This window comes from Phaeoacremonium minimum, assembly GCF_000392275.1.
Source record: "Phaeoacremonium minimum UCRPA7 unplaced genomic scaffold PA7_03_scaffold_604, whole genome shotgun sequence".
NCBI lineage: Eukaryota > Fungi > Ascomycota > Sordariomycetes > Togniniales > Togniniaceae > Phaeoacremonium > Phaeoacremonium minimum.
Genome location: NW_006921506.1, coordinates 134,834 through 195,781, shown reverse-complemented (window position 1 = coordinate 195,781; position 60,948 = coordinate 134,834). Strand labels below are relative to the sequence as shown.

At 45.2% G+C, this 60,948-nt stretch overlaps 8 protein-coding genes across 8 annotated transcripts; 5 read left to right on the top strand and 3 right to left on the bottom strand.

Annotated features, from left to right (window-relative positions):
- Window positions 1–2,766: 2,766 nt before the first annotated feature.
- On the top strand, window positions 2,767–3,222 carry UCRPA7_8674 (putative l-psp endoribonuclease family protein; the record flags this gene model as incomplete). The annotated part of the gene is made up of 1 exon (XM_007921185.1): window positions 2,767–3,222. The coding sequence occupies one exon, from the start codon at window positions 2,767–2,769 to the stop codon at window positions 3,220–3,222; it is 456 nt and encodes a 151-aa protein (XP_007919376.1).
- A 991-nt stretch (window positions 3,223–4,213) lies between these two features.
- UCRPA7_8673 (putative c6 zinc finger domain containing protein) lies at window positions 4,214–4,988 on the top strand (the record flags this gene model as incomplete). Its single annotated transcript, XM_007921184.1, has 2 exons — window positions 4,214–4,729; window positions 4,785–4,988. 2 exons carry the CDS (start codon window positions 4,214–4,216, stop codon window positions 4,986–4,988), a joined length of 720 nt encoding a protein of 239 aa, XP_007919375.1.
- Window positions 4,989–10,244: 5,256 nt separating this feature from the next.
- Window positions 10,245–11,204, bottom strand: UCRPA7_8672 (putative phenylacetate 2-hydroxylase protein; the record flags this gene model as incomplete). The annotated part of the gene is made up of 1 exon (XM_007921183.1): window positions 10,245–11,204. One exon carries the CDS (start codon window positions 11,202–11,204, stop codon window positions 10,245–10,247), a length of 960 nt encoding a protein of 319 aa, XP_007919374.1.
- A 6,872-nt stretch (window positions 11,205–18,076) lies between these two features.
- Window positions 18,077–20,667, top strand: UCRPA7_8671 (putative camp-regulated d2 protein; the record flags this gene model as incomplete). Its single annotated transcript, XM_007921182.1, has 6 exons — window positions 18,077–18,220; window positions 18,274–18,493; window positions 19,077–19,133; window positions 19,183–20,350; window positions 20,407–20,581; window positions 20,638–20,667. The coding sequence occupies 6 exons, from the start codon at window positions 18,077–18,079 to the stop codon at window positions 20,665–20,667; spliced, it is 1,794 nt and encodes a 597-aa protein (XP_007919373.1).
- Window positions 20,668–26,732: 6,065 nt separating this feature from the next.
- Window positions 26,733–28,006, top strand: UCRPA7_8670 (putative phosphatidylinositol transfer protein sfh5 protein; the record flags this gene model as incomplete). The annotated part of the gene is made up of 3 exons (XM_007921181.1): window positions 26,733–27,430; window positions 27,496–27,622; window positions 27,761–28,006. The coding sequence occupies 3 exons, from the start codon at window positions 26,733–26,735 to the stop codon at window positions 28,004–28,006; spliced, it is 1,071 nt and encodes a 356-aa protein (XP_007919372.1).
- Window positions 28,007–29,861: 1,855 nt separating this feature from the next.
- Window positions 29,862–30,839, bottom strand: UCRPA7_8669 (putative oxidoreductase protein; the record flags this gene model as incomplete). Its single annotated transcript, XM_007921180.1, has 2 exons — window positions 29,862–30,559; window positions 30,626–30,839. 2 exons carry the CDS (start codon window positions 30,837–30,839, stop codon window positions 29,862–29,864), a joined length of 912 nt encoding a protein of 303 aa, XP_007919371.1.
- A 2,243-nt stretch (window positions 30,840–33,082) lies between these two features.
- UCRPA7_8668 (putative wd repeat-containing protein) lies at window positions 33,083–34,566 on the top strand (the record flags this gene model as incomplete). The annotated part of the gene is made up of 2 exons (XM_007921179.1): window positions 33,083–34,352; window positions 34,496–34,566. 2 exons carry the CDS (start codon window positions 33,083–33,085, stop codon window positions 34,564–34,566), a joined length of 1,341 nt encoding a protein of 446 aa, XP_007919370.1.
- Window positions 34,567–37,310: 2,744 nt separating this feature from the next.
- Window positions 37,311–38,733, bottom strand: UCRPA7_8667 (putative zinc carboxypeptidase a protein; the record flags this gene model as incomplete). Its single annotated transcript, XM_007921178.1, has 4 exons — window positions 37,311–37,825; window positions 37,953–38,064; window positions 38,124–38,374; window positions 38,433–38,733. The coding sequence occupies 4 exons, from the start codon at window positions 38,731–38,733 to the stop codon at window positions 37,311–37,313; spliced, it is 1,179 nt and encodes a 392-aa protein (XP_007919369.1).
- Between the last annotated feature and the right edge of the window lie 22,215 nt (window positions 38,734–60,948).

Here is a 60,948-nt window from a genome sequence, read left to right as displayed (position 1 = left end):
TCGGACTCATCCCTTACACTGGGGCGGCATCTATGTCGCCCATGATTGATTACCTGGGACCAATCGCGTCTCGAATTGAGGATATTGCCGCAATGCTTGAGGTCATGGCTGGCTACGATGGTCTTGACCCACGAATGACCCCTGAATCCCCTTTAAGAGATCAAGTAAAACCATATCGCAAGCTACTAGAAGATTTTCGCAATGAAATAGGCGCACATCCTAGCGCTGGTCAAAACTGGAAGGTGGGAATTCTCACAGAGTCATTCCTCATACCTGGTGTCGCTATCGATGTTCGCGAAACTGTACGCAAAGCTGCTCAGCAATTCTTTGAAGCTGCCGGGGCGACTGTTGTAGACATATCTATACCATTACATCAGGATGGATCAGTCATCTGGACTGCATCCACCAGACCATCCATGGCCAGCTGGTTGTGTCAGGGAAAAGCTGCTGGTCATCTTACCCACTTATCACCTCATCTCCAGCCACGATGGCCACCAACTCAAGAGACCTACGATATCATGACGGCGTTAAATCCGGCATTAACTAACATTGTTCTCAGTGAACGCTTTGCAGAAAAGTTCCTTCCCGCAGGGATTGAGGCGAAAGCTCATCGCAAGGTCTTCGAATTGAGAGACGCATATGATAGGGCTCTCAAGGAAGTGGACATTCTCATAACCCCATGTGCACCGACGATTGCAATGCCGCATCCGGAAACAGTGAACAGCGAAGGTCAGACGCTATCGGTGCTGGAAAGACTTCAAGTTGCCATTGGCTTGACAAGCAACACCTGCCCATTCAACGTCACAGGGCATCCTGCAATGAATGTGCCGTGCGGCTTTTCAAGTCCACCAGGGCAGCCCGACGTTCAACTCCCCATTGGTATGCAGGTCATTGGTCAACGATGGGCTGACGAGAAGGTATTGATGGCTGCCGCCTTATTTGAGATGGGACGAGAGTTACAGATGTCGAACTAGCTAATCTGGCAAGGCTACGTTATTGCTTAATGACGTTCGTACGCAACTAATAATACAAGTTTGAGATATCATTTCACACCATTTCAGAGAGACTCGAAATTGTATGCTATCTAGGACTCGCCAGAAAGTCAGCCACTGTCTTGTCCATCCAATCTACGTCTGCCTGGTTGATCCCAGCGCCTGCCAGGTGACCCCAGATTGAGGGTATAACCTTTAGCGACGCGAAAGGAATAGACCGTGACTCTCTCTCGCTGGCTTCCCAACGAAAGTACTGGTCGGTTTGGCAGGGCATGAGCAGCACACGCGCTTTAATTCGCGACAATGCTGTTTCAAGTGAATCACTTCCATCGCCATTGACGACAGTGATGTCTCCCTTTTGCCACATTCGCAATTTCGACAGCATATCTTCGGGATCCCAGCTCGAATAATTCTTTGTGGTCACATCCAGGTCCCAATCGCTCAAGGTTTGATACCCAAGTGACTTGTACGTTTCCTGGTCGAACCACTCGGCGCTTGTCAGCCAAGCTGAATACGCCTTCCCAAAAGCTTGAAGGCCACGAAGTGGCTTTGAAGGAGCGGCAGCGTGGTCCCTGACAACATAATCAACAGAATTCTGCAGTGCAGTCTTCGGTCCTTCCAGAAATTGGTAATTGTGTCGGCTAGTTCGGGCGGACGAACATATGATTACTGCATTTTTGACAAACTCAGGGTACATCACTGTCCAATAGTAGGTGCATTGGCCTCCCATGGAGAAGCCCAGAACCACGTCGACGTTGTTGATCTTAAGATGGTTGGCGAGAAGTTGATGCTGTGCTTTTACGCAATCCCGGTAATCAATCGAGGATGGAAAATCCGATGTATTGGAGGGACTCGATGACTCTCCATTTCCAAATAATGCAACTACAATGATTCTGTAGTCTTGAAGAGCGCCATTGGCAAATGTCAAAGTAGATTGGAGCCGCCCTCGAAAGCATGTAATGACCAGGGCAGTTTTCGATGCAGTGGGGTTTAAATCTAGATAAGCCAGACGAGCAGAGGCCAGGGTCGTTCCATCATGGAATTTCAAGTCTTGAATCTCGTAGACCTGAGCGGTCTGTTCTGCGATGCCTGTCATTTGCATAAATCAACGCTTTGTAGGAGGTTGTCAAATCTAGAGTCGATGGGCCTTAGCAGGATGTTTTGAGCTCCTTTGGGATTATAATCCCCGCTGTTACCTTCGTCATGGAATGCGCGATGCCGAAAATTGGTGTCGATACCAGTGATGACAGCCCCAATAGCCATGGAGACCACCACCAATAACGCTATCCATAACCCCACGGTTAGGCGCTTGTTTTCTGGAGCTAGACCAGTGCGTCCGTCACCTTTCTTGCGCTAAGGACCTAAGGATTGTCCGGCTGCGATGTCTGGCCAAAGATTGGCTGTCGGCCGGTCCGACGAGTGTTGCGGAGCACTACGCCAGTGGCCCCGATTTCGGGAAGATAGCGCCCATGATCACCGTGAGGGCATCCAGCCCACGCGGCGCTGAACCCGTCGGACAAAGGGCTATATCACGGCGGGATTTGCGATGTCATTATCTTTGACGATTATGCTTTTGACCAACCTCACGTGTATTTAAAGAGAATTAGGAAAAGATGGAGACCCCATGGCTTGTAGACCCGAAATCATTGACATGTTCTAAATCAAGCTCCAATTAAGCAATTGAACTTCGAAGCTATTGCGCCAGTCTTGCGTTGCCACAGAAAACATCGCAGGCCAAGTTCCGACTCAAGCTTACAATCCGAAAGTTTTGAACATGTCTCCCAACGGGCAGGCATTTCTGCTTAATCCGGAGCTGCCCGAGGGCCCTACCCGCTTTCCCCAGGCCCGTATTGCCCCGGCATCTCAGCACAAGACCATCTACATCTCGGGCACCGCATGCTGTCGACCAGACGGGACATGGGAGGGTGTCATTGAGAACTCGGACGGATCACAAACTCTGGACATACGGAAACAGACGGCCGCTGTCCTCACAAACATTGATGATATTATCAAAGGTGCTTCAGGCGGCAAAGGCGGCATTCATAACATCATTGACGCCGTCGTCTACATCTTGGATATGAAAAGTCAATACGCTGGCATGAATGAGGAGTGGAACAAGGTCTTTGCAGACCGTGCAAGTGCCCCGGCGAGGGCTACCATTGGAGTAAAGGAACTACCAGACCCCCGAATGATCGTGGAAGTGAAAGCTGTTGCGGTAGTCGAGTTTTAGACGTCCCTAGGAATGCCCTAGGCAATGAGGGCACAGCGCCGTTAATAGGGTTGCTGGGGCAGGTGGAGATCGGAATGGGGCGCTACACCATGGTGCTCGGTATTCGGTGTTTGCCCATTGGTCTCTTCATGCTGCTAGGCCAGGCACTACGGATCCCATACTGGTGGGTTACGTTAGATAGTGACTACTACTCCAAGATAACGAGCTTGTCCTAGCCGATGAGTGCCTCTCCCGATCAAGTAGATAGTCAGCATGCCCCCCAATGGCTTCGATTTCGTGATGGAGCCCTGCTCTGCGACCCCGCCACATTGGACGAGCAAACACTCCTAGCCGTCTACTCAGCATGTCTTCTCCTATGCCCAATCCGAAAGCCAAGGCGTCGTGCTACCGATGCCACAAAAGGAAAAAGCGATGCGACAGGGCGTTGCCATCATGCAAGAACTGCCAGGCAGCGCACGTGAGGTGCAGTCTACTCGACGACAATTCTCAAACGGCGTCATATCCTGTAGCGTAAGTCATGGTTTGATTCCAGTGTCTTTTTCCAAATGATGGACTTCTACACCTATGAAACTCCACAATGTGCCCGTTTGATCCTCAACAAGCATGAAGCTCACTTAAAGTCCGTAGATATGTGCGTAGTTTGGAGAAAAGGTTACAGGACATGGAGAACAAAATGGCATCTAGCTCGCATGTGTCTACTTTCACAGACGATAGCCAGATCCCTTCTTTCAGCGACGACCAGACATACGCTGACTCGAGCATGGGAGACATCACGGCGCTGGAGCGCGAGTGTGACCCATTGCCACCTGTTCCAGAGTCAACCGTGGCCGAGAGCTCGGCACCCTTCCCGCAAGAGTCGGCGTTGATCAACCCGTTACTTCAACAGTCATCGCCGTCTTTTGTCGAGGAGCTCAAAACACTGTCACTCGAAGCCACAGCGGAGCGACATCTGGGGTCAACTTCTGGCATATCATTCGCGAGACTCACCCAGATGGTCTTGCGCCGCCTAACACCAGACAAGGCGGACTTTGTGTTCATCAACGACCGCGAAGACTATAACGGCCGCTTATTCGACTTCAATTCTCCTTTAGATCTATCAGATCCATCTTTATTTGAGAGTCTCAACGAGTCAATCTCTATCCATCCCATACTATTCGGTGATGTCGTTCTAGCAGACATCGTAGAGCCGAACGATGCCGTCGCTGGTCTAGATTTACCAAGCGACCAATCACATATCGATCGCCTGGTCGAGTTCTACTTTGCTCACTCCCATACATTATACCCCATCGTTCACCGCAGCGAGTTTCTCCAGAGCTTGAGACACATGCGAGAACATCCTCAAGACCCAAAGGTCAATTCCCCTCTGTGCCTCTTCAGGATATGGATGGTCCTGGCGATTGGATCCACGGCGTACTCTTCTGTCTCGCTAGCAGAAGAGTCGGAGTCGAGGGTCTACTATAACAAGGCCCTGGAGTACCTTGAGCAAGCTATGTCGTATGGTGAAATGGTATGTATACCGTGACGAAATATTTAATAAGTTGTAGCTGACGGTCATGTTACAGGCTGCGCTGGAAGTCATCATGTTACAGGTGTCATATTCCTTTTTCAATCAACTAGGTCCGAACACCTGGTTTCTGGTCGGTGTGGCTGCTCGCTTGGCTTTAGGTATGGGCCTACATACTTCTTCAACATACGTTGGCATGCCCGTCGACATGGAGCAGAGACGCAAGCGTATATTCTGGTCTATTTACATGATGGATCGGTGAGCTATACTGCTACAAATCTCATACCCATTCACTCGATTCGCTGACAAGAGTGCCAAAATATAGCGTAGTATCGGTTGCGCTAGGTCGTCCATTTGCCGTCCACGACGATGATATAGATGTGCCGGTCAGCTCTCCTAGCACGTATTCATAGCTCATGGCGTCCACTAATGTCGAATAGGCTTTTGCAGGTGCCGATGATGACTATATCATGGTCGACGGCATACAGCCCCAGAGTCCTTTCCAGCCATCTCTCATAGCTGTCCCACTTCATATTCTTGCCCTTCGAAAGATTGCTGGGAAGATCGCGAGACAAGTCTATTCAAATCGAGAGGCTGCAAATCTAAGCATCAAAGAGCGTGAAGCAATACTCCATGCACTTCACAAGGAACTCATCGACTGGCGGCGTAACATGCCATTTCCACTCCCGGATATAAACGACCGGGTTCCTCAACTCACCAGCAATTGGTACGACTTCAATTACTATGTTCATCTTGCAATGATATATCGGCCATCACCTTTGCTCCCTACGATGGATAGCGAACGAGTCAAGATGCTTCAGGAGGCAGCATCTATGTCCCTCCGGCAGGCATTCAGTATGCACCGCCAACGCCGCCTCGCATACAACTGGTTGAATCTACTCGCCTTATTTACCTCAACATTGTCCCTTATCTATTCCACGACTGTCCAACCTAACGATCTTGGCACGGTGCTGAAGGAGACAAGAGCAATCGATGATCTTGATTTGGCCATTGAACTATTTGATACATTGGGCGTCAAGTTCTCAGCAGCAAATAAAATACGACGCATGATTGCAGAAATCTCCAGGCGATATAAGGACTTGCGCGGTCCTGTCCCTCAATCGGGTATCATTATATAACATTGTTTTGGCAGTACTTGACTGGAGAGGTATCTCAAATACTGCTGTAAGATGAGCTCTAGTATATATGAGTTATATCCCTAAAGCGTCTAAAGCATAAACCCTGCATCAATGATGATATTTGTTCCTGTAATGCTCTGAGATGTTGCCAGGCTGAGAACCTGCGCAGCAACGTCCTATATACACACGATACATTAGCAAGTGTGAGTGAAACATGCCGGAAGGGATGCATACCTCAATCCTAACGAACTTCTTCAGCTTGGTCTTTTCCCGGTGTGCTTCTTTCTGTTCTGTAGTGAAGCGAGCTGCCCAGTCCTGCTTTAATGTGAGCTACATAATACCATACTTGTCAGATATTATGCTTACTGTTTGGAGTAATCCGGGAGATACGCTGTTTACCCGTATCTTTGGCGCTACCATTGTGGCTAGGCCTCTGATCATGTGTAATTGAGCGGCTTTTGTGGCAGCATAGGCCTAATCAGACAGTTATTACACCAATCTTCAAGCGCAACAGCGGCTGAACCTACCAAAGAGCTGCCCATTCCATACACACCTGCGAGGGAGGATGTTGTTATAAATGCACCCTCGGTTTCATCAAGATATGATTTTGCAGCTTGGAGAAGCCAAAGATGAGACTTGACATTCATAGTAAAAGCATGATTCCAATCTTCATCCACGACGTTATCGTCGATTGAGGTCGTGTTGGTGAACCTGGTCCATCCACCATTAGAGAATATAACATCGATGCGGCCCATTGCAGTATAGGCTTCCTGCACAAGACGTCGAACATCTTTCTGGGAGGTCAAGTCCGCTTGAATTGCGATATTGTTGACAGCACCTCCATTTTGACTATTGAGATCTTTGATAAGTGTCTCTGCGCGTTTAGTGTTGGTGCTGTAATTAATGACAACGCGATATCCCTTGGTCGCGAAGAGCTTTGCGGTGGCAGCGCCTAAGCCAGCACTTCCAGCAGTGACAAGGATGACAGGGTCGGCAGCCATTGTATAAGAGGTACATACAGCACAGTCCTAGAAGTACGGATACAAGAGATTGGAGCGTGTGGCAGCCACGAATCGTTTAAGTCCAGCTGATGACTTAAACTTCTGACATGCTGTTCACTATATTCCGGGGAGCATGGTCCAGGAACGCCTAGGTACACGTATGAGATGCTGCTACAAGTGCGTGGATTCTAGTGCATGGCGTACTTTATTCGGAGCATCCGACCGTTAAGCAGTGTCCGTTAATTTTCGTTCCGGACAAGGCTCAAAGGTCAAGATTTGTATGATATCTCTCAACATTCTCAGCTCTCTATCCTATTGACCTCGGCATTGAGTGCTGAACATGCATGCGCAAAGCGCCGAATGATGATTTACCGTTAGTCTACCACGGTCCGCCCGATTCGGGCTGTCCGTCAGCAAGCTCCCAATGGTGAAGTGGCTTATCTCACAGAGCCACAGTAGTTGGGCCAATGGCAAACGCCGAGATTTACACTGTTAAATTCTGTTTCAACACCATTTGAGTGGCCGTCCCTTTGTCGTGTGAGTGTCCCACCACATTGCCAGACGGAGGACAACTTGCCCTTGTCATGGCGTCCTTATCGATTATCACTGTGTTCTTGGCACTGTTGCTTTTCTTGGCGAAGTATCTACTGTTAGACCCTCTTTTTCTCAGTCCGTTAAGACGTGTACCTGGGCCTAAGTCGTTTGCTGTGACAAAATGGCGACTTGCGTACGAGGACTGGAAAGGCACCAGTACCCGTACCATAGATCAATTTCACCGAAGTTATGGCCCAGTTGTTCGCATCGGTCCAAATCAAGTGTCCTTCAACAGCTTGTCTGCTCTACGAACAATATACGGGCCGGGTAGTCGGTATGGCAGAACAAGCTTCTATCGGATGTTTGATGTTTACGGGCAACAAAATCTATTCACATTCCACTCGCCGATAGAGCACGGTCAAAGAAAGAAGCTCCTCTCACATGCTTACTCAAAATCTGTCATACTCAAGGAGCCAATAACCTGTATGGTGGAAGATAAGGTCAGGAAATACATGTCTCTTATTGAAGCAGAGCCAGGCCACATCAGCGAGATCTTCAGTACACTCCATTACTACTCTTTGGACAATATCACGGAATTCCTGTATGGGAAGTACGGATCAACATCCGCTCTGGAAGGCGTGAAATTCGATCGCGCCTTAATTAGCGATATTCTCGACCCAGCCAGACGAAAGCTTTCATGGTTCACGGTGCATCTGCCAACCTTGACAAAATGGTTATACACCCGCACGAATATTTTGGAAGCTCTTGTTCGACCAGCATTGCCTATGCAAAAGCCTGCAACGTACGCGGGCATTCGAGCATTTGCTCTTCAAGCTTACCGGAACTTCCATTCGGCTATGCAAGGCGAGAAATGCAATGCGCAAGAAGCGCATTCTGACGGTAAGATTCCCCCCCATATTGATGTTGATCCCTCATTTATGGTCTTTTATCTCACTCAAATGAAATGATTACGGTAATGATTTCATCGAACTGACATGATACATTAGATGACGAGTATTCAATCCTCGACCGACTTTGGCTTCATCACCGAAGTCAAAAGTCAGCTGGAATGGAGGATCTAGAAATAGCTTCAGAATGTGCCGATCACTTTCTTGCAGGCATTGATACAACCAGTGACACTCTCATGTTTCTCATTTGGTCACTCTCGCAGCCTCGAAACAACATGTTTCAGGAGAAACTGAGACAAGAGGTCTTCAGTCTGCCTCCGGAGTCGCTGAATAGCTATGGGTTTCCCACAGCCGAAGCGAGCGACAAATGTATTTATCTAAATGCTGTCATCAAGGAGACTTTGAGGCTCTATGCACCACTGCCTACTTTTGAGCCACGCTCATTATCTATTGACTCTTTAATTGACGGATACGACATACCAGCTCATACGGTCGTAGGCATATCACCATTCAGTCTGCACCGTAATCCTGAAATATTTAAGGATCCTCTCACGTTCAATCCGGATCGATGGCTTGGGCCTGATGCCGCCGAGATGAACCGCTGGTTCTGGGCCTTCTCTAGCGGCGGACGCATGTGCATCGGCATACAGTACGTTTTCCTCTTCTACCATTTATTCATTACCTTCGAGATAGCAACCTCAAGTTTCATCAGTTTCCAATCTCATAATGCATGCTAACTGCCCTCCAGTCTCGCAATGGCGGAAATGACCACACTTGCAGCAACGATATATCGAACTTATAGGACATCGATTGCGCCGGGCTTTGAGGATACTACACCTGGGATCACTGCTCGTTTCGAGGTGTTTTCTGACGATCGCTTCTCTCGTATGCGTGTAAGTTCCTCATACAAAACAGGCCTTGACACACAAGCTGATAACAAATGATAAAGGAACACACATGCCTCATTCAATTCCAGTAGTCTAGCAGATCCTCTACTGGGCTTGGACTAACGAGTCAAATTGATATGAGAAATGTCTCCTACTAGAATTATGATTGTTGATTTTCTGACAGAAAATATAAGCACTATTTTGCCAATCCATGTGATGGAGATGCATATTCGCAAAGTTATTCAATTGAAGTTATATGGTATGCCTATTTGATAACCTTTAATTTGCTTCTTAAGTGTAATTCACTATCGGTTAGAGAATCTGTACGTAAGCCTTTTGTCTTATGATACAGCCATTTGTAGTCAAGTATAGCAACCTTAAACGGTTCAATCATAGCTTTGATTATGCTATCATCGTAATCTCGCTTCAAATATTGTAAAGCGTCATTGTCGTGTTGATTGAGCATAATTATACGTCACTTTATACAAGTGATTCTCCGAATGCTCTTGTGTTATTAAGGCTATGCTCCTCACGCACGTTTCTCCTCATTCCAATGCTATGGGACCGATATGATTCACTCCTTGTAATGCTCCTTAGTTCTCTATTCTGCTATGAGACCGATGTGATTCACTCCTTGTAATGCTCCTTGGTTCTCTGTTCAGCCGCGTCTAAACATTCCGTCGTTGCAGCTGTATCTCTTGGAATTAGCCTGACTTTAAACTCTCTTGGGATTGCAACGAGCGCTGTCTTAAATTGGTTGTATTCCACATAGTCTGTGTTTGGAGGATGCGTCTCGCTCGCTACAATCTTGTATGACGACAAGATACGGACTAGCGCCGCATACAGAAGTCTGGATGCAATATATTGACCTGAGCACGCACGAGAGCCAGTCCCAAAGCTCAAATGACCGAGGCCGCTAGATTCCGCCTCAGTTGGGGGATCAAGGCTCTTGAGCCATCTCTCGGGATCGAATTTCCCCGCGTCAGGCCCGAAATGATCAACATCTGAAAAAAGTCAGCCCCTGTTATCTTTCTGTCCGAGTTAAATAGTCACTCCATCTTACCGTGGTTTCCAGCCTGGGCATTAATCAGAATCATGGTCTTTGGTGGGATGATGGCACCGTTCCAATTGACTTCTGTCACCGTCTTGCGTGGCAGACTCATAGAGCTGACGGTATAATACCGTCCTGCCTCCTTGATGATTGCATTGATGTAGGGTATCTTCTCATCCACAAAGGAGCTGGTCCAAGCATCACGAATGTCCGGATAATAGCGCTTGATGTCCTCATAGGCACGGTCCTGCCAGACTTGCCCTTCCTTCGTGCTCAGGGAACCGATACAAGACGTTAGTGTTCCAGGAATAGTTTCAAATCCGCCAGAGACCAATGATAAGCAGATTGAAGATACTTCGACCCCGGTAAGCTTGCTCTCCTCGTCCTTCAGGATCGCTGCCGAGATACAAGGTTTGTCGACGCCCCTTTTAATCATATCTCGAACTTTATCCAAAAGTAGGTTCAAGTACGAGTCTCGTCGATCACGAAGCTCCTTGGAACGTGCATTCTTTTCGTTATTAGGAATGTATCGCAACAATGGCACGTAGTCCTGTAAGTTTTCAGAAGCGCTGCGTAGAAGCGAGATCGCTGATCCAACATGAAGAATTTCGCGGAGAAGTTCATCGTAGACAGCATCCATACGAATACCATAACAAAGAGTCAAAGTAGTGTTCAGCGCATATCGCTGGATATAGGGCCGAACGTCAACTTCAAGTTCTCCGTTTTGGCTGTCTTTCTTCAAGTCTCGTACGATACAGTAACTCTCGAGGTCAAACATGGGATAATAGTTCCTAAGGGCCGGCCTTCCAAGAGCAGTTCCGGCCGCCTTGCGTTTCTTCTTGCAAGACTCGTCCCAGGGAGAAGAACCAATGGTGAACCCCTGGGTACTGCTAATGACACCATGAAAGGTGTATAGTTTAGGGCGATCGATGACAGCATTTTGGTTTCCAAGGAGCATCTTTTTGCAATCCTCAAACGAGTTGACAACTACAGCCCGGGTGTTGCCTAGCTTGATTTGAAAGACGGAATGGCGGTACTGGCGCCACCACTTTTCGCAAGTACTAGCATGATCCTCGCCAAGCTTTAATAGATGGCCGAATACTGGGACAGCACCTGGTATCTCTGGCAACCCTTTGATGTGAGGGATGTCGGTAACAAAAGCGGCCTAAATCGTGTCAATATGATGTTGGTTCATGTCCGAAGACCGGTTGCTCATTCAGCTGTGAGGGGTAGACCATCTTACATTGTACAGGAGGTATGAGATGAGTACAACTCCGAGCGCAATGAGTACTGGACCAATGTTATCATGATCCCGGAGTTGGGTCAGACGGTACGTCATCGGAGAGATGAGCTCTGGAATCTTAGAATCCATGACGATGTGTTCAGTGATGCTGATGAGCAAAGTTGGCTTCACAGAAAAAGGTGAGCGCCCATGAACCAAATGAAATGTTGAGCTATTATTCCATTTGTAGGCTCATACTACGCTCAGAGATGTTCGATGCTTCATTGTGGCCTGAGATCGGCTATCGTTGCTGTAGAGTTGGGCGGCTTGGGATACAGCGGAGCGGCCGACACGCATCGAACCATCACTAAGCTAGCCACCATTACTGAGTCTGAGACGTCGGAGATTCCCCGCAGTCGAGAATGTATTACTAAGTCATCCGAATTCCGCGAGTGAAGCTTATCTCGAGACAGATGATAGGTCCCAATTAGTCAATGCTGTTAAAAAATTGACTTTACACTCATTAGCTTTGCGTTGCTCTCCATTTTGGCATAGATGTACCACCCAGCACGTAGATATGTCCCACTGTTTGTACATACTTTCTCCGTCAACGAATGTTTCATCGCCCGTCCTATGGTTGCTTTGACAAATTTCGGATCCTCCGACCGTTAGATGCTTCAGTATTACGGTCACTATCTCCGTCAACTTTGGTAACGTATGTGGCAAATGCGACAACCGTAGAGGAGACTGGTATAGGCAATGTAGGGTCAAGATAGCTTCGAAATATTACTATTCTAGCCTTCGAACACTGAAGGCTCAATATTACGATATTAGCTCCAATCACACTCTAACTGAGTCCGTTTAAATTCAGTCATCTTCAACAACCTAATTCTTCGAGATTGGGCTGTTATTAGTTGTTTATCCTAGCCTGACCATAATCGTGCGATCGTGATGGCGCCATCTGCAATTACAGACCTGACATCCTCTTCCCCCTCGATTTCCTCCAAGACCAAAGATGTCGACGCAATGGCTGGTATGGCCCACAGAGGCAAACGGCTCCCTGGAATCCCGAAGTTTACCACTCATACGGAGAAGCGCCAGTGGCAGCTCGAGCACATGGCCGGCGCCTTTCGTGTGTTTGCACGCGAGGGTTACGCCGAGGGCATCTCAGGGCACATCAGTGTGCGAGATCCAGAATACAAAGATCGTTTCTGGATAAATCCTCTTGGAGTACACTTTGGACTGCTTAAAGCTAGCGACATGATCTGCGTAGATCTTGACGGCGAAGTTGTTGGCGGAAATATAGATGGTTCGATCAATGCTGCTGGCTTTCAGATCCACAGTGCCGTGCACCGCTCGCGGGAAGATGTCCATGCCATCTGCCATACGCATTCGGTGCATGGACGAGCGTGGTCTGCATTCGCAAAGCCGCTGGAGATGATCAACCAGGACGTCTGTTATTTCTACAAGGCTCACTCGGTGTACTCAGATTATGGTGGGATTGCAAATGAAACTTCAGAAGGAGAGAAAATTGCCAAGAGTCTGGGGGATGGCAAGGCCGTTATATTGATGAATCATGGTCTGCTTACAGTTGGACAGACAGTGGATGAAGCGGCTTTCCTGTTTTGCCTGATGGAAAGAAGCTGCAAAGTTCAATTGCTGGCTGACAGGGCGGGTCATGAAAAGCACATTGTAAGTGATGAAGAAGCGGCATACAACTTCAAAATGGCAAGCACACCGGTAAGCAAAACCTCACTGCTTTGGAGATACTTACTGACGAGCTCAGGAAACTCTTTTCGTTGAGTTTCAACCTCACTTACAATACGAGGAGGCTTTGTCCAATGGAAGTTACAAGTCTTAAAAAGCTGTGATCTTGAGAGGAGAACGGATATTTCAAAGTTATTTAGCTGAATTGAAGATATTGGCAACAAAGCAATACAACAACTTAGACTATTGCTTCCGTGCTTTCATTCCCAGATCTTTGTGAACTTGGCATTGCTTCTCCAGACAGACTAACCAGGACATCACCGGTCATACCGGTATCACCATCCCGTTATCATCACCGACTTGATTGCCAAGAAAACTTGCCCCATCAAATTGGGAGACAAGTCCAACTAGTGCCAGTCACCTCGGCGTTCACTGTCTCCCTCAATGTAACCTGAACGCCGAGCCCATATCGGGACAGCCGATTGGTGATGGTGTCGTAGATGCACGATAAGGAACCCCCACTCAGGATATTGTCGGACTAGCGTCCGACAACAGCCTTCCGTCTGATCTCCGTTAAGCAGACATTGGCTGCTTATGCTCTACAATGCTCATTGGTCTTATCTGAGGCAACGTAGTTTGGAACCTTCTCTTAGAGCTTAGCAGGGTTGCGTTGCTAGGTATACAGTCACAGCGGAGCACGAAGACTCCTTTAAGCGCACAAAGACCATGCAGGATGCTGATCTGCATGTTATGCTGCAAGGCTCCTTCTTGCAAAGCTGACAAGTTTTTGTAATTATCTTTTTCTTTTTTAGGGAAATTCGTTCGCAATCCGAGTCTTCTAAACCTCAACCACGGAAAAGATGTCGGCAGCCAAATATCCTGAGAAGGGGCCGCCTCCTGAGTCTGTCGATACTCAGCCATCTCTCAGAACCGGCGATGATCTAGCGCAGGGAACATCGGATGTAACCTCTGGTTCACAAGCTTTACATCGGAAGTTGCGGGGGAAGGAAGTTCAGCTCTTTGCAATTGGAGGAGCGATTGGTACCTCTCTATACGTTCAGATGGGCTCTGCTCTTCCCAAAGGCGGCCCTGCAGGACTGTTCATCGCGTTCCTCATCTGGGGCGCAGTCATGTGGGCAGTAAACGAGTGCTTCGCTGAGATGGTAACTTTCCTTCCTGTGCCTTCGCCTTTCATACGTTTCGGTAGCGAATGGGTGGATGGAGCCCTTGGCTTTGCCATGGCGTGGAACTTTTTTCTCAACATGGCATTTCTGGTGCCGTTCGAGATCGTAGCCATGAACATTATGATTACATTCTGGACAGACAAGGTCCCAGTCGAGGCTATTATTGTCGCGATGATTGTTCTCTATGCGGTTCTCAATGTCGCCACAGTACGATACTTTGGTATCTCCGAATTTTATCTATCGATATTCAAAGTGCTGCTGATGTTGGGACTGTTCATGTTCACCTTCATCACGATGCTTGGTGGAAACCCTCTACATGATCGGTACGGTTTCAGGTATTGGAATAACCCAGGCGCTTTCGTCGAGCACCTCTCCTCTGGAAACACTGGTAGATTCCTGGGTATCCTTTCGTGCATATACCAAGCCAGTTTCTCGTGAGTAGTGTTTGACTTTCGTTTTCAGAGTGTTGAGTGCTAACAGAATCAAGTATCTGCGGCCCGGAGTACATCTCAATGGTAGCTGCTGAGACAGAAAATCCTCGCAAGATCCTACCTCCCGCCTTTCGGTCCTTTGTTTGGCGTATTCTCCTATTCTTCGTTGGCTCTGCTCTGTGTATGGGAATTGTTATCCCTTACAACGACTCAACACTCTTAGGCATTCTTGGGGGTGATTTATCCGGTTCTGGCACTGGTGCTGCATCGTGAGTACATGATCTAACTATCTTTGAATAGTGCTAACAACACACAAGACCTTATGTCATTGCAATGCAACGACTGAAGATCCACGGCTTGCCTCATCTCGTCAACGCGCTCATTATGACATCTATATTTAGTGCTGGCAACGGGTTGTTGTTCGCGGCGACTCGCACTTTACACGGCATGTCCCTTGAAGGCCATGCTCCTCGTTTCTTCTCATGGTGTACCAAGGGAGGTGTTCCTATCTGGGCTCTCTTGTTCTCGCTCCTATTCTGTCTACTCGCTTTCTTGCAAGTGAACAGTTCATCCGCCAAAGTGATGACCTATCTTGTCGATCTTGTTACCTGTTGCCAATTAATCAATTACGGCTTCACAGCGTTGACATACCGACATTTCTTCTCTTCGCTCAAAAGCCAGGGGATCTCCAGAGACACTCTTCCCTATAAAGGACGATTTCAGCCATATACTTCCTACTTTGCCATGGGCGGGACTCTATTTATGCTCCTGGCGGGAGGGTATGACTTGTTTTTGACAGGTGGTTGGGACGTGATGTGGTTCTTCTTAGATTATGGCATGATTGCATTCTTCATCATTGCGTTCGTCTTCTGGAAGCTAGTTTTCAGGAGCAAATACGTTCGTCCGGGGTCGGCAGACCTCAGTCTTGGTGGAATGAAGGAAGAGATTGACAACTATGAAGCTGCCCACATACCGAGAACTCCTGGCAAGGTGGACAAGGTGCTCAATAAGATCTTTGAGTGAAGTCACCGGGAATTAAATTGAGGCACTGGTACCTAGAATAGTCAGTTTCAACACCAAGTACAACACCTGAATGGCACAGCAAAAGCATTTCGAACAGAACTGCTCACCGCCCCCCTTCCTCTCACTTGACGCACGACCATACAGTGCTCGCAGCATCCTCTGAATCTCCCGTGTCCGTAAGATGACATTTTGAGGCTCAACATCACATAATCTTTCTTTCCTCGAATTTTGGCGGACATTCGATGATATCATCTTCCATCAGTCCGCTCTTGAGTGTAGTGGGAATTGAACAGCCACTCATTCCTGAAAAACGCGATGTCAATATGCGCACCACTAAGAATTGACATTTTGTAGCTTTTCATCGTCCAAGCGTGGTCTGTAGAGATTGAATAGCGGTTTGCTGTTTGTACTAAAAGTAACCCAAGGCAAAGGCTAAGGAACCGCCAAGGTCCCACTGAAGCGCATCCAATCCTGGCCATAAGCGCCTATATTAATCAATTTAAATGAAAGCGCAACTCGAATACAACACAGCTGGCCAACTCGGAAGCTCACCCCGAAATCTACTATTCGAGCTGGCGGTTTATCCCATCCACCACAAGTTTTGCCCGGGTCAATTATGTCCGGACATCTACGCGCTCGTGTCGAGTATGGTTATATAAGTCGGACATTGGGTGCCCTTGCTTGAATGTTGGATATGATCTTCACATTTGATCTTTTCAGAACAAACATGACGATGGCTTTGAGCGGACCCACACTCAGTCTAGTGTCTACTGGACTCGTGTTGTTAATCTCGGCGGCGTTTGTAGTGGCGCAATCGGAAGCTTCGTGTGCTCTTCCATCAACCTACCGCTGGACATCGACTGGCTCACTAGCAACTCCGAAATCAGGATGGGCTTCGCTCAAAGACTTCACGGCCGTCCCCTACAATGGCCAGACTCTCGTATATGCCACGTATCATGATACGGGATCGAGCTGGGGCTCAATGAACTTTGGTCTTTTCACCAATTGGACTGATATCGCCTCGGCGAGTCAAAATAAGATGAACTCGGCCACCGTTGCACCAACACTTTTCTATTTTGCTCCAAAAAGTATCTGGGTGCTTGCTTACCAATGGGGCCCGACCGCATTTTCTTACCGAACTGCAAGTAGTCCTGTTGATGCAAACGGATGGTCATCGGCACAAACGCTCTTCTCTGGGACCATCACCGGGTCCAGCACTGGCTGCATTGACCAAACCGTAATCGGCGACAGCACGAATATGTACCTCTTCTTTGCAGGAGACAATGGGAAGATATACCGGGCCAGCATGCCCATTGGGAATTTCCCGGGAAACTTCGGAACCGCATCAACAATCATTTTGAGCGACACGTCGAATAACCTGTTCGAGGCAGTTCAAGTGTACACCGTCAAGGGCCAAAGCCTATATCTCATGATTGTCGAAGCAATTGGAGCAAATGGGCGGTACTTCCGCTCTTTTACGGCCACAAGCCTCGGCGGCTCGTGGACACCGCAGGCCTCGAGCGAAGGTCAGCCCTTCGCTGGCAAGGCGAATAGTGGTGCTACCTGGACCAATGATATCAGCCATGGCGATCTGATTCGTAGCAACCCGGACCAGACAATGACCGTGGATCCGTGTAACTTGCAACTGCTCTATCAGGGACGAGCCCCAGGATCCAGTGGTGATTACGGCAAGCTGCCGTACCGGCCGGGTCTATTGACTTTACAACGCTAACGTACGACATCGACTCGAAATCTGTAGGCTATAGGGAGTCTTGTATCAGTATTTGGATACCTACTGTAGGAAGTGGTGTCCTGTCGTTGAACTCAGCGGGTGACGATCCTGAGGCCAACAGCGTCCAGTAACGGCGATAGTGAATTAGGTAAAGATCTAGTCATGTGTCTTTGGGATGCTGCAATGGAGGTCAGTCAATACAAAATGAGGTTATTCAGTAACATGAATGATCAAGATTTTGGTATCGCAGCCATGATGTTGCTCGAAAATGTCAGTCTCAAAATTTTGTTCGATGTTTGTTTATCTCAGTAGTAACAGCGCGGCGCCGAGGAGCTTGGCAGCCGAAGTTAGTGGACCTTAAACACCAGAAGCCGAGACGCGAGAGTGGAGCTGAGATCAGGTCAACATCCTCCAAACATCAAACAACCCAACGGCCCCATGCCCAGTGAACAGCCCAACCTCGAATCCGCGCCCCTTCTCCCTCAAGACGAACCTATTGAGCGTGAGCAGGACTTCGAAAGCCAAGAGACAATGAGCGCTGCAACTTTCTGGAGGATTGGAGCCGTTTTCGGCGCTACGGCAGTTGGCCTGGGAGCATTCGGAGCTCACGGCTTAAAGAATCGCATCTCCGACCCTCAGAAAATCGCCAATTGGGTCACTGCAGCACAGTATCAGGTACAGCCATTCCCTCAGAAGACGCCATTTCTCATATTTCTAAGCGTTCATAGCTCATTCACTCCGGAGTCATGCTTGTGGCTCGTGGAAACCCCGTTGCCTGCGGTCTCTTCACTGCCGGGATGACCATGTTTAGCGGCAGCATCTACGCCCTCGTCTTGGATCCCGACCACTTCAAGCCGCTGGGGCCCGTCACACCGCTGGGCGGTCTGTGCTTGATTGGCGGCTGGGTCGCTCTCGCTGTTACCAAGAATCCCGCCATGGCCGGATGGCGTCTGCCCTAGAGACCGTATAGCGACCTGAAATCTGCAGGCTTCTTCATGTATCATCATTGTAAAGTTGACTAGACTTCCTAATAAACTACCCATCTCTCTCATCCAGACAAGGGATTTTGTTTCTGGTGAAAACTTTTCGGTCTGTGCACCACATCCGGATGGAGTTGCTTCGTGGAGGCAGCCGTATTAGGCAAAAGACGGCATGCCAGGTACAGCCATGTTAATGATCCATGAGGCGGGATGCAACGCATCCCAAAAAGAGCCAAGTCACGGAGGCATATTCGCGCGACCGGGATAGTCAATGTACATGCCGTCATCAATTTGGACGGCATGCTGGAGATCCGTGCAACTCAAGGTTGAGAGTGAGGCCTTGGTTTTTTATTCACTACATCAGGACGTGCAAACTTTCAACCAAAATTCCAAAGCCAAGAGGTCCGAAGTTGAATCATCCGCTCCAAGTGCCACCCCGTGATACGCTGTCAGCATGTTGGCGAGATCTATGTCAGCTAACTCGGCCTGGTATACCCTGCTGCTAGTAAGTATCGGCATATGGGCTACCGGCTCTAACGCGGCACAATCAGCACACCAACTCTTTCTCGGAGGTGGCCTCACAATCCTAACTCGCAACGACCTAGATGGTAAGATATGAATGATATGACCGTGACGTCGCTGCTAACTCTTCAACAGCCGCGCAGAATGATGGGTCAGGGGCCATCCTCGTTAGCCAAGCAAGTCCATACTCGGCTGCCAGCACGGCATGTACTCTTCTGGGAGAGGTTCCGTGGAATCCGGACAAGAATGATTTCGACAAAGCTCTTAACAGGTCTCTAATATACCAAGAATATCAAGGGCTTGCAACAAAGGACCAGCTATATTGGGTTTCCAAGGCTGACGAAGCGGATGACACCTGTAGAGGCATTGACGCCCAAGGCCAAGTCCAAGATCTCGACTGTCTCAGCGAGATCCCAACGCTCTGCACCCAAAGCGCACCAATATCCAACTCCTCCTTCTCAAACAGCAGTGCTGCATGGCAAGTAACACAAGTTGTTGACCAGTCTCAGTTCACTGGATACAGGGACTACCACACTTGGAAGTTTCGCGGGATACGATATACAAAGACACCAGAGCGCTTCACCTACGCAGCTCCGTATCTGCAGGACGGCGATGTGATGGCGATCACTGCAGGTGCAGATTGCGTACAGCCTATCGGTGAGGTGACGTCTGGCAGCAGCGAGGACTGTCTGTTTATGAACATCTGGACGCCGTATCTACCCCCCATGTCTGGTGCCAAAGAAGCTCAACTGAAACCCGTCATGGTATATCTCTATGGAGGCGGGTTCACCTCCGGATCAGGCAAGAATCCGAACACTGACGGTACGAATTTGGCCTCTCGCGGTGATGCCGTGGTACTCTCGGTAAATTATCGTGTGGGTAATACTGGCTTCCTAGCTTTCAACGACGGGGTACACAACGGGAATTACGGGATTTCAGACATGGTGGCAGCACTGGAGTGGGTCAACAAGTACGTCAAGTATTTTGGCGGCGATGCTGGGAGGGTGACTGTGTTTGGCGAGTCTGCCGGAGCCATGGCGACACACCTGCTGCTCGCCTCGCTCAAGGCCAAGGGACTTTTCCACCGGGCCATCATGCAATCCGATCCCACCGGATATCCAAATAATGGCAAATTCACATGGTCTCAATATGCTGCAATCGAGGACGCATACGAGGATGGGACTAAGAAAGTGTTGAATGAGACGGCCTGCCTGCTACCAAGCAATACTAGTACAGCTTCACAAATCGATTGTTTAAGCAAAATATCTGGGTTTGATCTCGTTAATCTCACTACAAATTTCAAGTAAGTTGTTAACCTTGTTGGAAAACAGAAAAGGTTCAACAACCTAACCAAAATAGTGGTGCTGTAGTTGACGGCACGTATCTGACCTACCATGAGTTGGTCGTCAATGAAACGAACTATTATTCGAACAATGTCGATGTCATGACCGGCGTTAACAGGGACGAAGTTGGCGTTCAGGTTAACAACTACCCAGAAAATGGTACAACCTTTACCAAATACTTCCAAACCCATGTCCGAGGAACCTTTGGGCTAAGCACGGATTTTGCGCCAAGCCTGTCGCTTGATAGCTTCGCAGCAGCACAGAACTCTACCCCTGAGCAAATATTCAACGCGTCACTGCGCATTGCGACCGATGGGGTATTCACCTGCTTTGATCTAGCTAAAGCGTACTCCGCGGCGAAGCACAACGCCTTCAAATCGATGTATGCTTTCGAATTCAACCGCACATATAGTCCATCTGGCTACACTAAGCCTTGGTGTGACGCCCCCAAGACCTCAGCTCGGCCACATGGCGACCCAGATGCTGAGTATTATAAGTGTCACGCCGGAGAGCAATTGGTCGTCTTTGGAAATGAGCTCCGAGCGGGGCAGCCTGCTAGAGATGGCTTTGATGTCCCATTCATGCAACTCGTCATTGACTACTGGGCTTCTTTCGCGAGGACCGGAGATCCGAACGCAGATGAAGGTTATCTAGTGGCACGAGGCCACTTGAATACCCTGGAACAACTTCACTTGACAGGGAAATGGCTATCGGTCACGCCTGAGAAACCTACTATAAGATTGCTGCAGTGGAATGGTAAACAGGTTCCATTTCCCGAGAGGGAACAGTGCAAGGCAATAGGTATACCTCTAGATGTCTTGGACTCTCCAAACTGAGTTTATCGCGACATGTTCGGATCCGCAATTCTCAGGGTTAATAACAGCTTTTGGTGCCTCGACATCTGATTCCATCACTTCATTAATTGTCATTGCTGATCGCAGCCATTAAACTCGAGTTGATATATAAACGAAGGAGATTAATTTACTTTTCACAAGATAATTCAAAATAATTAAGTTATGAGCCTCTCATATCCAGATAAGATATTTCATAGTCACCTCGCAAATGAACACGGCCTTATTGTAGGGGTGTGAATAACGTTCCCGACACTTCTTTCTATAGGCTTGGATTTTAGGTATGGGCTGACTGCTCACAATTTCTTCAGCCACTCTTGCTTCAAGAAGCTGAGCTAGCAGTTCACTGTCTTTTAACCAGAAAAAGAGGTAGGTTACGTTCATTTCCTCTGTATGATTGGATAACCTCTTTCAGAGCGAATGGTGGCGGGGGCGAAGCTGATGTGCCAAGACACCTAGCCTCGGCGGGACATTACTGCCACTCTCGCCAGTCTGCCCAGGACCAGGAATTCTCTTTAAAACCTCGAAGACTCTGTCCAAAGCCCCCCAACCAAATACTGCCCTCATTCCCTGTTGTCCTACAGTTCATAACTCGTAGGGCTTGGGCGACCCAACACCGTAAATGACATTCAATGCTTAACACTTACACACATTACGGACGGTCATTGCAGCACTTGTAGCGACATGTTGCAGATGTGACGGACCGTAGAGCGCGTACGAGCATGTAATTGGGTAATGGAAAGTTCATTGAACTATATAGATCATACAAAAGAGAATTGGGGTGCTCTCGCACCATATTATACTGCATTGGCCCCTGTCAGGGGTTAGGGAGCTTACTACTAGGCTTAGCGGGGCTCTCTTTTGTCACTGCAGAGCTAACAGTAGCTGTGATGACGGGACTTGGGCAGTCATCCACACGAACAAGGCAAACATGACGGCTTTGAAGATAATAGACGCGCCGTCCTGGGTCTCAGCCCCGGAATTCCAGGGACAAATCTACTGCTAGTATGCCAAGACGGTTTGGTGGTCTAGTCTTGTTGCAGAGAGGTCTTCGATGAGACTAAAATTGCAGTGAAACCGACAACGATCTATTATCCCGAGCTTTGTGATCACCCTAGTGGCGTGCATTTACACCGCTCTACATCTTAATGTACCCGCGAAATCTGACTTTTCCAGCCTTCTGGTGTCAAAATTGAGATGGGTCGTGCTGGCTCGCCTGGCTCCTGAGCTCATTCTATACATGGCTGCCGAACAGTTCTCCCAAGCTCGTGAATTCAAACAAGCCATTCAATCCGCGCAATTAAGAAGCCATAACGTAGATAAAAATGTAAGCACATATCATTGCCACAAGTCTATATGAAAGTACACTCAAACATATGCAGTTTATCTTCGATATGAAATACGCCTTTCTCGTCGTAATGGGGGGCATCCAAATTGAGGCGCAGAACATTGCAAAATTTCAAACCCTAGAGGACTGTGACGGAGACTGGCACAGTCTTCTTAAAAGTCTTGACACCGATTCACCTACTTTCAACCCAAGGATGCGGCTTCAGTTGACACCAAGAGGTGTCGTAGATCTTACTGAGCAAGGCCACTGGGTTTATATCCCCGGTGACAAAATCAATGACAAAAGCAAAGCAAACGGCCTTCAAAAGACACTCGTCCTTCTGCAGGTCACATACATGATGTTGACATGCATTACTCGCCAAGCATTTGGTCTTACTCTCACACTCCTCGAGATCCATACTATGGTACATGTTATCTGTGCTATCGGATTGTAAATGTTCTGGTTTCAGGTGGGTGCGACCCTCCTGAGCCTCTGAAGACAAGGCTTTGAAAATCGAAACCTTTTATAGCCAGCCTTTTTAAAGTAGAGGATTCCTTACCAAGCGGGCAGTTACATTGACAGGATGGCATTAGTTACATTTATGAAACACTGATTGGCTAACATACTAGTCAGAAGCCTCTAGATGTTCCTGATGCTGAAGTGGTCTTTGATGCAGCATGGGATTCCATGCTTGGACTTATGGTGCAGAGATCATTCTATACGAACAAAAGCCGGGACCTTACTAGACACACGGTCTCTCCGCAATTGTCTTCAGACGATAAGCCAAAAGTATTAACGTTTCAGAATTTTGACTCGACGCCTGGAAACATGCCTCCGAATTCTATGACCGAAAAAGGCATCGGTTTCCACCAAGCACGTACATGGCGCCGCCCGCATCCTCCACCTTTAAGAAAGCAAGCCTTGTTGAGATTGAATGCAGTTGCAGCTGGACTCGAAAAGACAAGTATCTTGGCCAATTTTGGTGAGATACTAATACCTAAACATGATGGAGTTGTCCCGCGTCTCTCCCCATGCCGAAACTTTAAGTTTAACTTCGATATTTTTCTCAAGCGTCACAGCTCATTCTTATTGTTGGACATGCTTCTGTTAATGCCATGGTTGAGCATACTCGCCGTGGTGCTTCCAGCCATATACGGAGGTATACACATGAGTGCCTGGAATTTCCAGTTTCCAACAAACCAGGAACATCTATTGTGGAGAATTTCTTGTCTCACTATACTTGGAAGCTTTCCATTGCTGGCATCTATAGTTGTTCCTCTCGGCATATTTTGGAGAACAAATACATTTGGGGGGATAGCACGAAAGAGGAATATATGTATTCCGTGACGTCGAAAATGTATGCAGGCCTTGGGTATATCATGTTGATGATGTACGCGTGTGCCAGACTCTTCATTGTAGTGGAGTCATTCATCAGCTTGAGAAAAGTGCCAATTGCAGTCTACTGGACACCAGCCTGGCTGCAAATGCTTCCTCATGCATGAGTAATTATATAGATTCAGTTAACAAATGTTAGTACACCTTTGGTCATGGTTTTTGGTCCGATCTGAAGATGACATTACACTATTTGAAACTCCTGCAACGTATACCGGCCCTGGAAAGCCTCGCCATCCATAATGCCATGAACATATGCCTCTCCTAAGAATGTGTAAGTGCCTGGCACCTTCTCCTCTCTGACGATATATGCTGTGCGGCCGCCCGCAAGAAACACCACACAGTCCGCCACACGGGTAGCTGAGGGCCCAAGTCCAGCATATCCTTTCTTTGTTGTGAATAGTCTCCTCCCAACTGTAGCACTGGTAGTCGCCGCACTATATATCTTATTGTAATTTTCTCCTAACTCGCCAGTTATGCTTCCGATTTGGACTTTCTCCCCTGGAAACTTGACTGTGTGGCGGCGAAAGGCTCCGTAATGCTCCGCCAGTGACGCAGTGGCAAGGGAGTCCGTCATGTTCCCTAGGTAATCTGCAATCATTGTTCTGTGTAAGACACTCTCGATCGGCTCCCCTGTGGGATAGTATTTCAAACGAAGGACTAGTCGCTCCCAGTACCGAAATCTGCGAACAGTGGTAATGCTGAATGCACCGTCCCACATTTCACCTAATCCTCTTGTGCTCACCCCAGCATACCCTGCATCGGAGGTTACATTCGGATTGATGTTTGTGGTGCCATGGAGCGCTACCCGATCAAACAGTACCCCTTGAACAAACAGACTTTTCCCATCAGCCGAGAAGCGAGGCGACTGGGTCGTCGAGCCACACGCATTAAACCGCCTGCCACTGGAGAAAAGATATGGTCGTTCTAGCAGGGCTAAAGACCAGTCTACCACCCATGAGGGAAGACCATCGATTGCTTTCCATCGAGGCGGACCGACGAGGCTAAGTACGTCCAAAGATTGCAACAATAGAGTCCTGCTAACAGCTTGATATACTTCGGTTACTTGCAACCGATAGTCCGGTATGATAGGGCTATCTGAGGCCAGTCCAAGCAGTGCATATACTTTATCACACGGATTGCCAGCCAGTGAGCGGCGAGCCATAGAAAGCAGCGTCGTGAGCGGTCGGTAGGATTCGCCACGGCAGTAGTAGTATATTGCTCTGATAGGATATGCGACACCCAGATCCAGATTTACAAGAAATGTGAGAAAACGACGATTCAGAAAGTCTATCACGACAAGGAAGTCGTGCCAGGAGATATTGTCATCTCCGCAAAACACTCTCGCTGAGCGAGACATGGCTATCTCTTGAATGATCCAGGCCCGCGAGAACCAAGGCCGCCAAAGAAGCGAGTCAAGTGCTTTCCAAGCTGGATCATTGACTTTGGGAAGCGTTTCGAGCAAATCTGATTCCTTGGGGATTGGCCTGTCGAGGTCTTCAACTGCTGTCTCTTTAGCTAGTCTGTGCAATTGGTCCATCAGATTGAATGCAGACGAGCTGTCTTCTGTAGGGTTTCCCAGCCATACTAGGACAGATGTAGCTTGTTTATATATCTGACCCATGAGCTGAACTTGGACACTTCGCTCGTTGACATCGCCTTGATTGATACATATAGCATCGATCCAGAAAGTTCGCTCTTCGGTCTCTCGTCGTAGGTGTATCATCGCGTCTGTCAAATTGCGAGTGACTTGGATGGCTTTATTGTCGCAATGGATATAACTGACATTTCGGGGATCGCCCCATGTGTACGACAATGCCTCAAACACTAAATGATCATTCAATGTATGACTTGTCAGAGAGCATTGAAGAGGTGACATTGGTGTGCCTGCGTGAAGATGCACTAAGCGAATCTGGTTTGGTTCTAGGGGCTCGTATCGATACCATTCCGAGTCTCTTCTCGCCATCAGTCTGTAAAGCAACAACTTAACCGGCTTTTCATCTCACCCATGGCTAGCTGTCGTTTGTTCCTGTTGAGATTTGGCGGTCTTATGGTACATCTCAAGCTTGAAGTTTGGATCTAAAATGTTTCGCTTGTATGCACTGCAGGATGAGACATCAGCCTACGATAGATTTGCGAAGCCTCTTTTCTGGGGCACGAACGCGGGCAGAACATCTCCAAGCGGTCCAGCAATGAGTGACATTATTGGCCGTGTGGCTTTAATGTATGAGTCCCAGAAGGTCGCCATTTTCGGATTTCGCGCCCCGCAACATTTATATCTTGTTCAACGTCTTGAAGGAGAATTGCATACGCTTCCTGGGGAAAATGCACGATAAGTCACCACTGTGCTCAGTCAGGTGAAAATATGATAGCAGGACATATCTGGTAGGATCGTTGATGATCAACATTGCGGCACAGCGCAGGCGGTCGAATAGGGCAGAATACAAGGGGTAGGCCAGAACAAGAGACCTGCGTTCTTTGCTTCGAATATTTGCTTCGATTTACAAATTCGCTTTAGTTAGGCGTACTTGCCCAAGACCGTGAGTCTGATCATACAAATCAAAGGCGACAAACCATTTGGTACTGCTGCATTAGATTAAAGTCGACATCGTTGAAGATGCCAAGAGATTAGATCGGATTGATAAGGGATGTTTATTCCGGGCACCGCTAAATTTTGTTTGGCCAGGCAACCCGACCCCCTATCAATTTAAAATTACACCCCAACGGCTTTCCTGAAGGCCATTCCACCATTCATCAAAAAGCCACCCAACCATGGCCGATTCATCAAAACAGGAGCCCGTGAAGACGGAGCCTGCTGCACCGGCCGACCCGGTCGCTGAGCCAGTCGCCCCCACTGAGGCGGCTGCGGCCCCAGTGACCGAGGAAGCTCCAGCTCCAGCCGAGACGGCGCAGGCGCCAAAGGAGGACAGCGTGCCCGCCGCGTCAGCATCGGCGCCGGAGCCTGTACCGGCACCGGAGGCCAGTGAAAAGCCAATTGAGACCAGCGAGAAGCCTGCTGAGCCCGCTGCGCAGTCTGAGCCGACGAAGGAGACTGTGACGGAGCCTACGGCGGACAAGCCTTCGGTTGCTCCGAAAGTGCAGACGCCCTTCTCGGACTTTGCAAAGAAGCTTCCGGACATTCTCAAAGAGGTCGGCCATGATGAGATGTGGGGCGTCACGCTTGTTGATGAGACCCATGTTCCCACGGCAATTATCCTCCAGAAGTTCCTGAACGCGAACGAAGGTGACCTTACCAAGGCCATTGAGCAATTCACCGGCGCTCTGAAGTTCCGCAAGGAGAAGAAGCCCCTTGATCTCCTGAAGAAAACCTTCAGTGCATCCAAGTTTGGCCAGCTTGGCGCCGTGACCACTTACCAGGTCAAGGACAGCGCGATCCCTGAGGTCTTCACCTGGAACTTTTACGGCAATGTCAAGGACCGGATGGATGAGGTCTTCGTGCCGCTTGAAGAGTAGGTTCTCCCTTCCAGCAACTAAGCTCATCTTTGATGGCATGGTGTTCTAATACCAAGCTTAGCTTTATGGACTATCGTATCGCCCTGCAAGAGCTCGGCATCCAGCAACTCAAGCTTTCCGAGGCGACTAAGCGAATTTCTGAGTTTGAGGATCCTTATAAGATCATCCAGGTTCACGACTACAAGAACGTGAGCTTCTTCCGACAGAACCCCAACGTTAGGGCTGCTAGCACCGAGGTCATCAAGAAGTTTGCCCTGGCCTATCCCGAACTTTTGAAGGCAAGTCTCACGATTATCAAGCAGAGTCGCCTCTAACATATTCCACAGGAGAAGTTCTTCGTCAACGTGCCCGCCGTCATGGGATGGCTGTACGGTGTGCTGAAGCTGTTCGTCGCGGAGAAGACTCGCAAGAAGTTCCACCCCATGGCGAACGGAGGCAATCTTGCGGCCGAGTTCGTTGGAAGTGGTCTCAATGAGAAGGAGCTGCCGAAGGAGTACGGTGGAGAGGCTGGTGCTGGGGACGGCAGCGTGAAGACCTTCCCCGGGAGCATCGCTGCGCTGACGTTTGAGTAAAATATCTGATTCTATGTGTGCATTTTTTGGTGCCGACGCAACTCTATACCTCTATGTAACTCCTTACACTTCGCGATACCACGGAATGAACAAGATATGAAGAGCCTCTACGTTAGCTCGTCACCTACTTTGGACATCGTCGCCTTGGAAGCCCAGTATCCTTACGCTTTCATTACATTGTCCTCGACCTCGCTTTGCGAATGAGCAGCACAGGTCAAACCTCGCCACGGCAGTAGTCAACCAGCATGACAAATGCTCCCATCATCAACATCAAATCATGGCATGTGTAAGGCGCTCTTGAAACGATGTGACTTCTCGATATTAACACCAGGGCCGCCACCAAACTTGTTCCTTCCCCGCAAATGTCACTTGAGCCTGCTTAAATAACAGAACCGTCCGAGTGACACCCCACGGAGCTGTCATTGGCAGGCTGATTGGAGCGTCTGAAACGAGGGGTACTATACATTACCGAACAGCCTATCTAAAGCTGCATGAGGGTGTCAGTGCTAGCTGCATTCATTGAATGACTTTGAAATTAAAGCCCCCGTTGACATCTTGCTCTGGACGACTTACGTTGCTGTATTGTGAGAGAAGCGCACACTCTCCTCTCTGCTTTGACTAAAAGCTTCGGACGCTCACACTATGATGGCTTTGTTATTGATCTTTCCAGGATCGACCCCAGCATCCTGGTTTCTGGAGTTCCGTGTCAGTGACCATTTGCGACTCAGGTGCAACCTCAAAGAAGTCGTGTAAATGAAGTCCCACCCAATCTCAGATCGCACTTCCATATCCATGATGGGGCTGTTTGTGTTTAGACAAGTCTAATATGATATATGAGCTACCTTCCTGCGGCGCTCTTCCCGCTCTTGTCAAATATGCCATAGATTACTTCGTTGTCGATCCACCGTAGTAAGATGAAAACAAACGCTGTCGTGCTCACACTCATCGGCTGCACTGCTGCACAGTGGGGTCAGAGCTGTGTCAACGAGACTATCAACGCCTCGAACGACGTCCTCAGTGCCAGGTGCAACGTCGGCGACGGCAAGGGCACTTTTGCAAACGCCACGCTCGACCTGAACACGTGCTTCAGATACTCGGATGGCAAAATAGTGGTATGTGAACGATGCTTTCTATCAAGGCTGCTTCTCTAGTAAACGCCAGAATTCCAACCCGTTGACCCCTGAATAGTATGGTAAAGACGGCAAATTCGGCACCTCTTGTGCTAGTTGCTTTACATACCGTCTACCGGATGATATCTGGGGCAGGTTCGGCGTCAAGAGGCCGTGGATGAACTGCACCTGTGCTGGTGTTGCGACGGAGGTGGCTGTCAATTTAGGTACGTTTGTCCATCCGACTCGGCCATGTATATGAAGCTGGAGAGGGCAAGGGGGCACCTGCTGTTACCGCATTGACCAGGAATTGTAGACTGACTTTCAACAGATATGACACCACTGACAAATAAATACGGAGTTCTTCAGTGCACCTCGTCTGATTGAACTTAAGAGTAGGAACGCCTCGTGCTTCCAGGGTCGGGAGGGTTGAGAATAACGCGGCTATATTAGGCGGAGTAAGGAAGGAATCCGACGTACACTTGTCTGAATGCATACTTGACAACTCCATTGCAAGGTAGACAGCTCAAACACCTCGGACGTTGCCATTGCAGAACTGCTAAATATTGAGTCCATTCGATTCACACTTGTTGGGATAATCAGTGTTTTTCATGCAACGTAATCATGCTAACTAAATGTACATAATATGTCCAGTATTCGCCATTTTCCAAGCTCCTTTCTTTATCCCGGGTATATAGATATATATGTTATGCGACTAGATGCAACCCGAAACTCCATTCCATATCTTACCAGCTAGTATGTCCGCCGTCAATTACGATATTGCTGCCGGTCATGAAGCTGCTGGCCCTGCTGAGGAGGAACAACGCGGCGCCCTTGAATTCGCTTGTTTCTGCCAGCCGACCCATCATGTTCTCCGACTCCCAGGTCTCCTTCAGTCCTGGCACCTCCTCAAAGTTTTTCAGCACCATGGGCGTAAGGATGTGGCCTGGGCTGATGCAGTTGACACGGATACCGCCTGTGCCGTCCTCCTGGATCGGACTCCACTCCATGGCTAGGTTCCGCGCAAGTTGGAGAACGGCCGCCTTGGAGGAGTTGTACGCGGGCGAGAGCAAGCCCTTGTTGGCGACGAGGCCAGACATGCTCGCGATGAGGCAGATGCTGCCCCGAATCTTGTACTTGAACATTTGGCGCGCCACGGCGCTGGCGGTCATGAAAACGCCGGTATAGTTGATGGCCATCATCTTAGCGGCGTCTTCGGCCGTGTACTCGGCGGCCGGCGTGATCTGCTGGATACCCGCCGCGGCGATTGCGCCGTCAATGCGCTGGTTCTCGTCCGCAATGGCGGTGATCAGCTCGTCCAGGTGCTTAGTGTCCTCGACGTCCTGCTGCCGGTAATGCAGCGAGCCGCCCCATTCAGGCACGACGTGCGACTGGGCCTGACCCCATTCCTCGTCGGGCTCATCTGCGCGGTCCAGGCAGTATACTGCTCAGGTGTTAGGGGCTCTGTGCACTGTACGCACCCTTGAGAATAGGCAGTGCTTGCGCTTACCTTTGCCGCCTGCCTCCACTAACCCTTCTGCCAGAGCCAATCCCAGCCCTCTGGCGCCGCCTGTGACAATGAACACCTTGCCCTTCAGGTTGAAGTCGGCAAATCTCTTGCGACCGACATTTTCGTCTTTCGGCAAGGCAAGCTCACTCGCCGGATTCTTTTTTGGATCTGGGTTCGTGGGTTTTGCGAGTTGTACTGACTGCGAGGTGTGCATGGTCCTTGCAGGCAAACCGGTCGCTTGAATGGGAATTGCGCGAACTGTTGGTGACAATGTTGTTAGGCGGCCTCGCGCAAGGCGCAGGATGGCTCTTGGGGCAGCAGCCATGGCGGACCGGGAGTCGACCTTGTTGCAAACAGCGGGAGGGTGTACCTTGGTATGTGTATGTTGAGATTTCTTTGTCGGTCTTATACTAGGAGATCACCGGCCGGACAGCTTAGATTCATATGAGGTAGGCGCCAGCCCTGTTTCCTACGGGAAGTCTAATAACTAACGGTGGTCGTCGGTTGTTCGGAGAGATTGATTCAGGTCCGGAATGGAGTTTCGGTAAAATAGCTACACGGAAAAAAGCTGAGGCTCTTCTTGAGGAAAGCTGAGTTTAAGTTTGAGGCTCTTGAGCTCTTCAGCTTATCACGATGAAGAGGAAGTGGCTGCATATTGTACGAGGCATACCATCAATTCTCTGGGTACGTCATGCCGGCGTCAAGGTCCAACAGGGCCGGACCAGATAGACCGGTAGGGCTGAACTGACTCGACCATCGTAGTGTAATTCGTAAGATGAAACGTAAACGGGGGCAATGGCAAGGGCAAAGGCCCCTCATTCCGCGGCTACGAGCAGGCGCGGAGAGGGGGAGGGCGTGCGACGGATCAGGTGCCAACTTGTTGACGAGCTTGGAGCTTGAAGGAGCACTTCTGTTAGGGAGCTTGGTGGTGGAAAGCTGATGATCGTCGGCGTACATGACGTCAAAAGCGGCTTGAGAACAGGAAATGTTGCGAAGCCAAGTCGAACTTGGCGATTGGCGAGCCACTGAAGCCGCCTCCTAGCTGCGTAGAAGTCGCAGCTTAGCCCCAGCCTTAGCAAGCCTTAGGATTCAAGGGGCATTGCCAACTTTCTGCCCGGTGTTATACCCATTGGCATGAGCCTAGCGAGGTGCCAGCCTAGCTTAGGGGTCCACGGTGTCGTCTCAGGTATCGAGAAGCGGTTCCAGATGATCCAGGCCCAAGATGGCCCCGTCCTGCCAGGCGTGCCTTAGCGCTGTTTGGGTCACATCAGCACCATGTCCGACCTGCCCTCATCCAGCCCTAGTTGCCGCTTTGCCGTGCCCCATTGTGCCTTTGGGTGGGTGGGAATATTTGGATCGCGATTGGATCTGGTGGAAGCTGTACGGCCTGCATGATGGAACTGCGTGATGCGGCTTCTAGAAAAGTCGATGCGACAATTGCCCTGCGGGATGGAACTTTGGCATGATGCAGCAGAACACCATACGACAAAAGACTATATGTATGTACAGTACAGTACAGTGCTTTGTTTGGCTGCAACATGTGTCGATCGCTCCCATCTGGGGGAGTTGCCCACCACTTTCTGGTCCACTTCAGCTTGTCGTCGGCCTGAGCATGCAAAAAGGAAGCACCTGGAAATATCTGAGCAGTGGAGCGGTCAGGAGCTAAACCTCCGAGGAGAGGAGTTGACGTAGAATACCTAGCAGGCCGTATCCCAGGCACGTATGATTGAAATACGGAAAACAGCTGCATTGGGTCAAGATGGAGTTTTTGATCCGGGAGTATTGGAGGCTTTGTTGGACCTTCTGAATAAAGGCGCTCAGTCAGTCAATCACCGGCAGGCACGGTGGCCTAAATCTTCTTGTAAGTCAAATAGACACGAATCTCGTCGTAAGTCTGTAGAGACAAAGAAGATGGGTGAACGTAGCAATCTGGGAGATCAATCCATACAGGCCCAGTTTGGAAAGAAATAAGGTACAGAAGATGTGTCCTTCAAAATCATCAATTTACCTGTCCAGAGATAGGTATTGTCGTCACTCGTGTATCCAGTGCTCTGTTTGGGAGGAGCGACTGGTCCAGCTGTTTGCAGAAGGCACTTACCCTGTAAAAAGCGTACATGTACCGTGCCTACCTAAGTACCGGTAGTCGGCAAGCTCTCGAAGAAGCCAGGGACCTCTCCCCTGGAAGTCTAGTCGGTGAGCGGGGGCAGAATACACCGTCCGTCAGCCAGCTCTCCCAGCGTCCATCACGTAGAAGCGCTCAACTGGTGACCATGACGCATGTAATTATGATCACGACAGCTGTCAATTGATTCTGTCGCACCCAAAATAGTCCCACTCCGCTGCTGCTTGGGCTCTGTGTATAGCCCATCTCTCCGGCGTCCCCAGCAGCCCAAGGCATGCTGCGCCTGCAAATAGCGACAACCGTCATGTCACCACCCGACGACGCGCGCCGCCACCATGTACAACCGAGATAAGATCATGCGCAAGCTGCTGGGCAAGCCCACCGTCGAGTCCTCCCACGATACCACCGTCGGCGTCACCAGCTCTCCGCTCCCCGCCGCCTACCGCCCCAGCGCCGCCCAGAACGCTCTCTTCAATGCCGGCGTCCCCATCGCCTGCCTCGCAAAGTCTCCTGATGGGCGATGCGCCATCCTTGCTGGCCGCCATATCCTCAAGGTCGTCAAGCTCGACGGTCTGACCGTCAAGGAGGGCACCGACCTGCGCGCCACCATTACCTCTCAGCCCTCGTCCAAGGTCAACTCGACCGCCGACCAGCTCTCCATCAAGGATGTCAATTGGCCCTCCGGCCGCGGCGACACCACTGTATTTACTGCCTGTGCCAACGGCAAGATCTTCCAGTATGATCTCGCGCGTATGGGCGGCCCCGATGGCGGCCAGATGGAAGTCGTGCAGATGAGGGAGGACTCTCGCCAAGTGAATACTCTCGATGTCAACCCTCATCGTGGAACATACCTGTTGTCAGGCAGCCAGGACGGCATTGTTCGGTGCTTCGACATCCGCTCTCCGCAGAGGTCGCAGCTAGGCTTTCTGACATACCGGTCGGTGCAGGCATTCAAATGTAACGCAGAAGGCGTGCGTCATGTCAAATGGTCGCCAAAGGACGGCTTCTACTTCGCGTGCGCTACCGAGCAGGGCGTCGTCCTGAAATGGGACATCCGGAAATCAACAGCTCCGATCCTACGCATCAACGGGCATGAGAAGGCGTGCGCATCTATCGCATGGCACCCCGACGGCGAGCATCTCATCAGCGGCGGATCTGACAACAAGTGTTTTGTCTGGGACGTTTCCTCAAGAGCTGAGAAGAGGCAGAAGCCGAAATGGACACTGAACACACCCGCTCCGATCGCATCGGTGGCTTGGAGACCAGGCACCTGGTCAGCTACCGCACAAGGGAAAAGAACGGCACAGGTCGCCGTTACCTACGATGACAGTAGCCAGATGAGGCATGGTATCAATGCGTGTCATATCTGGGACCTGGCTAGACCTACGCTGCCTTTCAAAGAGTTGCAGAACTTCGACGCCCCGCCAGCGGCTTTACTATGGCACGATCAGGATCTCCTATGGACCGCTGGGCATGATGGACTTTTCAATCAGTTCGATATCGCATTCGCCCCTAAAGTAATGGATCGCACATCAGTGTCAACCATGGCACTTTCATCCCAGGGCGATGTCCTCATGTTCTTGGATGAGAGACCCGTTGCTCGACGTATGCGACCGGCAATCACCACCCCCTCTGAAGTGTTATCACACGGATCATATAGCTCCAGCCCGACGACTCCTATGCTCAGCATTAGCAGGAGCGACTCCGAGGATGAGGTGGTTGGGAGCTTTCTAAGGTCTCGTGGGAAGGGCCGGCGAAAGCGAACACCGAGTACACGCTCAGCACATACTCTGAGCACCACTCCTCCGGGAGGCCCTGATGATCATAGCCTGGCCCTTGAACCATCTCTCAAAGTGACCGGATTTTACAAATCTCAACAAGGCATGGCAATCGGCCCAGTTCCATCTAGCGCGAAGGTTAATATATACCACTACCTCTCTGTTCACTATCTCGAAACTTTATACGAATTACTCCCATCGCAAAAGAATGGTCCCATTCTCGGGGAGCGTGTCAATACAATCATTGAGCATTATGCCAAAGCTGCAGAAAAGGTCAGCCTCTTTCGTTTGGCGCAGACTTGGCGCATCCTAGCTTATGCCATGAATCTACTCCTGACGAGGAGAGCACAATATCACCTGGATTGCCGCACGGGTCGACTTCGGGATTACTCCCTCGAGCACCGACAGAAAGAGTGGTCAACACTACGCTCCACTGCAGCTCGCCCAACCGTTATTTTGCCTGCACCGTCTCTCCACGACGGAGCGACACACCGGAAACCCCCAACATCTTCTAGCCTAGATAAGTCAGGAGCGATGCGATCCTTGCTATCTGAAGAATTCGAGAGTACATCCAATGTTCCTACTCCGCTAGCACGACCTGTTGATGACGAAGTGCAAGAGGGCGGAAATGGCGAGGACTTGCAGTATCGGTATGCCTCAGGGAAGAAGCTCACTCCTGTGGTAGAAAACGACAGCTTCAGTCTCCCTCCCGCGTTGCATTCTTTCTCTTTTGCATCTAGGCAACGTTTGGACTCCGAACCCCTCTCTGTTGTGAGCCATGATAGTGAGCGTACACACGCCAGCACTGAGGGATATGATTTCTATGATTTGGAAACGATGACCCATGCAATCGATGTACCAAGTGCGAAGAGCAAGGACCAGTCGTCAGCAGGCTTTGTCAAGCTAGGATCCCCCAATAGGAGGCAATCAGCTAAAAGGCACGATTCCGATGAAAGCTTCGCTCAACTGTTTTCTATATCTGGTGGGAGTAGACAGAGTACTGGCGGACTTACTGGGTCTTCGGACAGCTCGTCAATCCCGAGGCGACCAGAACGGTTGCCTGCAACGCCGAGACAATATAGTGACACCGGTAGCGATAGCACAAGTGGCGAATATGGAAGTCGCATCCGAGGGAGACATATGGAAGAGTCGCCCGAGTTCCGTAAGATGTTGGCATTACGGAAGCCAATCGAACGCGCCGACTCAAATCTTACGGACGACTACGCACTACCTACCCAAACCACAACCGACAGTCTGGATTCGCATGATGGAGCGCACCCTAAACCAGACCTATATCCTCATGACACACCGTCAGATATTGGGCATTCTGATATCCACAGCTTTGGTCATCCTGATAGTGAACGAGCATCACCCGAGAAAGACCGGGACCTCACTCCTGAAGTGACTACCGATAGAGATTATCTTCCATGGTCCGATGATGATCCATATCCCTACGTATTAGCATCTGAATACCCGGAGAAACCAAGGGTCACCCCGCTTGAGCCATACACATTAATAACACGAGCTCTCCAATTTGAAGCGAAGTCCTCTGCACTCAATGCATCGGCCATGATTCTGCTTCTCAAACCATTGCTGCCGAAAGATCTAATCGACCTGTTTCAAGCTACTGCGATATTGAAGCAGCATCACTCGCGGCTGATGGGGATGAAACTTTTCACTGAAGCAGCGTTGCTTCGAAACCTTTGTGTCAAAGGCTGGCCTGGCGAACCCCTCAGCGATTGGGGCGATAATTTCCAGTCCATTTTTATGCCTGCACAGCAGAATGTGCTGGCTGGCTTCTTCTGTCCGAAATGCCGTAAGCCTAGGGAGGTGGACCGCAAGTCGAATGGAGGCGTGTGGAGATGTGAACGGTGCCATGAGGTGATGGGGCCATGCGCAGTCTGTGGACATCGTGACGTGACAGAAAACACGCTTCCTGAGGTTTCTCAGCCCCTTTCCTTGGAGCTAGTTCTCAGTGAAACAGCAAAGCCGGATGCTGCGGAACACCAGACGCGTCAGGGATCAATCTTGTCGACTTGGTGGTTTTGCGCCGGCTGTGGACATGGTGGTCATTCAACTTGCCTGCAAGGCTGGCATTCCTCCTTCGCCGACGCAACAGCATCCGGTGTGTACGACCCTGGGCAATTGCCTGACATGGGAGGTGAGTTCTCGGATGGTTGTTGCCCGCTCGATGGTTGTGGCCACGCTTGCCTTCCAGGCAAGTGGCAAGCCGAAACAGCTGTGGCCTCGACTGAGGAGGTCAGTCGAGTTGTTCGTGAAGTGACTCGAAGCAAATCGACATCTTCTCCCAAGCTCCACGGTGAGGATGGACGGCGTCGCGGGGGCTTGGTAGGTAGTGCCGGATCGGACATCCATGGTGATCTCCATGAGGTTGCTCAGAGCAGAGCGGTGGCATCTGTTCGAGAAACCCTGGCATCAAGTGGTAATTCACGCTTGCCAGGTGCGAGCGTTCTTAGCTCTAGTCCTGGGCGGTCTACAGGTATGGAGAGAGAAAGGAGGAAGAGTGTCAAGTTTGCTGGGACGGAGGAAAGGCGTTAGTTTCGTCTGCCTTGGTTATAGTAGATGATGGTTATACTTGGGAGGATAGTGATTTGGAGCAGTGATGCACGGGAGGTCGATTTTGCTTACGGATAGTACGTGGCGCACGACAGGGAGCACTGAGATACCCAGCGGTCATCAAACGATGAAGAGAAAAATCTATTTGTAGAACTCGAGGCTTTTTAACTACGGAGAGGACTTTGTCTCGCATTCGAGATTCACGGTGTTAGACCTGCGCAAGTAGGTACTTGATCCCATCCCACTGCTCCAGTGCGCTTGGCAGAATCTGAGCAGGAGGCAAAACGAAGCCTCCCCCAGAGCTGCCCGTTGGCCGCAGCTCAATCGTCCAAGCAAACTCAGCTTTCGACACATCGGTCAGATAGTCAACGCTATCGCCCGTCGTCGCGTATAACGTCGAGCAGCTCGGTCCATACGTGAACCTCGTGCCATACCTCTGCGCGATGGTGCTAGCCGTGTTCGTCGCCAGCGTCAGCTGCCTGGCGTGATTGGTCGCCCGCGCCGAGCAGTTGTATCCGTACGGCAGCAGGATGTACTGCCCGTACGAGTGCCAGTCTATGTAGAGCTTGATCCCCTGGTCCGCCGCGAGCTGCTGCGTAAAAGCCACGAGACCCTTGCTCTCCGGGGTGTCGCCTGCCGCGGCGCCCTTGTAGGTCTCCGAGCAGGGGTTGGTGGAGGCGCCGCCCGGCACGTCCCAGCGGTAGGGCCAGTTGCGGTTCACGTCTGTGCCGATGCAGCTGCTGCCGCTGCGGGGCTGGCGGCTCTTGCGCCATAGCCGGTCGTCGGTTTGTGTGTAGACGAAGCCTGGAGTGTCAGCTGGTTGCTCGGAAGGATCTGCGAAGTGGCTTACCGTCGGGGTTGACAAATGGCAGGATGTAGAAGTCAAACTTATCGACCAGAGCTTTCACTGCGGCGTCTTTGCTATAACCATCAATGAGCTGGTAGGTGATGTATTCAACGACCTATTCAATTGACATATCAGTCTCATTCGTCTTCTCTTAAATACAATCAATAAGCTCACCATAGCGGTGATCCATTCGCGAGCATGGACTGTTCCGTGGAAGTAAATGGCGGGCTTTGACCCCTTACCGCCACTTCCCCAGAGATGAATGCCAAAAATCGAGCGGCCCTGGTACGATGTACCAGCTGTGACCAACTCAGAGTTGTTTGGAAAGTTAGCTTGCAGTGAGGTAAAGAACTGGACGTGATCTGCGTAAGGATGATACGAGTTGAACCAAGCTAGATCCGGCAGAGCAGCTACCGAAAAGTCATCTAGAGTGCGTTAGCAATGATGACACTGAACTCTTAGGTAATAAAATCAGACACATACCTGTGCTGAAAGTAGATGCAGATTCGTCAATGATGTCTGCACCAAGGTCTTCATGGAGGATCTCGGTGTCTAGATTGAGTGCCTCAAATGCTGCCACGTCCTTTGGCGCGACGGCGACATCCACATGCTCTGATACGTCAAGATTGAATGGGATAGTTGTAAAAGTCTTGATTTGATCTTGAATTGCATCCGCGTCATGATGAGTTGAAACCCGGAAAACCCGATAACCATCATAGTTGACTCTACTCCTGACCCCAATTACTATGGAGCCAACGAAGACTGCAACAGAAAGGAGTTTCATGATTTGTATCAGGTATAATGCCAGGTGTTGTGAAAAGATGTCTATCGACTTGATTGCTCAAGCCACCCGTCGACGTACTTATACCCTCATCAGCATCAACTAGCTCATATACGAAATGAGACCTTAGAATGAAATGGGTAGGTAGCATTTTCTAGTCTTGGCAGATGGTATCGTTTAACTCGGACGCATGGCGTGCTTGTGGCTACTGGAGCCAGCTCTGCCAGTCAAAAGTCTGCCAAGAAGCAATGCAGGTAGCTCCGGCTGTTGCAGCGCAGTGCCGGTAAGGGATCAATAAGGTGTCATGCAGATTAAAACAAGACCGATAACTTTATCGCAATGTTGTGGAGGGATTCAGCTCACCTGCCCGATCTGTCTATAACAGCAATACTTCCATCCTATGCCCAAGATCTGCCCAGACGTGCTATAAGGCTGGGCAGATCCCACCTTACTTATATGGATATCTAGAACCTTCTTGTGAAAGGGTGACGTCTTTTCCTTACGGACCTGCTGTTTAACGACTTTCTAAATCCACGTAGTATTACAACAAACACTGATGAAATCAGTACATGAACGATGTAAGTCATGCAATAACACATCGAGGGGCTTCACCCGACATCGTTTTGGTAAACTTGAATATATAATGATCGAGAGAGGTTGCATTCTATTTCGGCTTCAATCTTCAACGGTTATATTCAAAGTTAATTTTCAGGTTGCTACAGCGTTTCCATAGTTCGGTCGATGTGTGTGGAGCGAGTGGCCCCCTCACAGTACAGAGAAAAGTCAACAAATATGGAACGTAAAGGGAACATTCACGGTTTTCCTAAAGTCAAAATCCGAGATCTAGACCTGCGACTATTGGAATGATTACGGCGAGAACCCCTAAAAGAAGGCATTTCGTTTAGGCAATGGTCCACAGAATGACACTATTCCGACATAAGCACCAATTGTGCTAGTGTGAGCTGACGCGCGCCACTTAATCCTATGCGGCACAGCTGTCGCCCTTTATCAACTTGACATCGTGCCGAAATCTTACCTTTTTTCAACCTTACTCTCACTAATTCAAACAGCATTTGGCTCCTTTCAAGCATCTCTGAACACAACATGTCAATCATCGGCCAAGCCGGTTACCTAGGTGCGATTGGTCTTGCTTTCTTAGCAGGATTCAGTCGCTTCACTCACGGTCAATACACCCCAACTTTCTACCAATATCAGCTTGATCGCGCGCCCGATGATGAATCGATGCGCTTTGTTCCCTTTGTGGACATAACTTTCGGCATTCTCCTCCTACTACCAAAGATTCGTCGCTATGCCGCTCTTCTCTTCACTGCTTTCCTGGGCTTCGGGGTGTATCTGAGGATCGATTCCGGAAAGTCGCCGACTGTGGACATTTTACACTTCTTGCTGGGCTTAACTGCATTTCTTTATACATCAAGAGCAAAGAAACAAATATCGACGGAAATGATTATGAGAAGACTGATGCAGTGGATTCGGTGATGGATGAAAAGGAGTTAGGGAATCTCAATCGCCTGGAGTGATGATTGCGAGACACTAGTCCGTCAATAGACATGCACGAACCTGGCTGAAGGGTCAGTGTGCAGTATGAGGACATTGTTTGACTCTGTCTTGGTATCAAAATTGCGCCTCACAAATTATCATCAATTTATTAAATGGGCTCAACATAGAGCAGTCTTGCTCGACGACCTATTCTCGCGTCTGTGATCATCGATACACCAAGAAAAGGATGACTGTTAAAGAGGTGGTCCAGCTTGGCAAGTGAATTTGTTATTCCTTAAACAGGAAGAAATCTTGTGGGGAAATAATGCTTAATTTCTCCAGCAGTGGTCAAGTGGTTCCTGACTTGATTCTACAGACGATCGAGTCTTCTTTTCCTCATCAGAGCAGTGGCATGATTGGCAACAAGATTGTATTGAAACCACTGCAATTCGTCGCGTGGATAGGATTTGCCCTGAATTTATAATCTCACGTATTATCTTTTGTTCACGAGAAGCGTTAGAAGCTTAACTGTGGGAATTGTAGGTACCAATGCTGGAAGCGCGGGAACTTATGAGCTTGTCCTATCAAACACACCTCGGGTAGGATGTCAGCCGGGTTCGCTCATAAAATATTGGGCAGTTATTTAGTGCCTTTCTGCCCCCTCACTCACTTCAGAGCTGTGAGCGTGCCCAATGATGCTGATTCCCTCCGTTCATCCTTCTAATTGTGCTTGAATTATTGTCCTTGAAAGGTTGTAGATGTTGCTGCCCACGTTGGTAGACATAATAGTACTAGCAACGCAAAAATTCCTTCCTTAGGTTGGTTCTCCATTTACAAGTGAGTGCTGAGAAGCTCTGTGACGAGGACATTCGTAAGGACGGCGGAGAAGGATTATTGTGGCGGTTGTGACAATGTGTGACTACCAAGCCTTTAATTACACTACTAAGCGAACCCCTATCTGTCCAAGAGATCAAAGCGCGACTCAACAATCATAATAAAACGAGCCGTTTGTAATGTCCAAGTCACAGACCGAGATGGAAATTGTCACTCAGAAGCCGATTTCAGAAGCAGACTCTGAAAATGGCTCTATGGCGCCTCCTAGGAGCCTCTCCCAAAAGAGATGCTCCGTCGCCAATTGGAAGCGACGACATATACCCAGTTCACATGTTAGACGACACCAAGACCCTGCGAGGGATTGTCGTCACGTGGACGCTGCGCTTCAATGACGTGTTGGATGCGAACAAGTTACACACCTCGCTGTCAAGATTACTAGAGATTGGAGACTGGAGAAAGGTTGGCGGTAGACTTAGATTAAAGGTCTGCTCGATGATCCGCAGCCTGCTACGATGATGGCTGGCCACTTACTGTTTACCAGGAGAATGGGGAATTGGAGATTTATGCCCCTCGGCCTTTTACCGAAGCCCGTCCTGCAGTGTTCTATACCAGCCAAGCATTTCCCGTGAATATCGATGATCACCCTGTGGCAAAGACACTCCCGAAAGCTACCGAGACCGCCTCCATTCAGGCCGGTCCTCAGGGCTTTCGAATCTTCGCGGCTCGAGAAAATGCGCCGGAGACGCTTGAGGATTTCATTTCCCAGGATGTCCCCCAGCTATCACTACATATCACTTCATTCAACGATGCGACACTCGTGGGTCTTTCATGGCCACATACACTCATGGATGTCATGGGACAGCAAGCCCTCCTACGCAGCTGGTCTTTAATACTAGCGGGGCGGGAGTCGGAAGTGCCTCCTATGCTCGGTGCGAGACAAGACGCGGTATGTGCAGCCGTTGATGCACCGGCAGAGGTAGAAGAGGCGTTCCAACTGGGAAAGAAGCGACTGGGCGGATGGGGCATGTTCCTATTCGGGCTACGATTTGCGTGGGACCTCCTGTGGAATCAAACAGTTGAGACGCGCACCATCTTTTTGCCCAACGCGATGGTGGCGGACTCCTCGAAACTGGGTGCAGCGATTTGGTGACTCAGCATGCCACCTGCCCTGTCGTTAGCTGCTTGCGTCGGCCTTCTCAAGCATCGACTCGCTGTCGCCAACCTCTTAGTCAGACCAGCGTTTATCCTACCCTACATTTCCGTTTGTGACGGCAAGCCTTATCTCTACCGTTTTTTAATCTAGGATGGATAATGCGAAATCATAGGGTATATGTAGAAACTGAGATCATCATAAGCGTCAGACCTATACTACCAATAGGTTATATCATAGCTGCCGTTTGAGTATTAGATAGGTATAAAGATATAGTTATACTACCCTCCTTTTAAATATATAGGTATATCCTCTTCTATTCTATCTATACTATATAATATGTCATTTGCTATGAGAGGAGAATGTAAAGGCTCTGTCAAAACGGTAGGCTAGATATATAGTCGCTTTGCCAACATAACTGTAGAAGAGGTTCAGACGATCTTTAAGGATGTTAAGTTCGATATGATGGAAGGTGATGCTAAGTTCGTTAAGGCAATAGAAGGTCAACGCTTTAGAGTGTTCAAAAACTGGGATAAGTAAGTCTGCCTCGCTTGAATGGAAGATATATGGAGGCTGTGGCTGGTATATAGCATCTTATACTTCTTTCGGATCTAATATATATTAGCTAGGTAGTTTTGTCAGAAATAAGCTAGGATTAGACCTTATATAAATCTGGTTCGACTTTTGTAAAGAGATATTAGAATCGAAACAAGCTTGCCAGACCTTTCTTAGGTCTTATGTCAAGGCCTTAAAATATCAGCGTTTTACTTTAGAACCTAAAGAGTTTGAAGGGGCTTATCAAATTACTTGTTTTGATAGTGTCAACATAATATGGAAGGCTTTGATTATAGAAGCTGATAAGAAGATCTTAAAGCCTACAAGAATTATAGTAATAAAAGATAAGGAGCTTAGAGACTAGGTTAGGTTCTGAAGGCTTAAGTATGGCAAGCATAGGGCTGGCGCTTATGATAAAGGCCCTATTAGCACTATCAGCAATATATGATTCTCCTTTGGCTCTTAGAGAGTATGATACTCCTACATTTATACGGCAGATTGCTAATGCTTAGTTAGTAGATCTATAAGAGTTTAGTCAAAGAGTTTGGCCTTAAACTAGTAGATTATAAGAAAGTGTCTATAACCATTATAGATATACTTCTTATTCTATAGACTTTATAGGTGGTAGCCGACAATATACCCTACGATCCCTATGTTCGACATTCGATGTATAGAACTATGCTTATAGCTATACTCACTGGTTGGAGGCATGAGATGGTACTAAGGGTCAAATTCAGCAATATCCAGCTGGCGTATGTCTGAGACCCATACGATCGTAGCCGACGGAGGATTAAGGTGAGAGTTATAGGGATTAAGAATAAGCTAAAATATATAGCTTGTCGTCAGAATCGGTCATTTATATAGTTAAGTAACCTTTGATAAAATGTTTTCTATATATGATATGACTTATCCAACTAACAAAATGGTAGATAAGGCTTTATTCTTAGCGACTGATACCCTTATACCTTTCCTCTGCCTTACTAGTCTTATTATCTTTAGTATGATCAGTCAGAATGCTTTCGAAGATGAGAAGCCTTTTATGTCGGTTAAAGAGTTTCTATACTAGCTCTTCCTTAAAGACAATATAGACTACCTTCCCTTCGATTGGAAGAAGTCCTATTTAGAGGAAAAAGTATTTCCAATCTTATCTAACTTATTTAGTGAGCTATGGCAATGTATATAGATAGTGCTTAAGGCTAAGGTTATGCTAAGGCCTTATATAATGTAGATTTAATTTGGTGTTAGTGTTGATAAGTATGGTAAGAGGACCTACCTCCTCTTTTCCCCCTTGATTCTCCCTTTACTTTAGATGAATTAAATGGTAGTTAATCTTAAAACCTAGGGATACTTATGCCTACTTCATATAATTTCTTTCTTTCTTAGATGACTCTAGTCTACGAAAAGAGCTACTATATCGAGCGTATAAGAGAGGACATTTCTAGAGTAGTGTTTGACAAATATATCCTATCTAACAGAGAATTCTTCAAAAGATTCTACAACTTTTCTCTTTCTATAGATTCGAAAGTATCAATCTATCCTACTTTAGAATAGCTAGAGATGATAGAGGCTCGAAACGATATTAGCAGCTTTAAGGTATAGGGCTTAAGCTTAAAACTTTAGGCTTGACGGAAGGACCTATAGGAGTTAGCAATTTAGATAAACCGAAAAGAATACTTCTCCTATATAGCCTAGCTAAGGTATGCTGGCAAATCAATAGACTGCCTTCATCTTTCGCTTACTTCTCCCTAGGCTGTCTGTTAGAAGTATATAGGGCTTGATATGACCTTATTTATGCTTCCTACTACTCTAGACTCTATAGGCTAGGCTTCGTTTAGAATTATAATAGAGTGGTTTGTCAACTACTTATGTAAAAATTAGAGTATGATAAAACTAGATCTTCACTCTGATACTCCAGCCAGAGATCGACTGATATATCTCTATTATAGCGAAGACTTTAGTATTATTAGTGCTTTGACATATCATTATAAGAATATATACGTCTAGAGTAGACTATTTAACATACCATATAAGTGTCTAGAGTATATCCATCTTAGTCTTACCGACTGCCTGATGTTGGGGCCGACAGAGTGGAGCAATTATATGGAAAGGGTTTACGGTAAGTTGTATATACCGAATTTGCAGAAAGGCCGTCTTTATACATTAGTCAGAAAGTCTCTATAAAGGCCTCCATACTAATGTCTTATCTATGACGAAGATATTGAGGGCGATTTCGAGCGTCATTTTAAGGATGCTTATGTTTCTATAAGACTATTTCACGAAAAGCTCTAATACCCTGAATGCCAGCATCTAAGACTATAATCCTACCTTATTGATGATCAGAAGGCTTAGCATCTTTATACTATGACTAGCTATAGAGAGTGCTTATGGATACGATGCCTCCTATATAGCAATTTCTACGATCAAATTGGTATCATAAAGTATATTCTATGAGCATATATATCTACCTTTCCTTGCCTTTGCCCTAAGTATAGCCGGTTGGATATAGAGTATCTCCCCCTCATCAAAGATTATAACTTATGATATATCCATACCCTTCAACATCTGGGTGGAGATACCTCTCGTCCGAAGAAACGGAAGCTTATAAAGATCACCGATATCAATATAGATATTAATCGTTCTAATTCTAAGCTATCACCATTAGTGTAGGTAAAAAGGGAACAGTCTTAAGCATCTAGCACTATTAGCCTCGATGATAGTAAGAGTAAGCTTGATAGTATAGATTACCTAGAAACTAGAGGTAGCCATCTTACTAAAGATAACTATTATAATGATAGTAATGATAGTGGCAAGGGTTATAATATTCGAGACTATATTATAGTCAAGCTTTTATAAACATTTGATGTCAATATAAATAGAAGAGGTAAAAGGTTCATTTAGGCTAATAAGATACAACTTTATCAGTCTCGTCTCCGACTGATTTATAGAGAGTTGTCGGTCAACCTTATCATCTTTATACCATAATTGAGAAATTAATGCCTTATATCAATCAATGACTTTACTTTATACCATTTATCCTACTATTAAGCATTATAATAAATCGTTCCTTCCTATATAAAGCAATTTCGCTAAATTCTCCAGTCAACAATTCAAACCATCATCTAGACTTTAAGATATTAATAGAATAATATCTTCAAATAATGTTAAGGATATAATACTATAAACGACTCTTAAGATACTATAACGTTAGACGCTTATAAGCTAGCGAGAAATATTATATTAATCTCCTTCCTACAGACTATTTCCTTCGAATGATCAATAGCAAGGCATACCTAAGGCTTATAGTATATAAGCAGCTGGGAGATAGGTCAGATAGTATATTATCAAGCTTCCAAAGTAGGTGGAGGGAACAACCTCTCCAGCATTTATCGGATCTTATACTATATTCTAAGTCGATAGCTTATAGACTTTATATTACCTATCCTCCAACTCTATACTATGATCTAATCTGCCAGATTCGACACCTAAATAAAACACTCTAGCCTTAATCTAGCTTCCTAAAACAAATTTCCAATGTTTTATCATTCCTATCTAAGATAGTATAAGGATATAAAATATGCTAAGAATTATGAGAAGTGGCCAAAGTAGAGTAAGGAAGCTATAAGAGCTAATATATAAGAGTAAGAGTCCTTTATCTTTTATATTATATTTATATCGCTTATAGGTAATGATTTGCCAGGCAAAGAAAAGCCAAATAAAAAGGTAGACTAAAATAGCTAATGATAGGTTTGATAAAGCCATTCAAGTTATGCTAGGTATAAAAGGGGGTCTTAAGACGATCTTAATTAGAATCCTACCAAATGATGAAGTGAAAAATGAGAGAGTTATAACCAGATAGATATATATAGTATTTTATGTTTATCTCTACTCCTATCTATAGTTTGCCTTATCGATTGCCTTGACTCTATATAAGGGTCTCTTCTAAACGACCAACATCATCATAACTTTACATCACTCTAATATTGGTTGCTATTCTAGGTCTGGCTGTCTTTTTCAAGGAGATAAGATAAGACGTTTTTCCAAGTATCTATATAAAGCTACCTTACCTCTCATTGAAAAGTGGATACTTTATAGCTTTTGATAGCGCCGCCTAAAGCAATCGTTTCTGACCCTCCATCGAAGCCTACTTTCTAGCCACTCACTAGTCATTAAGATTCAATTGTTTCTTCAAATTTGATTATAGAAGAGACTTCCAAGCCAGAAGGCCGACTAGGAGTTATAGCATTATAGTCTAGGTAGGAAAGTACCTAGCTAATGACTTCCAACAGATAGCTTCGAGAAGGTAGTGTTATAAGCTTACCTTAGTCTATATTGACGGAAATAAGTCAAGAGCGACTAAAATTTGTAGCTAGACTTGAAGCTTAGATAGTATATATATAAGGCGGCTTAGTCTGTTTAGCTATCGAAACTTCTTTATTTTATATTTTATACTATATTATATTGCTAGCTTGCCTCAATATACTAGACATTAACACCCACCCTCTCTCTTAGGCAATCATATATAGTGAAAATCTAACCTTTGCCTACCCAAGCATGACTTTTCAATATCATAAGACATATATTGTCAAATGGTAAGAATGGCTTTAAACATTATATTGTTATCAACCATTCACAAATTAGGCAATATAAGTAGTCAATATCATATCTAACACTAGATCCTAGCTAATATAGCTTGGACGAAGGATAGGATTAAGCTTAGAAAGCATACGCCATCTATCAAGGAAATCTGAAGAAAATCAAAAAAGCGATTCAAACATATATAGACAAAGGTGTCAAAGCCACTTAAGACAATACTCGAATTTTACGCTATAATGATTAGCTTTATTCTTCTCTATCTTTACGTTGCTATCATTAGGGATCTAAGTGGTTATAAGGATTATAAGGATGAAAGTGAAGGTTTTAAGGATGGAATTATATAAGGACAATCTTAAAGTCGGCATATTATAAAGCATAGATTAGTATATATTAGGTTGATACAATCGAGATCATTACTTCTTGTTTCCAGGCTAGGTCTTCAGGCTAGATACAAGCTTCTATTCTACAAAATCTCCTTACCTAGAATTGATAGAGAAATAGATTTCGAACCGCTAGAGACAAGGTTACAGCAACCTAAGTAAGGTTCCTAGCTAGCTTACAGAATGTTGCTAACTTATGTCATCATAACTTACCACCATATTTTATCTAAAAACAGAATGAATAGCCTCAATCATTCTTTCTACAATTTTCAATTCCCTTAGAGCCATACCTGATTGGCTAGATATGGCACAATCAATATTAATTTAGTCGAGAAACTAATAATTATAGTTGAGTTAGATACTGATAGTTTGGGAGGGTATCTTGCCTATCTTCTTCATCATTATGATAGTCTAAGCGTTAGGGCCTTCTATAGATACTATAAAACTCTAATGATCAAGTTCATACTTAACTGAATATATATAATATCGGTGAAAATATGATGACCATTATATAAGTAATGAAAGATAATGTTCGCTATATAATTAGGTAGCAATGATGTAGATTATATGTCAATTCTTCTTGATTGTCTAGATATACTATATGGTGGTGGCTATATATACTTAAGAACTTTCTATAAGTGTCGTTTATTATTAAGGTAAACTAGACTTAAAGAAGCTATCCAACAATGTAAAGAACCATTGATATCAAAAGTATGACTATTCTTAAGATCTTGTTCCATTTGAGTACCTAATGCTTAGGTAGAGGCTTATTAATAGTGGGATTTATTTATAGTATAATAAAAAACCTATCTTTATATATTCTTTATTAGCTCCGACACTTTATAGCCACTAATTGAAAATACCTTATATAAATCCACCCAACATACCCTTAGAGAGGTTATAATATATAACTTCCAATAATCTATCTTTAGAATCGCCATTCTTATGGTCAACTCGGCTTTATATAAAGAGGGTAGATGATTTAAGCCTTTATAAATCAAAAGTCCATTCAATACTAAAGCTTATTGATAGCCTATCTTTAAAGTCAGCTTTTCTAGAATATAGCTATCAAGCATTAAGAAATCATACCTTTCTTTATGCTAGCTACATTCTTTCCTATATAATCGACGCTAAAGTTAATCTAGCTTCTATTCTTATTATTGCTTTTGATAAAAACGCTTAGGGAGAGAATCGTATTTATAAAAATTGTCATTTTATCTAAAAATGAGAAAGCCGGCACTATATCTAAGTTGAACTAATAAAAGAAAATAAACAGAATCTAGACCTTATGAAAATTGGCATATTTTATATTTTGACAGCCTTTAGGAAAGAGAGTTAACCGTTAAGGTTACCTTTATTAGATAGATATCATTCAGAAAGTTATATCTTAAAGGTTTATAAAGGTAGATATTAAGTTATAGTAGCATCGTAAGGGAGCCTTAAGTTTCTAGACTTTGATTCTTAGCCAGTCAATCTTTGACTTAAAGTCGGTATAGTCTATGCTTTAGTCTCTTCGTCTTATTAATATAGAGTGGCTGAAGAGACTAAAGCTGCTGTAGACTCTCTAGATTAAAGGGGCCTTATAGGCTATTTTAAGGCTATTTCCAAAGCGTTTTACCTTATGATAGCCTTAAAAATGCTTGAGAAGCCTTAGGGACTTTTAAGATACTTTAGCCATAAGTTGTAAGCTAAGGGCCCATTTTATTGGGACCTATGAAAGATCAAACGACTGGACGGAATGGCATGGTCTTTATTGGCCAAGCATAGGGTGGTACTCAAAGCGAATTACTAAGAGAAAACAAGCATCAAGTTTGCCTACAGCATACGACTTAAAGTAAGGCTAATGTGTATATCTAAGGGAGGCCTTAATATTGATGATAGGATAAGATCTAAAGGGCTATGTCTTGGTCCTCATACTTCTATATATAGCGACCAAGATATAGAGGAGCTGAAGGAATAAAGGTAGAATAGTAATGAAGCATAACCAACGATATATATAAGTTGGGAGCATGATATGGAAGGTATTATGTTGGCAGATATATAAGCAAGATGAATAACTTCGATTTAACAAGATATATACAATGGATTAATATATCTACTAGCTTTCAAAGCCTTTCGAATGAGCCTAACACCTCGATTCCTATATCTAAGGATAATCTAGCTTACTTAAAGATGATAAGATATCATCAATCCTTAATTAAGGTATGCTTATCAGATATTCCTATATCTGTCTCTAGATAAGAGGCTATCGTCGAATTTTTAAATGACTATAAGGAGCCAAAAGTAGGCTAGATTAATTGAGACCTGATTGGTAGGATATTTGGAATCGTTGATTCTAATTGGCTATCCTTTTATAGGTCTTAGCAATCAGTTTATAGTTTTTAGAAACCTAAAAAAGACTAAATTGTCAATCAGAATTGGTATTTTAATGAATTAGCCTAGCCAACATATGACGAATAAGCTACCTTCAGTAAATTCAAACCAATCATAAGATAAGTATTTATAGCACTCAATCAGTATGTCATCCCTTATACCTCCTACCAGCCAACAAGGGCGAAAGGCCAAACTATTCTATAACAAGGTTATATAGTATTGTAAGATACTTTTGAAAAAAATCGACGAACTTACTATACTTAGTGTGCGAATATACACTATCATCGATATAAACAATCGGTACTATATATATAATTTGAAGACTTGCGAATTGTTTCTACCTTCTTTAAGAACAATTGTAAGCAACTTAGGAAATTTATTTTGATATAAGCTAACAATACCATATAGTCGAGAAGCTACCCCTTATCTAAGCAATATAGCCCCAGGAGTTTTCTATAATAGAGAGGGAGAGGTTGGCAACCTTAGTTTTAGAATAGTGTATCTAGAATGTGTTTAGCAAACAAGAAATCAATTGATTGAACCTCTATCTTCTCTTTATATACTAATCCAAATAGATCTTCTAAGCTTAACTAAATTGTGAATAGTATGATATAGTATGGTATAAACATTGTTAAAAGAATGATTCAATTGATGACGTTGAATCTACTTCTTTAAGCTATCTAAGACTAGCCTCGCCTTAAACACCTTTCTCTTATCATAGCTGATTTAATCTCAAATTCGGCGTAGGCTACTCTAGATCTAACGTAGAGTAGGCACTATCAACGTTAGTATCTACAAATCGAAGTAATCATTATAACTGACAGTTTTTATCTATAATTATAATATATAATTTCTTATACTAACGATCATATTGTTCCTTAGTGATCCTATCCTTTCGATAGGTCCTATATAAGCGAGATGAAAGTTACTTTACTATAATATAAGTCTTATATTCATTATATTTCTTTCGTACCATATGTATCAATTCCCAGCTAGATTTGACAACGGTAACAAGACCTACCAAAGTGACAAAGGAGGCTATAGACGAAGGTAACGCCATTCTAATGACTTGCCTCGAAAGAAGTTATATCAGCTTATCTTAATATCGTCGAATTTGAGGAAAGTCTATGAATATATATTAGAAGCTAAAGAATGAGAACTTATAAGTTATTTAGACAAGAGACAATGTCTTTAAATGCTAAGATAGAAAGTGATTGTTTCAATTTATGGCTTCAAAATCTATAGCTAGGAAACAGATATTAGAACCTAGGATCCTGAAAAAGGCTAAACATCAGTCCGCTAGTTAGATAACATAAGAATACCACTTTTAGTAATATTAGGCTACTTAATCAATTCATCGACTAGATGTCTCTCTCTCCACCTATATCATCTACCTTGACCCTAATGGCAGACTCGCCATCTGGTTCTTAGACGTCAGCCTAAAGTTCTACCTTAACCCTCGTTGAAGATCATCACCCTAAGGCAGACGACTCTGAACTAATTGATGCTATCTTGGCTAAGGATATCCTATAAGCCTACTCTCTCTACCTTTAAGAGGCTCCTCTACCTAGCAGCTACTTATGGACGCTCTATAATGCCTACCTACAAGGATAGGACATGGTATTTGCTTTACTCTATAATCTCTCTATCGACTTAAACACTACCTCTAAGAGATTTAGCAACGACACTATCTTGTATTTTATTCTTTGGACTCTTACCTCTTTATTCGCTATAAACAAGATGAATATGATTGCCATACTGATACATAATGGTGTGAACCTACTACAATATGACAGACTTAGAGATATAGCCTTATATTACCTTACTAGAGACATAAGACTATCTCTAGAATCGGTTGAGACAGAAGGATTCATACTCCTAAAGTACTTTCTAAGTATAGATCCATTCGATAAAGAGCTTCGTATAGTATGTCGAATGGACATTAATGCCTAAAATAACTATGGCAATATACCACTTATAGTTGCTTCCTTATATAATAACGTTGATTATATATGGTTGTTACTAGAGAATGGAGCTGATATTAAGGTGAAAGGAGAATTTAGGCGATCTATACTGTCTTTCTCCCTAAAGTAAGGTTTTCATAACATAACGAAGCTCCTACTCTTGGGTGAGGCCATCCTAGGCAACGACACCCTCTTTCCGATATATTGAGTATAAGCTAGGGCCTATGATAATAAGGCTAGTCTTAAGCATAATCAAAACAAGCAAAAAAGACAGAATATAGACGGCAAACAACTTAGATAGTATGACTTAGCCATCAATAAAACATAGTAAAAATATACTCTTACTATCCTTCTCCCTTAATGTCTTAGTCGCCTCATCCTCTCCAACTCTCTACTTTCAACACTTCTAGATCATCTTTTGTTAAGTCAAATGCTTCCTTAACTATTTTAACGTTATAAATATATGTCTTAATTGCTAGGTATACATTCGTAAATTTCGCCCTTACTTTAGGTTTTACCAGCACTCTCGCCTTTAACGTAAGCTGACTAAGCTTGTCGATGTTAGGCTCGAAAGGTTTTATCTTACCCTACCAATCTTCATTATAAAACTGGAAGTATAGTCCTTCAATCCACTATGATTTTTATGCTTTATATATGATGATGGTAGCAGTTATTGTCTCAATTTAAGGTATAATGATCGCTAACGTAGGCGATAGACATAAGTTAGGTCTCTTGCCTATTTATATATATTAGGATCAAACTCTTATGTTAGAAATCTTTAAGAGACTTATGGCTGAGAGTCGAAGCCTCCTTTATAAAATAACATCTCTTTCTATTGTCAGATGTTGGGGACTAAGTTTTGCTAGACCTATATAAACCTATCTTTTGGAGGCTAGTTTGGCTGTTAGGACTTATCATTTTATGGTTGAAAAGATAGGCAAAATTAATAGGATAAATCGACAAAGTTGAAACTAAGGTGAGAGAAGCATCGAATATATATACCTTAGATCCTATAGCTTGACAGCATAGATCGTAAGGCCTCCTAAAGCTGTTTTATATCTATTTATAAAGAGTATGCTGGCTAGTGCAATCATAGTGTATTAAGCAATTTACATCTATTAGTTAAGACATAAGATAGATAAGATACTTTATAGTCTCAAGTTTGAGACTAGTCACTTCTCATCCAGTCGACGATAAGCTATAAAGTAAGGAGCAGTAGGGTAGATAGGCCTTAGGAAACGAATGGCTAGAGGTTTGTTAAGATAACGTTATATCGACGCTAACATAGTATATTGACCATCTTATGGACCTTTCGAGGCATATCGAGTGCTTCAGCAAGGTACACAGGATATCGTAGAGGTAGCTTAGGATCTGATGGAGTATAAGGGTGCCTTAGCTATAGGTATTGTAGGGTATCATAAGTCACTTTTGTATGAGTATAAGAGGACCATCCTATCTTCACTCTTATGCTTTAATCTCTTATACTTTACCTTGACTATCATATGAGAACAAGCGACTTAATATAGCTAAGCTATTGATCTTCTCTTTGCCTTAAACTAGTCTCTATTATTCGACAGCTTCTTATATAATAAGACAATACTAGTAAGTTGTCTTATAGAATAAAAAAGGGAAATCAGCATTATAGAAGCAACTTATAGTTTAGGGAAAACTAGATAAGATATTATCAGGCGGATTTGCCGGCCGTTAACTATAATAGCAACTGATGATACCTTCCTTCAAACTATATATCTAACTTGCTAGATAAGTAGATCATTCTGATTAAGATGTAGATTTGGAGGCGGATATATAAAGAATGTAGATATCAAGCAGAAGTTATATGCTTTATCAGCCAAAATTTAGGTCGAACTACCATCTAAGGAAGATATACTCTTTATAATAGATGAGAAAACCCTAAATAAGATCATCAGCAATATCTACTACCTCCTTAAGTATAGTATCTTTAAGGTTTGTTTAGGAGACTACTTTAACATATATGATATCCTAAGTCTTATGAAAGTCTTATTTGATGAGTTTTTCGAAGGCTAGGTTAATCAGAGAATAGTATATGTTGGAGGTTACTCCAACAAACTCTCTCTAGGAATCCAACATAAATCAAACTCTTTCTATAATGATGGTTATCTAATAACATTGGTTTTTAGCGATATCGTTGATATCTTTCTTGGCTCTTTTAGATCATAATCTTTAAGTAAGGCCTAGATCTTCGAAGAAGAATATATACGCCTTTTTGAAGAGTCATTCCTAGTAAGTCAAACGTATGTCTTGCTTAACTTGACCTGTCGGAAATATATATATGATGACAGGCTTTGAGGCAGAACACTAAAGCAATCAATCAATAATGAAGCACTAGGGCTTGAAGATATGGCAATAACCTACATTTGTTGGTCCTAGGATTTCTCTACTTTTTTACAGTATGATTGGATGGATATAGAAGATAAATGAGTCGGCCATCGTTTTATGATCATTCTAAAAACAGTGTTCGACATTATATTAGATAAGAAGGGGTGGAGAGATATTACCAGTAAAGTCTTTGGTTTACTGAATAAGCTGTAGGAAAGTGAAGAGCTTATTTCATAGAGGTTATAGAGGCATATAGGTCTTAGGATGTTGATGCCTGTCGAAGTCTATTAGTATATAGACAGACGGCTAGAGATCATTTCTCTATCTTACAGTCATACTTTCATAAAGAATGACTCGATTAGATTTCTTAAATTAATATAGCCTCTAACTTAACCTTACTACTGCTATAATGGACGAAGAATGAGTAGGATTCGTATTTGTCTGGTAATCGTTTAAGTCTCTATAACTTATAATATAGTATTTCCGCTTCCATTATAGAGGCCTTGTATAATATTGTCATAGTATATAGGCTCGTAAGTTGACGCAGGCGGTAGGCGAATATTTGACTGACATAACTTACTATAGCCTCTATCTTGCTTTTACTAAATATCATGCCTATACTCTACTAAACCTTTGCCTATCTTATACTCTACAGTCTGCTATACCGCTATTGCCTCTAACATATCATCTGAGAACTCGGGAGGATTTCCATACTTAAAGGTATATCTCTTAAGTGCTCGATATATATCGACAAACTCTACCTACCCTTGAGGATAGACCAGCACTTCAATCCTTACTATAAACCTAAGCCTAAGATAGTTCTCTAAAATATTCGTACCACCCTACCAGTATGTCTTATAGAAGCGTAAATTCAGTTCCTTAATCCAGTGACTATCTTTTACCTTACATATTATAATAGCTATGGTTGTTAGAATAATCATAAGTAAAAAGGCTGATAACATAGATATTTCAATAATTTTAGATAAAATGATCGACTTTATATGTTTGCTAAACAATCTCTTCCCTATCATATACGTTAGATATAATCTCTTAAGTAAGTCTTGAGAAACTTACGGTCTAGATTTATAGGATTGTCTGAAGATTGAGTTCTCTTTCTATCGTTAGAAGGTGTTGTCGATAGGCTTCTTTCTAACCTAAGCTAATCTACCTCCTAGAAGAGGGTCTATTCTATAGTAGATATTATCTTATCGTTAAAGAATAGTCAGAATGAAATGGAATAGACTTAAGTAGTTAGATATAGTTGAGGGAAAGATGATGAGGGACGATAAGGGTATTAAATATACTCTTTAAATCCCTTAGCTTGACAAAGTGATAGTAAGGCCTTCTAAAGCTATTCTTTATCATTCGATATAAGATTGACATACTACCATTATAACCCTTCAGTTAGGTTATATTTATAAAACACTTTAAGGCTATGATTCGAAGGCTAATATATATCATCTAGTCATCAACAAGCTATAAGGCCTAGGAACGATAAGATATATAAGTTTCAAGCAATAAATGGCCACAAGTATGCTAAGCCAGTATTATCGCCAGCGCCAACATAGTCTCCTCAGGCTATGTTGGCCATCTGGTCAACTATCATAAGGTATATATGGTAGTATCAATGGTAGTAAACGCTTCGATAAGGTATATAGGCTGATGCCAAGGTCTTAGAGGACTATGATAGAGTATGAGAGTACTTAAGGTCTCATTAGGACGACTATGGTCGGTAGATATAAGAGAAGAGTCATAAGAGTAGTCATCGAAAGCCAACAAATCGAGGAGGAAGATAAGATATGACAACATTACTATAGACATAATACTCTCAGGATGGAGAGAACCTATAGTTAGGCACCATCTACTTCTCATCTACATCATATATATAAGCCTCATAAGTCTACCGCTCGAGAAGAGCCATCGTAAACTAATGTCTCTCTATTCTCAACCATTTTATTATCTCTTCTTTCTTAATGATTTATATTCGATCTGATTGTAAGCCTGACTTACTTGCTATCATATACTGTCTAAGAAAGGTAGAGTAGGTCCTAGTTATAGTAGGCGCTAGAATCAGTATGGCAGCCGACATCCTAGTATGAAACTTATGTTAGACATTGTCTTTTATCGCTAATTGAGTCAGGACTTCTACTCGAAAGGTAGTCTATATACTAAGGGTGCCCTCTTCCATATATCGATCATATCAAGCCCTAAGATGCTAAGGCTTGTCTTAAAGAACTATCGATTGATCTAAGACAAAAAGCCTATAAGTATACATAAATATATCCTCAGCCTCAACAATCGTAGTCACCTTCTCTGCTACTATACCTCTAATATCGACAGGCTTAAGTGTGAATATAGCCTAGAATATGATCTTAAGGGCGAGAGGGTTATATAACTATATGGAAGCATCCATCATCTATGCTATAATAAGTGCTATAAGACATATATCTAGGAGGAGAAGATGGAAAAAGCAGCATTGGAAGGATACTAGATCGTATGTCGAAAGTGCCGCTCTATCCCTTCTCAAGTAGGGAGAGTATGACGTAAGAGTACGATCGGTCGACTCTGAACCCATATGGTGGGCCTAGGCGAGTCTTGGAGAGACATAGATATTATAGAGTATATGAATCGAGACTAGGATACTGACCCTAACCTACTCTTGGTCCTCGGCACCAGCCTTACGGCTGATGGGCTAAGGGATATAGTCAATCGGTTTTCCTCCACTGTCAGGAGTAACGGTGGAAAGGTTATCTATATCAACCTTTAGAGACTATACATAAGTAAGTGGAGGTCTTTATCGGACTATTAGGTAGAGTAGGATCTAGATTAGTGGGTGCAGAATTTGATGTAGATAGAAAAGCTTACTAACCTTAAAATAATATAGGCTTATGACGAGAGATTATAGCTATCAATGAGTATTGCCTCAATGTCTATACAACTGGATTTACAGTCTTAGGCACTTAGGCACTTTATGAGGCTAGATGAGTGATACGACACTTTTGACTAGTAAACGTCTAGGAAGAGTATAACGTTTTGTTTTACTATACCTTAGATAGGCGGCTGGTGTATGGTGAACCTAATTGAATTATTAGTAAATGGAGATAAGGTAGGTCATCGGCTTAAACGTAGATCTAGTACTTTAGATCCTATCGGATACTGAACTTTTTCCCTTTACTAGTATAGCAACCTAGCTAAGACCTTAAGGTTGATTGGTAAAGCTTAGGCCGACCCAGTCGATACCTAGGGATTGACTAGTAAACATTAGGCTAATCTAGCCGACGCCTTAAAGCTTATTAGTAAGCCTAGATATAGGGTGTTCCCAGGGGTTCGTTCTATTAGTAAGGTGGGCGCCGCTTGACTAGTAGATCTTGCCTATGTTTCTTTATTGATTATATAGGCTTCCGTTTACTGATAATAGGCTGGGGTCCTACTACTGTCTTGACTGGTAAAGGAGTAGCCTAAGCTGGTGGCCTCTACATGCTTACTGGTAGAGAGGCAGAGATTTAGCGTATAGGTGGAGCCATATCCGGATATAATCAGCTGTTTACTGGTCAAGTCGCTTCCAGGACACAGACCACTAACCATAGCCAACGAGCCCAGGGACTCTAGTAATATAAGGTGAGTAGTAGAGCTAGGATCTGGTTTTATAAGCTAATGAGATTATAGGGTATATATGCTGGAAACCGGTTATTAGTCAACCCTATTTCCCAATTTCTGTTTCCTATAAACTGTCAAGGGACGTAAGGGTCATCAGGGCCGTCATATCTAGAAACGACTACTTAGAGCTCCTTAGTAGGCAACGGCAGGGATGGCTCCCTCAGACCAAATCCCCACATAATGATGGTGATGTTTGCAAGCCATAGTAGCATCGACTCCTCTACTGACGATAAGGAGACCCTACTTTTATCTCTTCTAGAGGATAAGGTCGACTGCTACAACGTTGGCTGAACTAACGAACCTCTGTCAGTCGTCAGATACTGTCATGCCAGAACCTACTAACCCTCCATAATCAACTTCCGGCTGGTAAGAGCTCTATCGTTTATGAGTCATAGACTATCATACTCCCGATGGTGGAGGATCGGCTGGGCCAAGGCTAGGGCTAGGGCCTTACCGTTACTCCTAACACTCATTTCGACTAAGAAGAACTGGCGATCATCTATCATAACGTTTATGAGAAGTATCGACAGAGAAGGTGGTGGAAGTAGGCACTTAGCTATAAGGTTGATCTTCAACGACGGCTAAGTAGGCTTAAGTCTGCCGTCTAGCTTGAGATCTATGACCTACTTAAGGAGCAGTCTATATATACTAGCAATGATTTCCGAAGGTGAGGCTAGAAGTTGATTGCCCTAGCGAAGGTTCTTAGCAGAGAGATGACTGATGCCATCATACCATATTATAGTCTGGTGAAGAAACACTATCGTCCTCAGGCTCTGACCGAGTATCATATACTCTTGAAAGGCTGTAAGGTAAAGTATATAGAGTAAGGCTGGCCCTTCTATAATTGTCATACTCGGCCCTAGGATATTATTGACTAGAAGAAACTAGCTTTAAAGAGCTGCTGAGGACTGGTGGTATGTCTCTTTTGGTGAATATTGGTTAGATTTGATTAGTTCTTATCGAATTTACCTATATATAATAACAAATGCTCTAGCCTGTCCCGTCTGATATATATATATATATCATACAAACTTATAGATACTATGAGTGCCTAAGGATAACAATCGTAAGCCTCTCAATCTTGATTGCCCTTTGTGTTACTTTAGGGCTTAGAGAGTTTTACCAATCGAATTTATGAATATTTATAGCCTATGATTTTACTTAATATAGAATCGTTGTAAAGTATGATCTAATCTAGCTTTAAACCTATATCGAATCTTGTTAATGTCGACTTTCAATTGACTCTTTATATAACGTTTCTATATATAAGCAAGGTATTTCCTAAGATTAGAGGAGTGGAACCTATCGTCATATCTTCATTAGTCGGTCTTATATTTGACGTGCTTGTCGTAAGGATATGAATGTTCTAGGGTATATTATATAAAAGCCAACGTAGGTGTAGGCAGACGTTATAATAGTTTGCTGTCGAGAATCATATCTATTTCTCAAAGTTGAGGCAATGCCAGAATTGAATTATATAGACGTCTTATATGACTAAACCCTATAAATCCTATAGTGGCTTATTAGACTGAAGAAAGAGCTTTATGATGCCTAGATATATAGCTATTAAAATAAAAGACGTTGTAGGTAAAATCTATATAGAGCTTTCAGTTCTTAGCTAGTAGAGTTTTATGCTTCTCTAGATAAACGTCCTAGCTATTCCGACATATACTTAAGAATGGATGTGGCTCCGGCTTTATGATAGTTATTATTATATTTTTATCGGAAATTGTGATTTGGATGAACTTTAGAACTATTGCTGCCTTCCAGACTTTTAGCTAAAGCTTTAGCGGCAATTTTAGGAAACATGAAAAGGTGGCCTTATAGTCGAGACTAAGGGATATTATGATGGTAAGGACTAGACTATAGATAGTCAAAGGACCCTTTTATAGAGAGATAGCATATTAAATTCTACCTTCTCTAAGCGCCTTAGATTAGAATAAGCTTCCAGGGTCTGGAAGTCTTAGTCTCCAATAGGTATACTCAGATATAGCCGCTAGTTGCTTCTTTATAAACACTTATATATTATAATAGTCTATACCTTCCGAACCTTTAACTTCGTTTGACTATGCTGGCTGCTGTATTATGATTGGCAAGACATACTTGAAAGACTTATGGTTGGCTTAGGAGGACGTTATTCTCAGGCAGACTAGCCTTACGTTTAGGTCTATGCCGGCTCTTATAGAGGCGCTAGGTTATGATATAATGTCGGCTACTTCTTTCTGCTGGCTTTATATAAATTACTTATCTTTATAGAGTCTTGTTAGGCAAAATGGCCGTTTAGTATAGCTTTAGAGGTAGTATGACCTAAGATAGCGTATATTGAGTCTTTAAGGCAGATTTACCCTTTCTTAGATTTGAGGAAAATAGTCGGAAGCGTATTTTCTGACCTTGTTAGGCTTATTAGTATCTAGCTACCTCCGAAAATAAAGCTTTATATTCTTAGTGTCTTTATCCTTCTATACTTTTCGATTATTATTTCTTTCGATCCTTCTGATCTTAGAACTCTTTGCTTATAGTCTAGTTTGTCATCTTATATTATGATCGATTATCACCATCCTAAAAGAAAGAGATCTACTTTAGTAGATTTATATACGTCTGATAGTACTATATCATTTAGCCAATATTTAGTATATAATAAGCATTTGAATACGAAAGGTAAAGTAGTCAAATCGTATATATCTAGTATATTCAAGATCGTTTTTGAGACTTTGCTAGCATCTGGTAGCAGAAGACCTTCCTAAAGTATAGAAGATATTCGACATTTATCTAGAAGATAGCATACTGAATTTTAAGGTTACTAAAATAGGATAGTAGCCTACTACTGACCAACACCCTCAAGATATCATATAGCATA